This window comes from Echeneis naucrates, chromosome 13 (genome assembly GCF_900963305.1).
Source record: "Echeneis naucrates chromosome 13, fEcheNa1.1, whole genome shotgun sequence".
In the NCBI taxonomy this organism is placed as follows: domain Eukaryota; kingdom Metazoa; phylum Chordata; class Actinopteri; order Carangiformes; family Echeneidae; genus Echeneis; species Echeneis naucrates.
In genome coordinates this window covers 9,301,522-9,368,785 of record NC_042523.1, presented here as the reverse complement: position 1 = coordinate 9,368,785, position 67,264 = coordinate 9,301,522, and the positions used below count along the sequence as shown (strand labels likewise).

General features: G+C 39.8%; 7 protein-coding genes across 11 annotated transcripts; 4 read left to right on the top strand and 3 right to left on the bottom strand.

Moving 5' to 3' along the window:
* The first annotated feature begins 3,132 nt into the window (after positions 1-3,132).
* Positions 3,133-7,258, top strand: tlcd1 (TLC domain containing 1). 3 transcript variants are annotated; one of them, XM_029518366.1, is made up of 4 exons: positions 3,133-3,701; positions 4,711-4,793; positions 5,911-5,993; positions 6,636-7,258. In XM_029518366.1, the coding sequence occupies exons 1-4, from the start codon at positions 3,493-3,495 to the stop codon at positions 7,038-7,040; spliced, it is 780 nt and encodes a 259-aa protein (XP_029374226.1). In that variant the 5' UTR covers positions 3,133-3,492; the 3' UTR covers positions 7,041-7,258. The 3 variants fall into 3 exon arrangements, with proteins under 3 accessions (XP_029374226.1, XP_029374227.1, XP_029374228.1); XM_029518367.1 differs by having other exon boundaries at positions 3,566-3,701; positions 4,621-4,793; positions 5,867-5,993; XM_029518368.1 differs by having other exon boundaries at positions 3,653-3,701; positions 5,867-5,993.
* Positions 7,259-11,023: 3,765 nt separating this feature from the next.
* Positions 11,024-15,785, top strand: rab34a (RAB34, member RAS oncogene family a). 2 transcript variants are annotated; one of them, XM_029517114.1, is made up of 11 exons: positions 11,024-11,301; positions 12,050-12,164; positions 12,242-12,333; positions 12,429-12,494; positions 13,425-13,526; positions 13,619-13,683; positions 13,784-13,835; positions 13,926-14,007; positions 14,198-14,288; positions 14,670-14,777; positions 14,868-15,785. In XM_029517114.1, exons 2-11 carry the CDS (start codon positions 12,090-12,092, stop codon positions 14,933-14,935), a joined length of 801 nt encoding a protein of 266 aa, XP_029372974.1. In that variant the 5' UTR covers positions 11,024-11,301; positions 12,050-12,089; the 3' UTR covers positions 14,936-15,785. The 2 variants fall into 2 exon arrangements, with proteins under 2 accessions (XP_029372974.1, XP_029372973.1); XM_029517113.1 differs by having other exon boundaries at positions 12,426-12,494.
* Positions 15,786-15,791: 6 nt separating this feature from the next.
* On the bottom strand, positions 15,792-28,944 carry LOC115052784 (adenine phosphoribosyltransferase). The gene is made up of 8 exons (XM_029517115.1): positions 28,729-28,944; positions 23,879-23,955; positions 23,281-23,562; positions 17,878-18,043; positions 17,631-17,724; positions 17,255-17,401; positions 16,094-16,189; positions 15,792-15,990 (listed from the first exon to the last, which is right to left on the bottom strand). Exons 4-8 carry the CDS (start codon positions 17,998-18,000, stop codon positions 15,848-15,850), a joined length of 603 nt encoding a protein of 200 aa, XP_029372975.1. The 5' UTR covers positions 18,001-18,043; positions 23,281-23,562; positions 23,879-23,955; positions 28,729-28,944; the 3' UTR covers positions 15,792-15,847.
* Positions 28,945-29,148: 204 nt separating this feature from the next.
* Positions 29,149-34,144, bottom strand: LOC115053342 (dehydrogenase/reductase SDR family member 11-like). Its single transcript, XM_029517969.1, has 7 exons — positions 34,010-34,144; positions 32,416-32,625; positions 31,850-31,944; positions 30,652-30,781; positions 30,282-30,371; positions 30,105-30,170; positions 29,149-29,958 (listed from the first exon to the last, which is right to left on the bottom strand). Exons 1-7 carry the CDS (start codon positions 34,139-34,141, stop codon positions 29,917-29,919), a joined length of 765 nt encoding a protein of 254 aa, XP_029373829.1. The 5' UTR covers positions 34,142-34,144; the 3' UTR covers positions 29,149-29,916.
* A 1,294-nt stretch (positions 34,145-35,438) lies between these two features.
* ca4b (carbonic anhydrase IV b) lies at positions 35,439-40,823 on the top strand. The gene is made up of 8 exons (XM_029517731.1): positions 35,439-35,593; positions 37,184-37,200; positions 37,455-37,619; positions 38,151-38,296; positions 38,426-38,518; positions 39,303-39,369; positions 39,610-39,773; positions 40,638-40,823. Exons 1-8 carry the CDS (start codon positions 35,439-35,441, stop codon positions 40,821-40,823), a joined length of 993 nt encoding a protein of 330 aa, XP_029373591.1.
* A 4,294-nt stretch (positions 40,824-45,117) lies between these two features.
* On the bottom strand, positions 45,118-61,708 carry LOC115052830 (RIMS-binding protein 2). 2 transcript variants are annotated; one of them, XM_029517204.1, is made up of 7 exons: positions 61,615-61,708; positions 49,807-49,854; positions 47,714-47,895; positions 47,237-47,393; positions 46,106-46,227; positions 45,955-46,026; positions 45,118-45,864 (listed from the first exon to the last, which is right to left on the bottom strand). In XM_029517204.1, the coding sequence occupies exons 3-7, from the start codon at positions 47,774-47,776 to the stop codon at positions 45,799-45,801; spliced, it is 480 nt and encodes a 159-aa protein (XP_029373064.1). In that variant the 5' UTR covers positions 47,777-47,895; positions 49,807-49,854; positions 61,615-61,708; the 3' UTR covers positions 45,118-45,798. The 2 variants fall into 2 exon arrangements, with proteins under 2 accessions (XP_029373064.1, XP_029373063.1); XM_029517203.1 differs by lacking the exons at positions 49,807-49,854; positions 61,615-61,708 and having other exon boundaries at positions 47,714-48,871.
* ywhag2 (3-monooxygenase/tryptophan 5-monooxygenase activation protein, gamma polypeptide 2) lies at positions 51,926-57,106 on the top strand. Its single transcript, XM_029517201.1, has 2 exons — positions 51,926-52,172; positions 55,199-57,106. Exons 1-2 carry the CDS (start codon positions 52,086-52,088, stop codon positions 55,853-55,855), a joined length of 744 nt encoding a protein of 247 aa, XP_029373061.1. The 5' UTR covers positions 51,926-52,085; the 3' UTR covers positions 55,856-57,106.
* Positions 61,709-67,264: the final 5,556 nt, after the last annotated feature.

Genomic DNA, 67,264 nt, shown 5'->3' with positions numbered 1-67,264 from the left:
TCTGAGATAAGCAGGAAAGGGGCTACATGAGGCCTATTTCCCTCACTGCCACAATGAGGATAATAAATGCTCTGTGCTACGACAAAGCCTGCTTTGTGTTGTACTGAAGTACATACCTCCGCTATTATCATCAATCAGAAATAGTGATGAATCACCACAAACAGTGATTTGCATGTAATTGAACCTTTTCACTAGAATTTGCAGGTTTTTTTTTTTTTATGAAAATTGGTGGGGAATGGGTAAGTAAATAGCTGAATAAACAATGGTTTGCTCTTTCTCAGGGGTATAATAGTCCTATCCCAACAAAGGAGCATCTGAATGAGTCTTGCAGTGTATATGCCACTCCTAAGACTAGCTTAGTGACATATTTGGCCTTGCACTGCTGTCTTCTGGCAGAAGCAGATCCGTCTCTAGATGTCACATTCATTGTCCAGGAATGCATTTTATGATACAGAAACTGATGCTAAACCCCAAGTATGAAGCTGTGCCCCGGGAGCATGAGCTGCTATTTAGATTCCTTAAAGTACATGCAGGAAGTCGTGGGTGAGTTTGTTTTATCACACTGACAGTTTCACCTCTTTCTCTTTTCTTTAAAAAAGCAGAATGGAATTTTTGGTTGGTGATAGTTTGACATTGGAGCAGGACAAAAAAAACAACAAAAAAAAAAAAAACCCAGCAAGAACTAGACATAGTTTTTCCTGTTTTACCTAAAATTCCTGTAACCTATTGAATTACTATGCTTTTTTTTGGGGGGGGGGTTGACGACTAGACAGATCTCTTTTTGCTTTGCTTTGTATGATGCACTCAGTGGAAATTAATTAATGTCTAAATTCTGTGTCTCTGCTGCTCATTGAGTCTCCACAGAATCTCTTTCCTACCTGGTAAGAGATGAAAGAAAAATCACCCTGAGATCATTATAGTTCAGTGCAGAGCTCGGCACACAGGTACTCTGAGACTTTAATTTCTGCCCCACACACAGTGTGTGCTGTTTGCTGCGGCCTGAGTGCAGAAGCAATGACTGCACCCACCAAAGTATGTCAAAACTCTTTTGTATGTTCTCTTTGTATTTGCTGCCAAAAATCCTGAGGTGTCACTTTGACAACAACTAAAACCAGGAAACACCGATCTTGGTATTGTGTTACATTTCTCTCTCTCCCTCTATTAGTGCAGAGTGTTTGTTTTTTTTTAGAGAATGTCTCACTTAGAGGGTATAAATTGGTTAATTATACGATTTACCTTACATACCATAAGATCAATACTTTAGCAAAAGGTGAAACAAGTGTTTGATTGTTGATGATGTCGTGATGTACAATGTTTGACTAACATCACACTTTTAGTTCATCTGCTTTGCTGTCCCACGGATATTCCAGTAATTCAATTAATTTTGAATCGTAGCACTGTATTCAACAGCTTTGGAGTCATGTTATAAAAGTTTGTTAAACCATAGAGGATTTTTCTAGCACATCTCACCAATCTACACTCATAAGAGAAGGATTTCCCTGCAATTTTTCGGGGGAAAATGCCCTCATGTGGTTCAGTAAGGAACTGTGGCCTAAACACCATGTTTTTCATATGAGGTTTTGGTGCCATCTGATGGTGTGTTCTTGTACTGTACTTCTGGCAGATGAGTTCCCGCAGGTTCTATCCACGCTGAATGCTATTTTTCGTGTATTCTTTGAACATATGGTGCCATAAGCTAATCTGTTATTTATTTATAAATCCAAAAATTACATATCGTATTTATTTTAAAGTCAGTGCAACTCAGTAAAAGTCCAGTCTTCATTTTCACTACTGGGACTATTAGCTACATTAAAATAATAATAATAATAATAATAAATATATATATCTATATATATATAGTTTGCATGTTCTCTCCGTACTTGTGTGAGTTTCCTCTCACTGTCCAAAAACATCATGTTTGGGTTAATTGGTGACTGAATTGTCCTTAAGTGTGAGTGCTTGTTGGTCTCTTTCTGTCTTTGTGTGTTGGCCCTGCAATGAATGAATGAATACTTTCACCTCACCCATTACTTGCTATACTATATCGCAGATACTTAGTGCTTACAGAGATGTGTAATTTGCTAAGGTTTTGTTAGGGCTGAATTCACTTCAGAACAAAACACACTAAAAGCTGTGACCCCCCATTTGTTATTTGTTTCATACACTAAATGTGATCATTGTGGTAGTTGAGATGTGATGTGCAAACAAAAGATCATTTATGCCCATGTAATGAAGAAAGAAATGCATGGACACTTGGGAAAAGAGCAGAATGGGAAAATAAAAGGCATAAAAAAGTAAACTTGTACAGGTGATCTGAGGAATACATCAGCTCTGAAGGACTCGAAAACGTTTGTTGCGCTGTTCACGTTGGGGTTTCACACACGTGTTGTGCAGGTGTTCCTGACTGCTGCTACTCATTTCCTTCTTCCTCAGCAGGCTCCAGTGAGGCCAGCTGTGGGGGATTCTGTGTTTATGGAAAGAGTTATGGCCAAGGAAGGTGTGTTACTGCTGAGCTGCCTGTTTAAACTACTAGTTTTAAATTGTTACGCTCCAAACATAAGCTGTGTATCTGTAGCCATTCCTGTTTACAGTAACAGGCTAATTTAGCGGACGTGTGAAATATGTTAGAGTCAATTTCTTTCTTCTTCTACCGCTAGAGCGTATAACCCAAAGCCTAAATGCATAATGACCACCACAAACATTGATTTCTAGTCTTCTAGTCTTTTATAGTCTCATTTTTCTCAGATACACATTTTTTTTCAGTGATTAAGAAACCGAAGTGATCAACTAACAGCATAATGTGGATAATGTACTCATCATGGTTTTGACTCACAGTTGACACCAGAGCCACAAGTTGGAAACTTCAGCCAAACTTGAAGCTGTGAAGATAAACTGATATTGAGCCAAATCCGCATTAACGACGCACTTTTCCAGACAGGAAACAAACACAACTTACACCTAATAAAAATCTTCTCCAGCTGTTTGCATTGTCGGCAGCCAAGATTTGAGAATTTGTTTGCTCAGTAACATGACTGCAGTGAATACCCCTCCTTGTTTTCATGCCGATCTGGAGCACCTCCCTCCTCCTCCTCCCTCTCTCTCTCTCCTCCTCCCTCCATTCTGCGCTGACAGCCGAGCTCAGCGCGGCTCTCGTCTCTCCGAGGAGAAAAACCGTCGACTGGAATGATCTGTCATGGGAATCCCCCCCGAGCCTCCCGCTTCAGGCTGAAAACGTGAGAGGAAGAGAAAGGAAAAAAAAACAACAACAAACAAACAAACCAACCAACCCAGGGCTGCATCATCTTTTGGACATCAGCTTTGCACAAAATCACCAAATCCAAACGAAACGCGAGGATCTCCTCCTGCAGCTGCAGCAGCTTCTCCTCTCTGGGCGAACCTCCCATCACATACCGGGCATACACGTCCATCGCCACGCCTGCGAGAGACACCAGCGGAAGGAGGGAGCTCCAGAAACAGGGAGACAGGGAGGAGATGATGGAAGCCTTGCTTCCTTTGGTGAAGAGTCACCCAGGCCCGTCGGTGCTGGTGTTCTCCATGCTGTTCAGGGTGGTGCACCGCCTCCTCCAAAGGCTGCCTGTGCCCAAGGTGGTGAAGCAGGATGAGTTCCGCTCCTGGAAGTGGAGGAATCTCTCAGTCTCTATGGTGCACTCCCTGCTGACCGGGTCATGGGCCCTGACCTGGTAAGTCTGCCAGCACTGGGACACCATTGTCCATTCACAGTGCACATGATGTGTTTCTGTGTAGGGGGTGTGTGTGTGTGCAGCAGTGACAGTCTGTGGCAGTCAGGAGAAGAAGGGCATGTTCAGGCAGAGTGAGGGACGGGGGAGACAATGGCAATTTTTAAGTGGGGAGGGAAATGCCAGTGTACAGTATGAGCCACACAGAGCTGTTCTCGCTGTTCACTTGCACAATTTAATCTTTGTGCAGTTTCAGCTAGTTGTTTTGGCTTCTCAAACTACAGCCTGCAGACAAAGCAACTGGAAAAACCTGCTTGCTTATTAACGCTTCTTGTGAAACGTTAAGAGAAACTATTTTTTGGGGTGGGGACTATGCTCATGACTCATCTGGTAACGCTGAGAAGTGGGACCAAGGTCAATTTCTAGTGTTGCCCGGACTCTCCCTCCACTGTTGCTGCATGTAACATGTGATAGTGTTAAATCATGAATGAGCTTAGAGCTGGGGAGAAAGAAATGAGAAAGTTTTTAAATTCAAATGGATTTTTTTTTGTTCACTCTATGTAATACTTAGAAAACACATGAAGCAGTAAACAGCTTTATACAGAAGGCATAACAATAATGCTCTCTGGTATATTATACAAGGAGGGGATGTGGAGAAACCTTTGCTTTTTCAGGTGTGCTCTCTTTGTCTAACATCTCAAGAAGTGACAAAGAATACTAAAAAAAAAAGTGACTTAGTTTCAGAAAATAATCATATAAAAATTTATTTATATTGAATATAAAGACACAAACAGAAAATGGAAAGTAAACAGTATGGTAATTAAATAAAACAATGCTAAAAACATGATTTCTAAAACCATTATATATGTATTTGGCAGGGGGTTAAAAAGCCATAATACCTGATATTAATGTCTCTGCTTAGTCAGGCTTTTCTCTCCAGGAGTGAGCCCTTGTTTGTCTGAGTGAGGCGAATACAGACCCATCTATCCATAACATGTCCATCCTTCTCCAGTGTGGTGGTTTGGCCAGAGCTGCTGAACAACATTTACTCATACCACACGCCTCTGTCCTACCTGCTGGTCTGCGTCTCAACAGGTCAGTAAATACACTGCGGAATGAAAAAAAAAAAAAAAAATTTATTATGTCACACAGTCATACAATCTAGGCACAATCTAGGTGGAACCAAAATGTTACTCAATCATCAAAATAGCGGACAGACTGTCAGAGGACTAACTGATGGGTACTAATGGTTACAACTGTAGTGTAGAGCACTAGAGGGAAATGTAGAAGAGCAGATATTTAAATCAATGCTTTCATCTTCTTCCTCTGACTCCGGCGTACGATGCCATCTTTCCCTTTAAAAATAAACAACAGAAAGATCGCAGACCTGAAACAGATGAATGCCTGCTCTCTCTCAATCACCATGGATACCAAAGACATTTCTCTAAGGACATGGTGGTCTATTTCAGATGTTCTGCAAGTGGTTGGGTCTTAATTGCATCTTTGTGTCACCATGAAGACCCAAGCCTGTGGAGATATGCCCTAACAACTGCATGCAGCCATTAACTCCACTGAGGTCATGTTCTTTATCGTAGCAACAGTGTGCCAGTCACACCAAACCACAAAAGGACTGTTGAATACCTAAAACTCACATTGACAATACATTTCTCCCTCTGGCAACAAGTGACCAAAAAAATCTATATTGAGTCGTATCCTTTGTTTTGGTCTAACGGTTTTGTCCAAGAGATTGTTCTGTCACAGTTAGGACGGCCAGCAACTATTATTAATATGATAATTGTTTTATTGGTTAATGAATCTGATGAATATATGAGGATTTAAACTGTCTTGTTATTTCCCCCCAAATCTGAAACGTTACACTTTATAAAAACGCAGTAGAACACAAAAAAGTTTGGAACCACTGTGTGTTGTGTTTTTCTATAAACTGCTTTTTAGCTAATAATTATTTTTGCTCTTAATACTGTTTTTATGGTGTCATTTACCTATTTGTTTCCCTGTTCATTAGAAAACCTTAATCCTAAACCCAATCAATGTCTATTGCTATCCTGTCCACCAGTTTGCTGTGTTACAGCAGCAGTTACTTGTTGCTACTTTGATGATCAGCACTGGGCAGTGCAAATAAACTGACCATATTTAATTACCTCCACCAGATTTACCAAAGGCAGAGACAATGTCCAATTTTCTTTCCTCCCAGGATACTTTGTGCAAGACGCAGGAGATATCATCCTCACGGGACATGCACTAGGATCGTGGGAATTCTTACTCCATCATGCACTGGTAAGATGTCACGCCTGTAGCTATGAGCATTCTTTTCTTTAGCACCGGTGTGGTTGCATTTCTGGATCTGGGCAGTTAACCTGTTTCCCACGCAGTTAGACACATTATCCAACTGTCACCCTGCTACCGGATCTAGTTAATGAACGGTTAGAGCGAATGCCATGTAATCGCAGCATCTCTGGTTGGAATCCAGCTAGGCACCCTTTCTGCGTGTCATTCCCCCTTCTCTCTCACCCTGTTTCTGTCAAATACTAACTAAGCAAAGGGATTAAAAAAATCACTAAGATATGAAGTGTTAAGCTATTAACTTGCACTGAACAATAAGATCCAGAGAGAGGGTGTAATTGCAAGGAAATACAAGCAAGTTATTTATGCTGTTAACTTGAGCTGAATACAGCAATGGTGCCACCAAGCAGAGGAGCTTTTAAACTCATGAGGTCAGCTGGAAAATATGCCATTGTCTATCTCACTTGCAAATGAGAACTGACTGAGATAGTTTTACGACACATGCATTTGGAGCATTTCTGCAATGATATCTCCACAGTTGGAGTTTTTTATTCAGTTGTAGTAAGTAAGCATACGTAAAAGAAAGTTAAAGTACTCTAAAGTATATCTCCTCTGCTCTGTCCTTTTCCTTCTCAGGTGGTCTGGTGCTTCCTGTACGCTCTCTACACTCATCTGTATGTAGCTGGCGCTGTAATTGCTCTCTTTGTGGAGGTGAACAGCGTCACTCTGCATCTCAGGCTGATGTTGAAACTGGCCAGCGCTCAGTCCTCATCCATGTACCAACTCAACAAATTTGCCAACCTATTCACCTACATCATGTTCCGTCTGAGCACCCAGTTCTACCTCACCTGGTACATCATCCACAATTACTCCTGGCTGGACCACGGTGGATTCTTTTTGGTCACCATGGTGATGATGAATATTATGATCCTGATTTATTTCTACCGGCTACTCCGCGCTGACTTCTTCCCCAAGAGGATAAGCTACACGGGTCATAACGGGATACACAACAACAACTCCAAAAAGTTTCTCAGTGATTGACTGGAGAAGATTTATAGAACCATATCATACTTTAAATTTATGGTGAAAGTTTACACATTTTCTCTGTCAAACCTTAACTGACATTCTGTTCCCCTGATGTATCTCACTGCCAAAGAACAAATACAAAATACAAAAAAAAAAACAAAACAAAAACAAAAACAAAACATAGTAAGAAAAGCCTTATTTAGGTCATAAAATTGTCTTTTCATGGGGAAAAGTACAAGTATTACAGCTTCAATTCAAGCCATAGTTTTGGGTTCAGTTGCTGTGATATTTGCCAAACAATTTAGATGTTGCCACTATTACTCTCTTATAAGCTTAAAAGAAAAGGCTGACATATTGGGAAATACAGTTTGTGGCTTTCTTGGCAAGTGTATAATGAGAAAACAGATACCATTCTCCTGTTTGTATGGCAAATATGAAGTCATGACCAATAGCTGTTAAGTTTAGTTTAGTTTAGCAAGAAGACTGGACACTGGAGGGAACTGAACTGACTTGGCTCTGTCCTGCAGTAACAAAACACTTTACACTGTGGTTTTTGTGGTTTTATGGAGATTACACAAACAAAATATTACGAAACAGTTAATGACGTTTCAAACTTTTGCCGCGATAATAACTCACCAAAAGTTGAAAACTAGCTGCAATCCTTCAAAAAAAATCCAGCTAGTGAGCAAACTGCCCATCTGGACTGTTAAGGGCTACTATAGAGGGGAGCGTTGTTGATGAAGTTTGGAGATGCTGAGGAGTAGCTTAACTAATTTACTAAAGATTTACGTGTAACGGTTAAAAATGCAGTATTTGCTCAAAATGGCACGTCTATTCAATTTCATCATTAGCAGTGACACATAAAACTTTATGAGACATCCACATTTACAGGCTGTTCAGTACTTTTATAAAACTAGATATGAGCATCCACAAAAATCGACTTTCTCAGGCATGATTGTTTGATTTTGGTTAAGTCAACCTGGATTCAACCAGGAAAACGCTTCTTAAAAAATAATCTATTTTCCAGAAAATACCAGACCAAAATGTAAAATAGTCCAAGTGTCACATGATTAAATAAGAACACACGATAAATTTATGACAATATCACAACAAAATACATCAACTGAGGCACGACAAGAGAAGTAAAACTTTGACTATTTTAACCATTTCTCATGAAACATTTTTGATACGACATTTGAATGTCTGATTTGAAGACAATATTAAAACTTTCAACTTAAATGTTTGCAAGTGAGAAATTGCTCATTTTTGGAAATTTCAATTTGCCATTAATGCAGCATTAGAAGACTTTTACTCAATACAGGAATGGCATTTGTCTTCTCATTTAAATCTCAGCAATGTGCCATGGCAAACAGATTGTCACACCATTCATGAATCCATCAAAAGAAACCCTGTGTGCTAAATACTTCAACACATTGAAATGTGAAATGTTTGCATTTGCTAACAGTTTTAGCTGACAACCTATATGATATATGAAGAAATAGGCTGCCAGACAGGATAGCTTCAATATCTGCATGGTGAACAATGTTTTTATGTCGTGAACATTTAAATCGTAACCAGTTTTTGCTCTGTAGATGTTTGAACAAACATTTGATTTTGACTCTAGCAACAGCAGAGCCACATTTTAATAATATTGCAATACAATAATTGTCTTAATGAAGTCATTTGTGGCTGAGGAGATACTGGGCTTTAACTCAACTAGTACATAAAGTTGCAAATGACCAGCATACAGGACGATTTCTTCTTTTTCTGGCTTTCATAATTAATTTGTTGGTGGAATTAGAAGCTGAAGCTGGATCATCCTGCCAATTATTAGTCTGAGAAGACTAATAATAATCATCACAAAAACAGGCAGCAGCACAATCACTACTGATACTGCATCACAAAAAGTTGTACTTGTTGTGGAGTAATAGGAAGTCATTACAGTGTGAATTATATTTGCTTGTTTAAAAATTAATAGTTTTTTTGCAGAGATGCGTCTCCCTTTCTTAAAAAAGTAGACAGCGTTTTGTAAATACGTTGTAAAATGTGCATTCCATTTTGATATTGTTCAAAGCATAATAGAAGTAAAAACTGTCAACCACTAGTGGACTTAAAAACAGAACCTGATGAACTGTACATTTCATTTTCTATTTCAGCCAACATGGAAATCAGACCTGCACATGGTGTGGATGTGTCTGATCTGTTCTACAGTGCCTTTATCACAGTGCCTTTTAAAAAATAAAAGTATGGCAGAGATAACGATGACATACGAATAGAAAAGGATAAATATAATGTAGAATAAAGTCTGTATGTGCATTTTAAACAGTTGAGAGATCCCTGAGGCAAAGTAACACAAAAGTAATTTGGTAATAACTACAATAATGTGTGATGTATCTTGTACTGAAGTGAGTCTTTTATAGAGCCCTCTATTTTGGATTGTTGAGTGATACCATGAATTAAAAAAGCATTTAAAATCACAGGCCTGTTAATGTGTATTTTTCCAACCCTGCTCAGATAAGGCTATTATTACTGTTTTGTCAGATGATTTACATAAATGTACATGTTTTAGATTAAAAACATTTTTTATTATTCTCAATGACATTCACATTTCCCATGAGATTGTGATTTGATGATCAACAATACAATATCTAGATGAAATTCTAGCATCTCTCACTAAATGTGAGAGTCACAGTTGTTTTACTTCTTCTTTTGTTTAGAAATGAGTATAGTTAAAAAAAAAAAGACAATCTGATATCAAAAATAAAATAGCATGAGCATTATGACACATTGCCTTACCATTACCTACGAGAAAATATGACTGGCATGAAGCTAAGCGCTGCAGTGACACTAAATAATTTAGGCATCGCAAATGCAGAATCAGCTGCAAATATGTATTTTGACAGTTTTTCAAGGAAGCACTTTTGTGGCCATTTTGTGGAAGCATATTTGTAAAACATAAAATGCAAATAAAAAACAAATAACAAATAAATCACCAGACCTGAGACTTCTGGGGATGTTTAGACCTCTGAAAATGCACTTGTTTGGGATGAAATCTTACAGATTCAAGAGGACTCTCACACTTTCGAGTAATCAGGCCTTCATAAAAGACACTTATAGTGACCTCTTTTGGTGTGGCGTGTGTTTGCATGATAATAGGATAATACTGCATACATGGCAGTAGTAACCTTCTTAATGTAATTAAATAGAAAAACAAGCACTGAATGAATTAAAATGATTGGTGGAAATGACAAAAATGAAATAAAAATAAAATACAATTAAAAAAAATAACCCATCTTAAGGGTAACATTAATTCAATCTAGTCCCCAAATTTGATCTAATGAATTTCCAGGATTTCTGGACTCTTGCTTACAGCACAAATTAATAAAAAGTACAGACCAGCAATCTAAGCAATGAAGGATCTGTCTGCATCACTTAAAAATCTCCATAGACTCTGATTAAACCATAAACATATCTAGATAGTACACAAGGTATAATACGCTATAAAATAAGAGGTCTAATACTAAGGCAGGCAGGCAGGCAGGCAGGCAGGCAGACAGACAGGCAGGCAGGCAGGCAGGCAGGCAGACAGACAGACAGACAGACAGACAGGCAGGCAGGCAGGCCGACAGGCAGACAGACAGACAGGCAGGCAGGCAGACAGACAGGCAGGCAGGCAGACAGACAGACAGACAGACAGACAGGCAGGCAGACAGACAGACAGGCAGGCAGGCAGGCAGGCAGGCAGACAGACAGGCAGGCAGGCAGGCAGGCAGACAGACAGACAGACAGACAGACAGGCAGGCAGGCAGGCAGGCAGGCCGACAGGCAGGCAGGCAGGCAGGCAGGCAGACAGACAGACAGACAGACAGACAGACAGACAGACAGACAGACAGACAGGCAGGCAGACAGACAGGCAGGCAGGCAGACAGACAGGTAGGTAGATAGATGGATGTCTCCCACCTTCCTCATTTCCGATTATTCCTCCTTTCCTCCAGCAGGGGACCGAGCAGAGGAAATCCAGGGAAGTGGTTTGTCTCAGCGGGTCTCAGTCTGACCCCCCCCCTCCTCCTCAGACTTCCGTGGCTCACAGTCGGCTCGGTTCCTCGCCGTCTTCTCACCGGACAGTCGGATGGCTTTAGTCTGCGGTCGGAAGCATCCGGGGGAGGAAAAGCAGCCGTGAGAAGAAGGAGAGGAGAGCCGACCATCCTGTCTCGACGAGGGGAACATCACGTATTTTCTGAAAGTGTGATCGACACACACAGAAACGCAGACGGACGTGAGTACTCACCACAGCGGTGTTTCTTTATCTAACCGACTAAACCTGCACGTGGATTGTGGGTAACCCGGCCGCGAAAGCAGCTTGCCTGCAGAAGAAAATGAATAAATTCCGCCCCGTCTCCTTTTAGCCGGATGAACGAGGATTAAACCAATGTGGATCAACAGTTGTCTGCGCGTGGACCCCCCCCCCCAAATTTACAGTATCGTTTGTCTAGGTCTCTGCCTCCTTTGCCCCAGACTCTAACAGACAGGCTACATCTGTGTGACTAAGTGTCAGTAGTTTTCCTTCCAGTTTTGGTTCCCCCAGGCTGTAACAGGCTAGTTCAGGGGTTCAGCAGGGTCCACCTGGATCAGGGTCCGGATCAGGGCTCACCTGGATCAGGGTCCACAGGGAACAGTGAGCCTAATCTGACCCCTGATGATACTGAGATCTGTCCTTTGACTTTTTCCTTTCCTTCAATCTTGTTCCCAACAAACAAGTCATTTGTTTTTATTCTCCATCCTTTCATTGTTAAAAAGAAAATCTGCTCCTGCTCAGCATCTCAATTTACTGATCACCTCCCCAAGCACCTTAAAGTGATACCAAAATCAAAATCAAAAAATCCTGATTGGTGTGCTTAAAAGTTGATTTGCACTTAAAGGAATAAAAACAATTAATTATTTCTTTGCATTACAAAGCCAAAAATACCACTCACCACATACTACCACCTTAAAAAAGAGCAGATTGTTTTTCTCTGTCTGCCCAGGACACCGTGTCCCTGTGCTAAATATTTACCAGGACACCTGATGTCAGTCCGGGTTTCAGCCATGAGCGTCCTTCCTCCTGTTCGGAGGGACCGAATCATCGCTCAGCTGCCTCGGGTAAAATCAATCACTAATCAGGCTCTGCCTCTGTAAAACTGTCGACAGCCTCACAGAGTCTCTTTACTCTCCCGTAGTGTTTCAAGAAAGAAGCTGCTCTCCACACCATAAATGAGTTCAACAATAAAGTGAAGACTGCCTGCCAGGAGCAGCGCACCGGCACCGTGGGGTCAGCACAGGAACCACACACTGGATGATGCAGGACACATAGTTGTTTTCTGGCACAAATTTCCTTATTGTAGCCTCTTTTCTTCTTCTCAGCAGGTTTAAAATTTCGAAGGTCATTGTAGTGGGTGACCTGGCTGTAGGGAAAACCTGTCTGATCAACAGGTAAGGTTAAATACTTAGTAGGTGAAAGCAAATGGAGGTGCAGTACTTGGAAACATAAAAAAAAACCAAAACAAAACTGTAATGAGGGAAAACTCAAACAGCATCCAGCTCTGCTAATAGCACAGTTTTTAATTATTAAAACAATCTTCCTTTCAAAGGGAGTCAGCAGGCCATGGGACAATTGGGATATTTTAAAATGCCTCTTTTTATGGTGACAAATTAAACTGGAACTTGTTCTTACTAATTTCCAATATCTAAAATATCTGCATATTTACAAACTAACAGCACACATTTTTAGATTAGTAGCGATATATTGCTATGTTTTGAAATAGGGTTTATTCATGAAACTTGTTTAATGAATGGACATGCTGACATGCTGCCAAAAGAACAGCAGCTAACTGTTGTTATCTGGCGCCTATCAGTCTAATTTTGTGTTGTACACCTCTGAGGATTCACTAACACAGTATTTTCCCATTTAAACAATAGTTGCCAGTAATGCTGCTAAGGCTGAGCAACGCTCTAATCATCAGCTCACGTTAGTTAAATTTGGACTTTTACTTGAAACATAAAGTCTGGATTGTGTTCGGTGCTACATTTATTAACAGCAGAGTTGCCAGGAGGTGGCTGGGGCAAATGACGAACAAAGAGTTCTATCTAAACCAGTCTGTTGTTAGATTTAGGTAACAGAAGCACCTTGGTTAAAGTTAGGGATAGATGGTTTGTGGTTTGACGCAGATAAACAGATGTCTGAGTCACTGTACGTTTTTATTCTTTCCCACATTGTATTCTATTTTTCGATATTATTTCTGGATTTTTTTTTCATTTACCAAGCATTGAGAAGACTCTGACAGTAACAGTACAGTACAGTAACTGCTGTAACAGTAAAAGTGGATGACGTACCACAATACTCTTCCTAATCTTACTTGTCAGATTTTGCAAAGATGCTTTTGATAAGAACTACAAGGCAACAATTGGTGTCGACTTTGAGATGGAGCGGTTTGAAGTGTTGGGTGTTCCTTTCAGTCTACAACTGTAAGTATAATATGTGGATTATAACACACAAAATGAAGTTGATTAGCTATGTCTGGTGTACTTTTACTCACCTGTCACTGTTTCTATTACAGGTGGGACACTGCAGGCCAAGAGAGGTTCAAATGCATCGCTTCTACATACTACAGAGGAGCCCAGGGTGAGAGATTTGTGTGTTTTTTTTTGAGCAGTAAACTAATGTTAAAATGTCGAGAGGAAGAAACCTGTGTCACTAATTGTAATATTTTCTGCTCGTCTAGTTGTGATCATCGTGTTTGACGTAAATGATGTTGCCTCTTTGGGCCATGTGAGGTAAGTTTATTTATTATGAGCACATCTTACTTTTTCTTTTTTTTTTGGTCACAGCTGGAGGATATAAAGTTGTGTTTCTTTTGTCTGCAGGCAGTGGCTTGAAGATGCCTTAAAAGAAAATGACCCCACTGCCGTCCAGCTGTTCCTCGTCGGCACAAAGAAAGACCTGAGTGTATGCTGCTTTTACTGTTTCAGTGGGACAATACCTGCGAATGTGTCTGTGTCTTTACTGGCATCACATGTGAATAGTTTGGATGGCTTCCAACAGCACAGTGTTTGTGTTCAGGCTTAAACTTCAGGAATGTGCTTTCTCGTCCTTCAGCTGACCTCAACTCACCTTTTTGACGTCTTTTCTTCAACAGTCTCCTGCTCAGTATTCTCAGATTGAACAAGATGCTCTGAAACTAGCACAAGAGATGAGAGCAGAGTACTGGGCTGTTTCATCGCTCACAGGTTTGGATTCAAATATAATACAATGATCTCTTCCAATGTTTGAAAAGTATTAGTTTTCAAGTGGAGGATAGCGTGGACTAATACTGAATGTCTTTAATATCTGTCTTTTTATTATCTCCACAGTAGACTTACCTTTGCTGGTATAAAACATCAAAATAAATATGTGTTTGCATACCCTGTAATGCATGCCAAATGAAGCTATCCGGAGCGTTTGTTTAGGCTAAGTGAAAACTAATTTTCCATTGATCTTTAAATCTGGATGTTGCTTGAAGATTAACAGCCTTAAGGAGTGTCCTGTTTTTTTTTAAAAGTATCCACCCCTCCTCACCTCAGTAATTTTCATCCAATCCCTTACTGATCTTTATCCCTTTCATGCTTTAGGGGAAAACGTGAAAGAGTTTTTCTTCCGCGTTGCAGCGTTGGCATTTGAGACCAACGTTCTTGCTGAGCTGGAGAAAAGTGGATCGAGACAAATTGGAGATGTTGTCAGTGAGTATCCCCACAGTCGCTCTCCATAACCATGGAAATCAGGACAAATGTGGCCCAGTTTTAACCCACCCAACTCTGTCTCTGTTTCAGGAATAAACAGCACTTCCAGCAATCTCTACACTACGTCGAAGAAGAAACAGCCCAACTGCTGCCAGTAAGGGAGGGAAGTAGGAGTTCAAAGTGAAAAGGTGCAGACTGAAAATGTGGGTTTGGTTTTTCTTTCAGTGGAAAAGGACTGGTTGCGCTTTCAGATCGTAGGAGGGATTTCTGTGGTCAAAGAAGGAGGGGGATGCCGGAGTTTCTCTCCCTGGCATCTCTGAGTTCAGTTTTTCCTGGCCTGTGATGAGTTTTCCTCTGTGGGATGTGGATTTTTTCGGTGTTGCTCAGTTTAACTTGTCTGGAATTACACAAAAATGACCGGTTCTGTTGCGATGCTGAAGAATGACTCTGGATGCTTACTTTACTAATCAAGCCTTCACTTTTGTTGCTGCAGTTTGTTTTTTTTTTAAGCAATCACAATTTATCATATTTACCATAATACTCTGGTTTACTTATATCCCTTTGTTGACATTTTTGGTACTTTTTCATATTATTTTATATCTCCATAATGTTGCTGTAAGTCACAAGACGACTGCTAAGAGTGTTTTCTTCTACTTAACTATCCTGCTGATTGTCTTTTGCTCTTGTTATCTTTATCATTTGACTCATGGTTGTCACGCAGATGCAGCTGTGCAACTTATCTGCAGTGTATTCTTCATCGGTACTTTGTGCCTTTTTGTTTACAATCAAATCATTGACTGAATTAATTCTTGTTTTTTTCTTTTTACCAGAAACTGAAATTTAATGTGTTAATGTTTGACTTATTGTCTTTCTTAAAGTGTTACATGTAATAAAGTTATTAAAAAAAGTTTAAACTAATTTTGTAGAAGTAACAGCTTATACTGTTTAGAAAAAGGACATTATAAACATTTGTGACAACTTTCTAAGCAAATACAAAATTGCTATAAAGAGAAATGTTGTTCTTTCCCTTTTATTCTTCTTTTTTCAACCTGTTTTACACTTTGATACTTTCAGTTGATGAAGCTGTTCAATGAATCCAGATGCTTCTGATCAATTTGGCTCTGCAGCTCGTTTGGTATGCAGTGAGAGAATTTGTAATTTTCTTTAATCCACTTCCCTCCTTCGGTATTTTCAATGGCAACAGCGGCTACACCTGCAAGAAACAAGAGTGGGATGTTGGCATGTTGATGCTGAGGGTTCAAAATTTGCATTAAAAAAAAAAAAAAGGCAGAATAATTACATTCATATTGACTGACCTACAACAGTGGCTCCCAGTCTCTCAACTAACTGGATGGCTGCCTTCATTGTCCCTCCAGTCTCTATCCATTGGTCCACCAACAACACTTTCATACCTATGAAACACCGAGTGTCAATGATTCTTCTGGGCAAACCACAAGACCATGCATATTCATATGCCACTGCGCAAATGATGCAATAATAACTCATGCTTTACTAAAGTAAACAATTAAAAATATACATTACTCCTAAAGGTTTGACATTTTAAATCCTACTTGAACGAGTTTAACCAGGTGTGAACAGCAAAACTGAGTTCAGTTTGAAAAGCAAAAGCAAAATATCCCTAATGACTAATTATTATTATGATATACTATTTCTAATACAGTGTTCAGACTGGTGAATCAGTGCGTAACCAGCACTTTAATGTTGGAGTTGCTTGAGGTGGTTACTTATTTATATGTAGTTACTTAGTTCATTCCAGCAGGGTTCAGGCTCCTCCCAAGCTTTGGTCTTAAAGGGAACTTATTCTGTTTGGTTATAGTAGAAACATGATACAGCTGTAAGTTTCTCCAGCCAACACTAGGGGATGCTGTGTGACGGAGAATAAGTGAATAAGTTACTCTCAAAGCAAAACAATTAGTAAATATGCTTTATTTCTACTTTAAGATACCTACTTTTGTTTAAACTAACTGACGGTACAATCAAAGTCTGTGAGTATGTGTTTTATTTGGGGGGGGGGGATTCATCAAAATGAATAAAAAAAAATTTATGAACGAGGGACTTATTGTATATTAATGTTTTGGATTTTTAAGACATGAGGAGTAAATGTTATATCCTAGTCAAAGTCTTGTTCAGTTTATATTTTAGAATTTGATTGTTATTTGAATTTTTTTACTTTTAAGCTTTCCTCACAACTTCTAGAACAACTTTCAGTGTAAAACTTTGATGCCAGAAAATAATCCAATTAAATGACTGTATATTTTCGAAGATGACAAATGGCATACCCTGCACAGCTGAAGAGTAAAATGGCCTAAATCAAACAAGGGTTAGCGTTTTTTGTTGCTTTTTTAAGCACAGTTCCTGACCCTGACATGTCCAAACATCACTAGCTGGGTAAACACTCAACAACCCAAGAGAAGTATGTGATATGGTAAAAGAGTAAAAAGCAAGTAAAGATTAACCTGGTTTTAGCACATCCAGTCTTATTTCCATAGTCTTTTCTCGGCCTGTGTAGTCTGTGTAGTTTTGACTTTGTGTTGCAACACACAGGTGTCCTGCTTTACGGATAGCCAGGAAACCTTTTCCAAGAATCGTAGCCACAGATGTCCCTGAAAAATACAATATCTACTAAAGACATGCATGCACACCAGCAAGAGTTGTCTTGAAACATTCTCATACAACATTGTCATGCACCATGAGGAAGGATAAATTTAGTGTCTATGTCAGAGGGGTTAGGTTTCCTGAGCTGCCTTAAAATAAATTTAGAAGCACGGAATGCAACTGCCTTTAATGTAGCATTTACTTTTCTCTCTAAATGGAACTGGTTTATTTATTTACCAAGAATGAACCCCATTGCATCTATGCCAGCAACCAGGTCAATGGTATCGCAGCAGAATGGACTCAGAAGGTCTTTCACACAGTCTGCAAGAGCCTGAACCCAGTGCAAAGAGAGCAAATTGTGCATATGGTAAAAACACTCCATGAGCATTTCTGCTGTTACAAATACACTTTAAAATGTGTTCAGGGAGCAGGGAGATGTTACCAACAATTCAACAGTCTGCTATGGAATTAGAAATCATCATACCAGGGAGTTGCAGTAGAGTCTGGAAGGATCCAGCCAGGCAAATGTTGGTCCTTTTGTATTGGGGGCCATTAGAGCCAGGTACCATCCTTTATTCCTCTCCGTGGGAACAGCCAACACGTCCATTTAGCAAAAACAAACAAATTTTCGGAGTTGTTCGAGGGAGAGACTGGGGTGAATGAACAGCAGACAGAATGAGAGCAGCCCATATCAGTTTCGAGTGGGGTGAATGGTGGGTGGGAAGGGGCTGTTAATTTAACTCCAAATGCAGGTACATACTCTTATTAGTACCCCAAGCAGGATTTCTCATTCAAAATGTTGTCCAGTCGCTATTTAATGACCAGTCTTTGTTCCATATTTGGTTCCTTTTCTAATTTTATTGTTTCTTCCTAAATGCAGTCAAACACTGAAGAAGTTAAAGGTTGAAACTTGAGCCAGAGCAGTAGGAAACTAAAATAACATAAATGATTATAATACAAATCCAAACAGATTTCATTTTAATTAATAAACTATATAAAAGTTTGTCTTTTTTTTTTTTTTTTGCAGTAAAACTTGGCTGAATACATTTGACTTCACAAAAAACTAAAGAACCGAAGTTCGACTGAAGATCCTGTAAAAATGTTAAAATCATTTCTCATCCCCATCTCAGGTTGTTATTCTGCAGATGTTTATAATCACCAGAGGACCGGTGTCTACATAAGCTCAGATTGCGATCATGCTCACTGCAGGCGAAAGAAAATCTTCGATCTCTGCAGATTTCCCAGTTCTCAGAGTGAAACGATCATTACTGTCATCAAATAAGCTTCTGACATCTGAAATTTCAGCCTGGTTTCCTGCAACAGAGTTCAAGCTGAGCTAAAGACTGGGTGTTCATTTCTCTGCAAACACCAACGCTACTTTCCCACAGTTTGGATTCATGTGTATCTTAACCCCTTCGGACTCACAGGAGACGTTACATTGATATGCTGATATTCTTTCTTCTGGACATCATTTGCACTCAAACAACAACAAGGAGTTGATAAATTAGACCAGATTAACAAAGACTGATCTGATAATGAAATCCCTTTTTGTAATCCATGATTTGCTTTCCTTTTAGCTCTCTCTCTGGTTTGGCCAGTAAAAACAAAACAATGAGCTACAAAACAAGAAATGTCTTTTCAAAAAAGTCCATCCACTCCAAATGCACATCTGCAGCCGCCATTTTAAAACAATTAATGTAGTTGCTGAATAACGGTAATAAATTCAATAATAACTATTCATTCAATAACAATAATTGAACGAAGGTTTGGAAAAAACAGAATGGCTAAAATTTAAATGGATTAACTAACAGTCTCAGAAAAATGTAGCAAGCAGGTTGTGACTTATAAACTTGGGGTCCAAGGTCATGCCACTTGGAGCACATTTCATTTCGATCATTTGTAAGATCATTGATGTCATTGGCATCATTGATGAGTTGACAGCGTTCACTGATTTACAAACACATCAGGCTGATACACTGACAGAACTCAAGGACACTGACTTCTTGTGGCCTACAGGGAGCAATGTCCTGCGGCTGCTGGCCTGTGGGTCCACATGAGCAAAGAAAAGCAGGAATCAATGTAATACATATTTCATTATGTGTCACCTAAATTGATTCTGGATAATTCCTGGTGAACAGCAGGATTATTGGTCCCTCCTCGCCCTAAATCCCTCCTCAAGTGAACACTTTTATTCATGAGAGACTTTTTGCCCCCTCTTCCCTCTCAGGATCTGGTCGAATGTTGTGTCTGGTGATTTTACATCATTTCTCTCCGCCTCCAAACAATCCGATTTCAATGCCTTGAGTAGGCTGGATCTCCGCCTCTCAAGCTCTGAATAAGAACAGTCATGTGACAAAACACTGGGCTGATTAAAAATTCAACCTGACAAAAGGTTTTTCTTCCCCCTGGGGGACAGTCACTTCCTCATAAATGACCAGTTGTACATCATTTTTTGAAGCATTTTAGAGAATGAACATGTCACATGAAAGCCCAGAGAGCCCAGACATGGCGTGGATACGACAGAGATCAGCAGTCATGAAACACATTTTTTTCCATTGAGTCGATGATATAAAGCTTTTTTCATAAACACTGTGCCCAATGTGTAAAGGCCTACAATATGCTGGACTATGGACCGCTATGGAAGCCTGCCAAGTTCACTAGGGATCAGGTTTAAAGGATCATTGAGTTTTAAGTTGGGCCCAGAAAGCTCCAAGATTGAAAGCATCATATATCTATTGAAAAGAAAGACATTTTCATAGAATTCCAAGGATTTTCCTGCAACAAAATTGTTGGCTCTTTTATTCATGTTATATGGAAATATCCAATTTGTGGTTTGTGAGCAAAGATTATTTGTCTTGTATTGTCTTGTCGGACTAGTAGCAGTAAATTCTGCTTTTTATTATTCCCTGATTTTCCTTCTGGAAACAAACAAGTCTGTCAAGTCCAACAGGCCTGATGGCATATATTTTGTGTGCGGGGTTCGATATTTCAGATACTTTCAGGTACTTGGTACGAATGCATGACAAAATACAATGACCAAATGCAATCTTGATTGGAATTTGTATTCTTTCTATGAAAATGTCTGTGTGGGTATTACTAGCCTTATCATTTGTTGGGAAAGGATTGGAGTAATTTGACAGGGAATTAGCATTTGATCAGATATGGCAAATTTTCACATTTTAGCATGATGAAATTGGAGTAAAATAATATTTTAATAACACAACAAAAGCAGATGCCAAAACACTTAACATCTATGGAAGCCAAGGCAGGTACTAATACTGGTCCTGGTGGCCTGATAGGTGAGGATACTGGATACCAAGCAGTCAGCTGATGCCTCCGTGATTTTCAGGAGTTTTGTGTGACCTCTCAGTTTAGTGGAACAGGCCACTGGCTCCCAGGCTCTTTCTATCAGTTTGGGTTTGCGTGCAACAGCACCAACCTTTCTCCACATTCCTCAATGAAAGAGTTTTGTTCCCGCATTGTGATGAAGGTCACCACCATTTCAGTGGCTGTTTTGTGGCATTTGAAAGATGTCCAATCTCCTGGGTTGGCACAATCACCCCATGCCTGTTACCATGGAAAGCTGGGACAAGCCACAACCTCCTCCATGCGCGTTCCCAAAGTAAATCTCCACTTTGTGGGGAGTGAGCCAAGGGAGGGAGGGGGAGGGTCGGGACGTAACTTGCGGTCATCTTGCGCCGCACACACACACAAATTAACCCTATCATCTCCTTCGGGAGGTTTCAAAATGCTGTTTGGGCGCCTACAGTAACGTGCGTTTTGGGGCTTTGCATAATGAATAAAAATTCACTCCCCAAGAGAGAGGTCCAAAGCGGTCCATTGAGCTAACTCCTCCCAGCGGTGCCATATGCTGCATTAATAATCGCACCGCTTCCAGCTTCGCCTTAAAAGTGGGAGGGAAGCTACGGAGCGCCGGTAGAACGACAGGAGCTGTCTGCGGTACGCATGGTGCTGAAAGCGGTACTCAGCTCATCATGTGGTCCGTCTTCTTCGTCTTTCTGTCTTATCTGGACAGAAACCTCGTCAAGGGAGACTTTTTGGACGTAGAGAAAGAGGGCAAAGGCATGTTCTCCATGCTCAACGGCACCTTTTGCGCAAAAATGTCAGCAGCGGGGGAGAATTTCCTCTACCAGGTCTCCGACGGCACCGAGGTGCTGCGCTCGGTGGTCAGCCCCTCCGGGAGGATGGTGAACTGCTCCGTCACTGTGAACCACACGCAAGTGAAATCCTTCACGCACAAATGCAGACTGGAGCCGAAAGAGCAGAAGGCAGCCGGGGGGCAGCAGCCGGAGACGCGTTTTACGCGCATGGATGAAGCCAAAGTGATGTGCCGCGAGTTCAAACTGAGGAGCGGCGACAGGATGGAAAGGGGTGGCACTGAGGACCCCGAACTGCAGAACAAGGTTTTAAAGAGGTCCAAGAGAGGCTTTACTTATCCGGGGACCCTGTGGTGTGGAGCTGGGAACATGGCTGATAACTATGACCAGCTGGGTAGGTTAGCAGACGTTTTTGCGCTAATGAAAAGAATTGTGTTAGTGTGCCGACTGAGGACTTGATAATTGTGACCTCGTTTTTGCAGGAACCTTTGCGGAGACGGACAGCTGCTGTCGTACTCATGACCACTGTCCTCATGTCATCCATGCCTTCTCCACAAAATATGGATACACCAATTTCAAGTGGCACTCCATCTGCCACTGTGACTGTGACAATGCGTGAGTAAACGCCTTTTAAGCATATTTGCTTTACATCCAAAAGAGTTTATAATTGATTCTATCGAACTATCACATATGTTGGATCAGCTCTGTGCTTATTATAGTGGGGCAAAGAGCACAGAGTATCTGAGGTTTTTAGGTTTAGAACGAAAGCATTGTTATATAAATTCACGAGAGAGACACGTGAGAAAGTAACTAATACTATAATGAATACAACAGGTGGCTCACAGACTGAACTTGTCAAATGTTACATTGAGGACATTTAAGGCATTAAGCTCAATAAATAGCTTTTTACTCTGACTTATGTTATTCTCTCCAGATATTTGCACCGCCACTCAACTATACAAGCCCTTGGAAGTATAGTCTAATTAATACAAAATATTGCTGATATGAAGAGGACGCTAAGAACTCAGTGAAACTGTCACTGCTTAATCTGCAGCTTTTAAAGCATTCTGACAAATGGTACTCGTCAGATATGTTTGTATAAAATGAAAATTCTGTCATAATCTAGACATATCAGATAAATGTGATTATTCTGCCTGATTTGACACCTGAGAATTTCTATTTAGAAAAATTTGGACAAGTAGTTATTTCAAAGTAGGCGAAAACACAGCGTTGGTCCCCATTTCCACCTGTGTACTGTGGGACTAAGGGGGAATAATGGTGTAGCTGTGTGCACATGTTCAGTTAATTAGTTTTGTTCAGATGAGACATATTTTGGTTGCATGTGTAGCGTGGTGCAACATGTAAATAAACCAGAATTTATTGAATGAACACAGTTTCTTGAGTCTGCCTCCTAAAAAGCGGAAAGCGTATAGCCAAACACCACAGTTTGAGTTACTGTCAAATTGTATCAGCAGTTTTACTTTTGTATTTGAATAATTTAATAGTTGATTTAATTTAATTTAAATAATTTAATAATTGAATAGTTTTTGTTTTGTCCCTCTCTGCAGGCTGAGAAACTGTCTGAAGCGTGTCAATGACTCATCTTCCAGGGTCATTGGTCAGGCTTTCTTCAATGTTATCGGCGTGCCTTGTTTTGAATTTGTCTATGAAGAACAGTGTGCAGAGCGGCACTGGTATGGCACGTAAGTAATACACTCTTGAGTTTAACTTCTAAGTAGCTTTGCAATATGCTGAGCTGTATTACTCACATCCTCTTTCTTCCTGCTCCCATAGATGTAAACAGTATGGGAGGTTCCCCATCGCTGTACCAAAAGAGGCGATTCCATACGACTATGGTGGTATTGATGCCATTGATGTGTTGACGTTGGCTCCTCCCAAAATGAAGAAGGAAGAAGAGACACTGGAGAGTACAACTCGGTCAACCGTTTCAAGCCCTGAGGAGCCTTCGCTCACAAACGTCGTAACTGCTGCAGAGGACTTCATTAAGGTCCTCGCCACCGTCTCCACCTCTCAAAGTTCCACCGCCGACTCTGATAAAGACAAAACGCAAGGCTCAGAGAAAAAGAAGAAGAAGAAGAAGACAGGGAAGACAAATAAAACCAAAAAGCAGAGAGGAAAAGGAAAGGGGAGGAAGAGAAAGCAGAAATCAGAGGAAAAAGGTGCAGTTTCACCCTCGGGCAGCAAAACGGGAGAAGTTATTGGCTTGAGCGATTTCATTGGTGAGTCACACAAACATGAACAGTCAAATAGAAACAGAGTGGGTGACAAAGACTATGAGGTTGGACATGAGAAACCTTCCAATGAAGTCATGAAAGATGAACCAGGAGTAAATAACCAAATGCTTACCATTACACCATCTGTGACTGTTCAGAAGAAATCCGTGGCGTCTGACTCTGATGCACTGACAGAAGAAATCTCTCTTTCTGCAAGAAGAAACATAACAGTTTTTCCTAATGATGCAAAATCCAGAAGATTAAGGAAGGGGAGGCGGAAGAAGGGCAAGAAAGTTGCTCTTCCACTTTCTGAGGAGCCTGTAACAAACACAACAGAGAAGCTGAGTGGCTTTTCTGTTCCCACCACCAATATGGTATCTCCAACAGATCAGCCAGATGGTGACACTGAAAAACAAACTTTCACTGACATTGTAATCCCCACAGTCAAAAGGAACAGGTCAAAGGAGAGAGGACACAGGATGGGGAGGAAACACAGGACGAAAGTCAGTGGGGCTTCTCATGCGGTATCTGTTACCCGCAAAAGCTCCTCCGAGGACTATTTGAAAGTGATCCCCATCAGCAGGGCTCCCACCATAACACAGGTCCCTTCCACACAGCAGCAGGTTTCACACAGGCCACACATACATGGTGGGAAAACAGTGCAACACGTTACAGCTCTGAACTCTTCCTTTAGCGTTTTAAAAAAGCAAAGAGCCAAAGTGAGAGTACTGAAAAGGAGGAAAACAGCTCTGTCTCCTCCAACTGAAAAGCCACTTTACCACAACAGTTCTGAAATTGTGCTCCCTGCTCTCACAACGCCAGAGCCAAGTGATGCCTCGAGTAGCTCTACAACCACTGCTGCAGTCAGCTGGCCACTGGGGATACTAGAAACTCACAGTGAATCGAGGCTTTTCACAACAGCAGCCACTACAATAACTCCGAAACGACACAGGCAGCCAAAAGACAGACGGCAGAGGAAACCACGAAGGAAAGCAGCACCTGATGCTCTCAGCAAGCGAGTCTCTACCCCTGAACGAACTGAGCACACAACAACATTCACAACCACGCCAGCCAAAGTGGCCCCTGCTGAAGAGTTCAGTGTGCAGAGATCTGAAAAGGCCTTCACAACTACCTCAGCCGGTCCTACTATGAGTGCAATTCAGCTGTCCATTGAAAGAGCAAAAGCACAATTCAGCACGAAGAAAAGGAGGAAAGCAGCTCTGTCCATCAGACAACAATGAAGCATGTCGTGCAACAAAAAGGCAACTTAGCTGGCTAGGCTAGCCCCCGTTGATCACTTAGGCTTGCTTCATGATGAGTTAAATATTCAAGTAGTAGTATATTTGTTCTTTGTTTCAGCCTTTAAATCAGACTAAACCAATGAAATCATATGTGATTGTAATGAGAGAATCATGTTTTAGATTACTTTATTCTGCATGAAGACAATAAAATTTCTGAATGATTGTGGGTGCATCTCAGAGTGCTTCCCCTTCTATCTCATGGTGATACACATAAAAGTATAGTTCTTCTGCTTAAAGAGATTTTCTGTCAGTACTGAGACTTTTATGCTGCTTTCATATCATATCACACATCTATAATCACAGAGCTAACATGCAAAATGCAGTATATATATTTTTCCTGCCCAGGCTGTGCACAGATTGAACAAACCAGTTTTGATTTGCTGAATGAGCTTTGAACGTGCTGGATCCCCCACCACCCCCACAAAGCTGCCAGACATCTAGCGTTAGCGTCATTCTTAGCGCACCGGCACCCCTTTGCAGCTTTTTGAGATTCATATTCAAATATGCAAACTATTGACAGATTCATCATAAATCTTTTTGTCAAGCGTAAATATTTCATTCACCATTGGAACCGAAAACCTCATAGGCTTCAAACATGGCTTTCTTAACCTGATTTTAATCATTTTTCCTTCCATCGCATACTGTGCGCAGAAACCATGCCAAGAAAACACACTGTTTATGGACTGTGTTCTTTTGTTCTAGTGGCCTGAGGACTTTGGTCTTCCAGCTGCCCCTGCCTGTGAGGTTTAAGGCAGGGTCACATTCTCCACACAGATTAGTTGCTCGCTTTGCACATTATACTTTCACCTCTTACCAATGAACGCTGTAATCCTTCAGGTCAGATGACTCTCACATGCCTGCATTCCAACTATTTACCTGGATGAAGCTGAAAGGATGAGATGTCTAAATCAGACACTTAAAAAGCTCTTTGAGGGAAGACTTTCAGGTGTACTTTCCCGCTCCTATTCCCACATTCTTTGGACAACATCCAAGCATTCAAAAGGAGCTTGACATCCAGGCATGATCATAAACTGAAATGGCAAACGTGACTGACACGGCTGGGTGGTATAGGAAGAGTCCATTTCATTTCCAAATTAAAGACCTTTGGCACTGTTTGGCTCCAGTTTTACCTAAAAAATTCTTTATTCTGAGATATAAAATCTACTCTCTTCAGCAATGCTTGCTCAACTTTGACTTACATAAGAAATGAAACCCTAAAAATATATATCCACATCACTTTGAGGCGCGTGAAATTTGATTTGTCTTCACAAATTTTAAAATGATTAATACACCTATAGAAATAAACACATACAAAGGCTAATATATATGCTTGTAAACGTGCAGACTTACAAAGCAATTTCATGGGCACACATTCATTTCAACAAAACTATTTGAGATAAAAAGTTGAGATTAGATATCTTTGTTTTAGAGGAATCAGGCTAATGAAAGCTGGGAACTACTGGTAAGTATTTAAACACATACTGTTCTTTTTTTGTTTGTTTGTTTTTGATAATTGACTGAAATGAAAGGGAAATGTTACACCATATTGTCAGATCTTTCAGCATTTTAGTGTTACAAGATCCCGTACACATACTGACAGCAATACACAAATATTTTTTTGTTGCTGAGGATTGATGCTGATCTTAATAGATACTGGGCAGGGACACAGACTGCAAGTTGGGACTCAACGCATTATGCCCCACCTCACTCATGGTTGAATGGGAGTAAATCCTTGCAGCCAAGCAAAAAAAACAAAAAACAAAAAACTGGTGGCTGTTGTAGCAGTGTGTGATTTTATGAATGAAATTTTCAAGGGTATAATAATGGGAGTCATTGGAGTCATTGTCTCCACCGAGGATGTAGTTAGCTTTCAGCTTTCCATAGTCAGCTACTCCTGAGATTTAGAGTCGAAACATGAATCAAAGGGTTTTGAGATTATGGGGGGAGATAAAGGGAGTTGACACAAAGTATTGTATAAAATCGCCCACACTGGGCAGGGGTCATGTCTGGGTTTTGAGCCTCACTCATTACTGTGGCAGTATCTTTGAACATCTGAGAGCAAACTGACTACGCTGTCCAGGCAGAAAAATACACAAAGGACAAAGGAATACTCCATCTAAGGTAAAAGGGACATGAGCTCTGTGGTATCTTCTTAGACAAAAAAATGAATAAAACAATAACCCATTATATTCACTCACACAGAGGAGCATTTATTGATCAAGAGAGACTGGTGCACAGTGGATAAATTGTCTCCTACAGCAATGATGGATGAGGATGTGCAGTTTCTGCTTTTTTTTTTTTTTTTGTAAGCAGCTGTTCTGTTTGGGGGAAAGAAAAAACCACTAAAGAAATAAACTGACTATATAGGTTATGTTGGCTAAAAACCTATACCTACAGAGTGCCACAGTTTTACTATTTTGAAATGTAATGTCGACACCTGATTATTTAGAATGGATAAACCTTATTTATTCGTAGTGTATTGTCCTTGGCCCAGAGGAGAGCAGCATGTACATGAGCCCAGTGATCGTATCCTGAACATATATGCATACATTTTTTTCCCCCTGGCACATTACTGATGCAAAGGCCGCCCTCATTTCTCTGACACACATTTTCTGTTTGAGTGTGAGAAGCCGTGGCTTGGCACAACAGGCCGTTGTTTACAATGTCTAGTGTGTGGCCACAAACACTCAGCTAAGTGCTTCGACAACATTTGCATATGCATAGTGCAGGCTCTGTGCTCATTAACATCAGAAAGACAGTGGTCAGTGATGTATGGCTAACCTTATCTTTCCTCTGGACTAGGAAGTGAGCAGGGAGTTTCAAAATAACATGAGGTCTTCCCTACACACTGCTTTTCACCAGAACAGCAGCTGGTGATTTTAAAAGCATGGAGTTAAAGGTATGAGATCTGGACAACCTAAACACTCTTTGTATCATGTATACTGTCTCACACTGCTGCACATGGCCCATAGTCTTTACTTCCTTTGTCACAACTGTCACATTATGAATATATTCGTGAGAATATTAAGAAAAACAAGAATTTACGACAGTGCCAGCATTCGTATGAAGCTCTGCTTACAGTCATCTTTTTTCAGGATGCTCAAATGCGGCGGCTGAAGAAGTACTCAGATCTTTTTCTTGGTTGAGTGTACCGAAGAACAAGAATGATCTATTTACTCGTTCTACAACAAAAGTCCCTCGTTTCTACGAATGAATTATTCCTTAACAGTATGTGATATTAATCACCTAAACTGCTTCATTAAAATTAAACTCACAGCAGGTACAAAAAAAATGCTTAGTTTGCTTCATTTTTTATTGTTTTACACAACTTCTAACTGTCGGCTGATATGGAGGCATTTAGTATCGTATTTGTTTAGACCTCTAGTGGAGGAAGTCTGAAGTCCTGTTGATGAAGTTTGGGATCAGGGCTCAGTCACAGGATATTCTAAACATATGTCTTATTTGCCTATGGATTGTTCACTAACAGGTTAGATCTGTAAAATATTAATGATATGGATAACATAAAATATTTAAGTGAACTTAACACTTTACAAAATATCACTTCAGCCTTAATTTTCCTAATATTTGATATCCTTGTAGCGGCTAACTGCTTCCGCGGGTCCAGTGAAATAAAGCATCCGACGTCTTCTGCTTGAAATTTAATGGATTATTTATTTCTCACCGTTTTTATCTTCAATGTGCTTCATGCAAGAATCCAACCAGTAGTGGCCATCAAAATCCATTAATTCAGTAAACACAAATACATCCAGAAGGCTTAACTCGGCCAGGCGTCGCGTACAAAAAACTATTTCTGCTTCACCGTCGAGCAACACCTGTTACCTGAAGAAAGGTTCCTACCGAAGTCGGCATGTGACCCGGTACACAAAGGTGACACCTAGTGGGCAACTTAGTGTCCCACACACACACACAAACATTACCCAGTTGAAACGGCCCTTGCAGTCCTTTTTATTATGTTGCAGACATTTCCTTTCTCAAAATGTCTTTTTCATTTAATGTCACAATATGAACATAAACTTGAACACTTACATTAAAGTCAGCCCTAACTCCTAATGCAAATAATCAAAATAATTTTTATTTTGTTTAATTATAATAAATGTGAGGTGTACCGCAGTCAAAATACAAGACGATATCATTTCTATGTTGTCTTTGAAGGCTGCACTTTAGAGTGGTTTTGTAAACTGTAAAACTGTAAAAAGTGCACAGGATTAACTATGGCACCAGACCTCAGCAAACTCAAAGTACGTGTAATACCCAAAAGCCCTGCCTCATGCACACCTACGTTATTACTGCAGGCCATAAGCAGCAATCAATATTATTAATCGTCAAAATGAACAAGGTCTTGTAGAAACTGTTATGAAAAGTCTGATAAGTTACAGTGCTAATGACAGAATTATCAGTACATTTTAATGACAGTAACATAAATCAAAAAAACCCAACCAGTGCCAGTAATTAAAAGCAGCTCTGTTATCTACTCTAATGATACTCTAAGGCTTAGAAATTGATTGTCAGTGGATATTTTATACAATTCAGAGCTAAATTAAAAATTAAATTAAAAATTGTTATTCCTATGAATTGTCTAATGGTTTCTTTTGCTTGTTGGGGCTAGCTCTATGTTGGGGTTAGGGTTAGGGTTATGTATGGCTACAAATGAGATTCCTTTTTGTGCGATATTAAAGCTGCAATGGAAGAAATTTCATCTTCTGTAAAACCTTGTTGTGTTTTAAGTGCAAAAACTACATCATGGACTGAAACCAAAGCTATTCCATGATCAGATATAGAAATGAGTTTTCCAAAAGAGTCTAATGAAGAACATGTCAGTCCACCAAGTCAACTTTAACATGGAGCACCACTACAGCACCTGCCCTACAGGCCGCATCTGAATATCTCCGATCTGAAAAAAAAAAGATGTATGAAGATAACCACCTCTCTATGGTAAAATACTGATATTTCAATGAGAAAGGAGCAAAGGTTAAAAATGTGCGATAAATCCCTATATATGGGACTAAGAAATGTACATGAGAGAGAAAATCTACTTACCTGCACATGAGGAGGTGCACTCAGGGCGTATAAAACAGCATTAGCAACATCTTTTGCTTTTAAAGGCTACATGAGAAGTGAAAAGTGAAATAACATCAGTGTTATAAGGATTCAGATATATTAGATCGATTAGATAGATTAGATCAACAAGACTCTAAGATATCTTACTATTTTTACCTCGCATTTAGAATATGTTTCAGCAGCATTTTCAGTACTTCCATACAAGCGCAGAAAAAATTCTGTCGCCACTAAGCCAGGAGAAATACACTGCAAAATGAGAGCATTACTGCAAACATGTAAAATTGAACATTACTTGGTGTTTTTTAAAACATCACTTTTTAATGTTATTCATGTTATTATGAATTATGATTACAATGTAATTAACTAATGTAAAGGTAGTTTCTGGACAGAAAGAGGCACCACTGAGAAAATATATAAAAAAAAAAAATCATAGCACAAACAGAAAAAAAAAAGAAGAAGAAGAATACATTGGAGAATGCAGATGACTGAATTTGCAGATACAAATACCAAAGTGATGAGGTCTTACTGTGGCTCTAATGTTGGTGTTGGCCAAACGCAGCTCCTGCCTCAGGGCCTCAGTCAGGGCTGTCACTGCAAACTTAGTGGCGCTGTAGAAATGTATATTATTGTTGTGAAGAATACGATATCCGCTCATGCTGAAAAAGAAAAACAAATAAGTTATAGGACAGCAGGTATCCTTCTACCACATCAAGTTTGACTGTTCTTTCAAAGAAACATTTAACTGAGTAATACAAGAAAACCTGTGTTGCACTGAACTACCCTGGGCTTGTCTTTCAGACATATTCCTACATTTTAGTTGGAAATGCTTTGGTGGACCTGATGAGAAATGTTTCTCGTTGTTTCACTATTTGTCTCAATGACACACAAACACACACACAAAAAAAAGATCGGGATTTTTTATTTTTTTTTCAAGAATTTTTTAAGTTGATTTTCCCCCCAATAATTTTCTGGAAAGTTTTAGAATTTATGAATATTTTGTTCAGTAGAACTTCACTAAATATTTGAAGAATTATTTTCATTCATTGATTCTTCTTCTGCTGCTAATCTGTTTCCAGGTCACAGGGGGTGCTGGAGCCAATCCCAGCTCAACCAACACACAGAGACAGACAGAGACCAACAGCCACTCACACTCACACTAATGGACAATTTAGAGTCATCAATTAACCCAAACATGATGTCTTTGGACAGTGGGAGGAAACCGAAGTACCTGGAAGAAACCCAAACTAAGCAAAGAAATTCCTCAGGCCAGGAACTGAAGTCCCAACCTTCTTGTTGTGGAATAACAGTGGAAACCTCTATGCTGCCCATAATATTTCTGGGGTATTTTATTTTTCATATATTTCTGAATTGTTTGTTCGCACAACAGAAAAAAAAAAAACTATTTACAATGAATTAATGTGAGCAGCAGAATTTTCTAAATATTTTTAAAATGCAGCAATTAAGAAGATTTAAAACTTTTCTTGGTCAGCTGTGGATTTTCAGTTTTGGAGAAGTTGGTCAGATTGACTAAATTAGATTTGTCATGGACTTTTTTTTTTCCATCAGACAAGTAATTGAAGTAATAACAAAAGCATAATATTTGGCTGACCAAAAAACAATGAAAAAAAAAAAAAGCTGCTGTAATAACAACGTGACAAAATGTGAAAACAATGTGCCTCCACCTTATTGGGAAGTGTTATATAACTATCAGGTCATCATCGTACCTATTTATGTTTATGATGTGGCCATCATCAACATTTCTTTCCTTCATTGACTGATATGCTTCACGTGTGCATACGGACAATGCAACAACATTCACCTGCAACGCACCAAGCAGAAGAGTCAAAAGTTCATAAACAATATTGTATTAATAACAAGAATAGTGAACTGGTGATCATAATTATGAATAATTGAGCAAGGCCTCAAGACATCATCTGTCTTCATATACACACACATAAAAAAAGTTTTGGCCAAACGGCAGTCCATAAATGAATCAACCTGAAGCAGTAGGACATATTTTCTTTGCTTAGTTTATATTGGATTCCAATATTCAATGAAGATTTTACAGTCCAAATTGCTTGTCTTTATTGGCGTGACTTATTTTTCCCAAGACGTTGATGTGTATGTATATGTATATATATATGTATATATGTATATGTATATATATGTATATATATATACATACATATATACATATACATATATTCACATGCCTGTCAAAAGTTTGGAAAGGCTTTCCTATTCGTTTGAATGAAAAAGTGTGTCAGGCATAAAAACACTGTGCTCTTACATCCAGCATGTTCTTCCAGGAAGTGGTTTTACCTTTTAAAAGTGGCTCAGGGTGGGAAAGGCCGGCATTGTTAATGCACACATCCACACCTTTGTGCTGTGCTTTAATAAAATCAAACATAGACAGAATCTCCTCCTCCTTGCTCAAATCACACTTGATGGGCACCAGGACACCACTATAGCCTGCAGTTTGACACTCAGCCGCCAGTTTCTGAAAACAAAACCCAAAAAACATGTCAGACAATCAGCGTTATAATCGATTCTTAAAGGTGCAATACGTCCGATGATGTGAGATTTCAGATTGAAATTGAATGTTAAATGATGAAAAAATTAACTAAAGCAATGAAGAGTGTGTGCAGGAGCAACAGTGATGAGTCATGACCATCTCTATTGCAATTCAGAGGTATCCACTGTGGTGACCACACTAACCAGGCAGCTCTGGCCCATAGTGTCTTCAGACCATTAACCACCATATAAATGCATTCATCTGGTCATTGCTTTATCATTTCATAAACTAACAAATTTACTAGTCTATGTATGGTATAGAAAATACAAAAGTACCCATTGCAGTTTTTTGAGCGAGTCTAGGATAGCGACTTCAGGTGCTTTGTTCAGACAACAACCAACAGTCGAAGAACAATGAGTTCATTAGGATAAAAAACTGAGAAAAACAGAAAATGTTTTAGGAAGTGCAAACTGCACTAGTTCTGGTTTTCTGTAAAATCAACAAATCATTGACTTCTCCTCCCAGCTGGGGAGGGAGTCCTCAACAAAATAAGGTGATAGATTACAGTTTAAAAATAACCTTGTTTTATTTCCATAACTGGTAGTTTGGGCAGAGGTGCAATTGGTGCCAGATCCCTGACTGACAGGGCCAGGGTGTTACGTTTCATTCAAAGGTCTCTGGGAAACTAACCCCATTGTTTACTTTGTCCACATCTCACCATCTGTTTAAAATAAGTATATGGATAGATAGATAAATAAATAAATAAATAGACTGTATATGGCAAATTATAGTCATTTTAATAATACATATATGATTATACTTTATTAGATAACTTTATACATAAACACCACGTGTGAGGGGAACTTTATTGCTGCTGCTAATTATATAATATTTATATATCATTTATCATTATTGCACATCAAATCTGTCATAAGGACGACTTACAAAGTGACACTCTCAATTGATTTATCCGTTTACCAGCACACTTTTACTAGTAGAGCAGTTAATGTTAAACATTTGACCGTACAGATGACTGTAGTGCAGCCGATCGATGACTCGGTGCTCGACTGTGTTGGTTCTGGAGTCGCCGTTCGTTTACTCGCCAGACTATTTCATAAATAAACTCACAATTAGGTTTGTCGGCAGGTTAGCCTACAACGCTCAAAAACAGGTTTCTTTAATGCTAAAGTTGACCATGAACAGTTTTTTCAGCGACTCTTCGTCTGTCGCGTTTGCAAAGTGTTGCAAAAATGAATTTGCGGGAAGTCAACTACACACGACAACATTCAAAACTTCACAACATAAAGATTCCCACCGAGGCTGGACGGTTTTTACCTCATTACCGAAGTGCAGAAGTGTTTATGCACACCTGTGTTTTGGCGACGTCCCGTCCACAGCCTACCACCTTCATACCGTTCTGGACCAGCTCCTTCGCTATATAGGACCCGATTCCGACCGAGGCTCCGGTCACCAGAGCCACCCTGCCCAGGAAGCGCTCCATCGCTCCTAATGACCAGGACCAGCAACTTCCCTCCTCCTGCGGGAAGATTCTGAACGCTGCAAGGTGGAGGCCAATCATAGTTGAGAACCCGCCCAATCCACGAAGTTGCCAGACACCCGTGTGAAAAAAAAAATATATGTAAAAATCACGGCACGCAATAGGAAACACTCGCAAGTATCCAGAGCTTTATATCTGCATCAAATAACCACAAATGAAAGATAGAAAATAGGTTTTTGCAAATTGCAACCAACAAGAAAGTAGTAAATCAACCCTAGGCTACACAAATTGCAAAATGAACCTCTGGCATCCTAGCGCCAACCCTAACCCAGATTAATAATAATGCCAGCTGCACCTAAAAAGGTGCACCTTTAAGCCATGTAGGCCTAATACATTTTCTTATTTCCATCACAAATGACCTGCATGAGGACTACATGCGAAACTATTTCAAAGAAAGCAAAATTATGCCTCTCCCTCCCTCAGCCTCTTTTTCTCCTCGCTGCTTTCCACACTCGTGGTGCTGAAAGACGCACAAGCCTGGCCGTACAGCAGCACACAAAGCCACGAAAAACTAACAGCAAATGCCATAGAATAAGTGGGGTACAGTTACCCAAATCGGTCACAGTGCAAATAAGATAGGTGGCATAAAAATCATCTTACCTTCACGCAGAATCAACTTGAACAATATTTAGAGCAAAGCCCAGTGGGGGGGTCACACATAGACACACGCACTCTAGCTCTCGCTAGGCCCGTAACTTTTTCGTAATGTGTGATTTAATTGCTTTGGGACATGTTGCAGCTTTGACAGCTCCCTCAGCAGCAGTTGATTGTGGATGCTGCTCACAGTATTGTTAATTTTGCTTGGGGGGGGGGGGGGGGGGGGGGGGGACTTAAGTCTTGCCCGAAGCATTTTTCTAAGAGATAATTTGGCTGAAATGGAATTTACGCCGGACAACGAACTATTCCAATTATGAAACAACAGCGCCACCGGAACCGATGGCATATTGCCTGAGCGGCGTTATCTTGGTTGTTGTTCCTGTTCCGTTACTGTTCTGCAAAAAAAAAAAAAAAAAACTTAATTCTGCTCCAGTCTGCTTTCATAAGGAAAGAGGAGAATAATTCGGACATTAACTTCATAACCAAGCCAATCGCCCGAAGGACAACAGTGCCGGTGAAGAAGGAAGAGTCACGCCGACAGCCACCTCAGCCGTGGACCAGTCTTGCTTGGAAGGCGGGGGTGTGATCTTACTCCCGGAATCCAGTAGGGCTCCCACATCATGGCTATTCACTGTCACCGGACATGTGGGAGGTCATTCTTGGGAGTAAAGAGGCAAAGAGGTGGGCAGGGTGTGGGCCAGATGACCTGGCGGTTGGCATGGATTCCCCTGCTGGTTCCCCACACTGCCGGGGTTCACTGTTCCTGGATACTCCCTTCTGTCCAGGTGACCCCTACAGGCAAATTTACAGTCCCTGAACGGACTAGGTTGCAGCCTTTGGGGTCCTTTGGGTGTTAGGGTTAGGGATGCACTCTTGGGTTCCCTCCTGGAAGCATGAAGCTTTTCTGCTGTGGCCTGATACCGCTCTACTGCTTCCACTGCTTCAGGCACTGCGGCAGTTGACTGCTGGCTCATAATGCTTTTTGCCTCATAAGGCAGGGCCCGTAAGTACTGATCCACAATGGGGGCCTCTACCACTGCTGCTACATTATTCTTCTCTGGTTCCAGCTAGTTTCTGTTGATTCCTTTGTTCCTTCGCCATGTTGGCTTGATACTGGACCTGCTGGCCTGCAATGAGCGTTTTCAAAATCTCTTCCTTTTCAGGCTGTGGGGCTGGAGAAAAAACTGCTCAGTTCCTCAGTGTCTTCTTCTGACATCCCAGTTAGCCCTGGCCTGCCCACATTTGCCACCATATGTGATGTCACAAGAGGCCAATGCACTGCGGTATAGGCCAGAACTGTGTCAAGATGCCAACAAGGGCACACAACACTAGGTCCACAGTTCAAAAAGTGGGGTTTGTAATAAAGGTTCAAAAGGGAGTAAAAGAAGTAGGTTCACGGTAGGTCTCTTCAGCTCTTAATATCCAGATACCAAAAGGATGTTTTCAGCTCCACCTCAAACAAAAGCTCAAACTCTAGTCCTTCAATAAAACAAAGTTGGTCTGTCTGTCTCTGTCTGGTTGCTGTACCATCTTCCAGCAACACAGTTGTCCCTCACCGTTGTTGTACTCCAGGCCAGGCGTAATCTGCCATGTAATTGGCCACCTAAACAGCCACTGAGCAGCCACTGAGCAGCCACTGAGCAAGCCTTCAGTCGCCTTCCCAGGACACACACTCAGTCCGGTCCTACCCAATAACCAGTTCATGATCTCCCTCAGGTGTGTCTCGTCCCCCACCACTAGATGGGGGCATCACAGTTATCAGCTGCAGCCACCGGAGGGGGATGGAGCTCCCTACTACAGCACAGCCACTAGTGACATCACAGTAACTACTTAAGTCGAGTTCCTCAAAACTGTACTTCAGTCATGTAAATCAGTGAACCTGATAAGTTAACTGAGAAATACTTATTATGATTATAAGCAGCTATATTATATTATATATATATTATATTACCATACTCTCCAAAAGCAGGAGCTGTAACAGAGTACTGTGAATCAATATTATACATCATCTATATTTGCCCTCTGAGAACTCAACAAATCTATTTTGCAGTGAACTCAGTTCACAGTATTTGATCGCTTGATGGTTTTGTTGAAGCTGCTTCATTCAGGATGTGTTTTAAGTTCAACCCTGCGTTTAAGGGCCCATTCATTATCTTGAGAATGTAAGCTGTCAGATATGAGTGTCTGTATCTACCAGTGGTCACAGAAATCAAGAGTAATAAAACTGAAGCCTATCTTGTGGGCGGGTAAGATAGGTGGGCTTACCTGTGCTTATAACAGGCTTTTTGAACTCTAGTTTCATCTTTTAAATCATTCTGAGTGGTGAGCTTTAGTGAGTTGCACAATGCTGCTCGCAAATGTTTTATTTCTGTTTGTGTCATCCATCAGGATTGTGTCAGGGGCAGGTATGTTTCACTGCGTTCACGAGCATTTTTTTTTTTTTTTGCTTTAAAAATAATACATTTCACAGTTTCTTTTTAATAATCTGCTGTTTGCCCAGGTTGGTGTTATCACTCTCAAGTTACATGTAACAACACCTGCAGAGGTAAAATTCAAAAAACAGCCTTGACATTGAGATTGAGAGATTGAGATTAGATTGAGATTGAAATTAAATTGGAAAATATCTATTATTGGTTATCTTTTTTATTAACATTCACAGGTCCAGAAGCCTGGGGGCAGGTTTTTCAGCGCTGCAGTGGCAGATCCCAGTCTCCTGTTAATATTGTTACAAGGCGTTTGGTACTTGATGAACGTCTCACTCCTTTTCACCTCACCGGATACCAAGAGAGATTTCACAGTTCCCTCCTAAACAATGGTCATACCGGTATGTCTTCGATCTAAAAGCCCAATAAGTCAATGTGTGTCTGGGTGATTTAAATCAGCCAGAATAACTTAAACCGGGCATAGAGTAGTCATCGCGCAAGTATATATTTTTTGTCTTTCTTATTATTGATTAAATTGCTTATACTAATTTAATTTGAACTTTCATTGGCACTTCTTGAGGAATTTTAACATATTCCTCGATCAATCAGTTTTTTCCTGACTAAAATTAGATGAGTGGGAGTAGACAAATGTACCAAATGTCTGTTTAAATTAAAGAAAGTTTTACTGCATACTGGCACACACCCATTCGTGAAACTGCCCTTGATTTAGTTAAAGGTGACTAAATGAACACAAAGAGGGAAGACAAAAATAGACTTCAAAACAACAAAAAATTACCAGAGATGCAAAGTTACTCAAAACAAAATGTACAAAAAAAAATAATAATAAAAAAATATATATACCAGTGTGATTATTTCTGAGCCTGGGGTCTATTGCCTCATTATTTGAAAATTTTTTCTTTTTTTTTTTCTAGTTCAATTGGATTTGCCTTCCAGTATAAGGATCAAAGGAGGAAATTTGCCCACATCATACAAAGCACTTCAAGTTCATCTGCACTGGGGCAAAGATGGAGGGCTGGGGTCCGAGCACACCATAGATGGGGAGCGATTTTCAATGGAGGTAGGAAATGCAGGGATGTACTGCATGTCAGAAAGCCATTGGTGTGTAGACAATATTAAAATAAACCAAGAATGAATTTTAGTCTATCTCCAAAAGTAATGTTAACATTACATTTTATTCTACCTACAGATGCACATAGTTCACATAAAAGAAGAATACGACTCTCTAGCCCAGGCTGAAAGAGACCGTGCTGGTGTGGCGGTTCTTGGATTTTTCTTCCAGGTGATTTTATTTTCTTACCTTTCAACAAACAAATGTTGATATAAGAAAAATGGGAATTTTAAGCTACAACAATGTTTTCAAATGAAAATGCTCTAAAATGTTAGGTTAAGTAACTGGAAAGAACGCTATGTCCCCAGTGGAATCCCAAACTATTCACATGCTTGAGGATTATTATTATTTTATTTTTAGCTTTAAATGGAATGAGCCTATTGGGTTAGGGGAATTACGAAGGGAAGAGGCAGGATTATATCAGGATAGCTGTTGCTATGATGTTCAATGTACATTTTAAAAAAAGCTTTTAAATTCTAAGATGTTACTGAATAGTTAAGGGACCTTCTAAATTCTATTCCTCAATGTATATGAATAAATAAAGTTATGAATCCATCAACAGCTGTGCCTTTCTGTCAATATCTAAAAAAAAGTCAAGCCAAGAATTGTACCTTGAGCTATAAGAAACTATGATGAAAAAAGACGTGTAAAACAAAGCCATCAGTCACCAAGCAACTTTAAAATGGGCATCTATGCTGTTGTGATAGTTGGAAAACAGTTGGACATAAATGTTTCAATAAGGAAGATATTCCAACACATTTCTGATGACTGCCTCTGTCTCTGAAACACAAGAGAATCGGCTTACCTGTTAAAACCTTCCATGTATGAAACCCTTCCTGATTTTACTAGCTTGAACTAAGTTGCCAACTGTGTGTGTTTTTTTTGTTTAGTTTTTTTTTTTTTTTAACCAAAGTGCAATTATTCTTGCCAATTGACATATTTTTCTCCATTTCAGGAGTCTGCGTCTGCAAATAAGAAATTTGATACTTTGATAAATGCCCTGAAATACATTCAACAACCCAGTAAGTTGTCTATCAACAGAAAAACAAAAAACAACAAAAAGGCCCAACAACGATGTTGTCCTAAATGATTTTTTCCTGTGTTGGGCTAAAGTGCTTTTCTTGTGTGATAATATGCCATAAAACTGTTTTCGTACATCCGAACAGTAAATCCATTAGAGCAACTAAACTGTAACCTTGTACATATATTTTGTCTGATATTAGATAGAGATAAATGTGTTACTCTGTTAATGTTTTACAAAGCTGACAGCACCACACTCAAAGGTGTGTCCTTGGGCATGTTGACCCCTTCGCCCAACAACATGACCAAGTACTTTCGCTATGAAGGCTCCCTCACGACACCAAACTGTGCGGAGGCGGTTGTCTGGAGCCTGTTTGAAAAAGCTATTCCTCTCAGCAGGGAACAGGTAATTATTTTCAAAATATTGCATCATCTACCTGTAGAAAGAAAGTCGACAACACTCACTAAAATACTATGTCAAACAATTAGTGCACAACTCAGATTTCATGAAACAATACAACATTTATATTTACGCTAATGGAATAAAGCAACAATTAGGCCACAAAAACTGAAATAAAAATTAATTTAAATACAGTGGGAAAAAAATGATAGATTGGGGAGCCAGGTTGTGTAACGCTTTTAAAGTTAACCATTCATTGATGCTATCGATACAAAAACAAAAATGTTGCCACTGCAGGAAAACCACAGCTGTGCTTATATGAGCGGCTTCTTAAACAAGTGACACTTAACAGCAACATTTTTGACCAATACAAACAAAGTGGAGACATCTACTAACTGGAGAATCCATTGGTTAAAAAGCAAAAAAACTAAACAACAAAACAGAAATTCATGTCGATCCTGTATAGGAAAAGGGTAACTTAACCAGAGAACAACTTTCTTCATCAAAGGCTGGTTTTAAAATCATTTTTTAAAAGATCTCAGATTTTCACCAAGCAGCTGGAAGGTGAGCTGCCGATAAGAAAAGACCCTGATGAGAATGAGAACAAACAAAACAGGAAGGAAATTTAGCTTGAAGGTAACGCAATGTTCAATAGCGCTGAGGTGAACTGCTGCTACATTACATCTTCCTCTTATCTCTCCCGGTGTGACTACACATATGATCTATTGTTAGAAAAAAAAAAAGAAAGAAAGAAAGAAAACAAAAAGAGGGAATTTTAAGTCAGTACTTCAAGCAGCAGTATGAGTATATGGAGAATTTGACATGCGGAGTACATTTCACCTGTTGGCTGTTATTTCTTCTTTGTTACAGCTCGCTGCCTTTTCCCAGCTCCGCTTCTCTGATGGGCAGCGAATGGTGAGAAACTACCGACCAGTGGAGCCACTGAATGGGAGGCAGGTGTATTACTCCGGAGGTCAGGCCGCTCCGGCCAGCACTGCGTTACTCATCATGTCAGTGCTTGTGTCCAGTGCACGCTACCTGCACACTGCAGCGTGAAAGCTCTATTGAATTCGCTCTGTATGTTGAACAGTAAATTATGTGTGAATCTACTATATGCACTGCACATGAAGTGTCATAAACACATTCTTTTTTTTTTTTTCAGTTTGCGAAATACAGTTTGTGTTATGTAGCTTCTACATTTAACATCTTTACACCACAATATTTGTCTGTTTTGATTTCCTCAAATCAAACTTGTGTGAAGTTCACTGAGAATATTTATTGATTGATTTCTATTTTGCAATCAATTTCTACTGACTGCAAAGTCACTAAGAGCTAACAGCACAATAGCTTGTTGTACTGTGTGTTGTATTATGTTATTCCCATGATCATATCCTTTGTGATACTGAAGCTGCGGACACATGAACTCTGAACTCCACATTCTCCCAACTCAGCTTCAGGCCGGCCAATTATCCAAACAACGCCACAAATGTGAACTATTGTGCTGAAGGAAGTTTTTCCTTGCCACTGTCACCAAGTGCTTGCTCATGGTTTGGTCTAGACCCGTGCCTTGATGTAACCTTGTTATGATTTGGTGCTATATAAATAAATCTGATTTGATTTGAAAATTGTTGCATAATGTTGTTCATCTGAGTAGTTGAAAAATATTCTTATTATTTGAAAATAAAAAGTATATGTTTGTCTTGTTTTTTTCTATTGTTGTCTGTGTTATTGGCCCCATCGCTGTGTGTTAAGAGCAGATGTTAACTGATTTCATTTGATATTGTAATATTGGCCTTAACTTAACACACAAATTATGTCTTTATAAGTGATATTTTTGTACATCAGTACTCAGATGATATGCATTTAAAGTGAGAACTGTTGTCTACATAGCGCTATCTCTCGATGATCACAAAAAAACGGAAGGACTCAAGCGCAGCATCACATCTTAAAATAAAAGTCTCTCCACTAAGGCCTCAGGCCAAGCAGGGATCCAACAGAGGTGAGAGCAAGAAATACAAAACACAAAATCATCTGGCAGAAGGCACAGAGACGTCAGGCAGGAGCAAAAACACAAAGACAGGCTTTGGGCTCAGGGCGCAATAACTACAGGCTCGAACTCAAGATATGATCTGACAAAGGAGGGTGGTCAACTGACTGGTATAAATGTGGACAGGCACTGCAGGAGGAGTGTCCATGGGCGGGGCTAGTGGAGACAGAACGGATGAGTGAGAGTAGGAGGGCGGGGACTACGGGGAACAGGAAGCTGCAGCATTATTTTCACTGATCCTGATCCTATCTCTTCAGTGACTGCTGTTAGAGTTTCCTTTTGTTGGTTTTATGGACCCAGGAAGTTTTAAAATAAAAAAAGATAGCTGTAAAGACTACCAAAATAAAGAAGTGCCATTTAAATGATCACAATATCTGTAGAGCTTTTAGTTTTTTATTTTATTTTCATTTTTTATTTTTTTTCTTCCGTGCGCTCACATTCGCTTCTGAGTTTTCTTTCTTCTGTGGAGTTCGGACAGTGACTTTATTTGAAAATCTAATGAAGACTCTAATGACTAAAAATGCACAAAAAGCCAGAGGAGAGAGAATTTGTGTCTCTGTCTTTAAAGTTTGTAGTTGTATTTTTGAGAATGGCTTCATGGCTGGACTTTGCCCATCACCTCCGCTAACAGCCACCACGTGGCAGCACCAAGCCTGTCTGAGCCAGTTTAGGTTGCCGTGGTCTGTCTTTTAAAACTGAGTTGCTCTGAGACCTTTTGTTTCTGTTTTAAGGAGTCATGGGAAGTTTCATCTCTTATTGTTAGACTTGCTCTTGAACCTACAGCCATGATGTAATGAGAAAATTTAACATTTGGGTTGAAAGAAATGGGAACAGTGACTTTTTGTGGTGTATAGCTTTTGAAGTCACATAGTTAGAACTGATTAAATGGAATTTAAATGCGCTCAATGACACTGCTGATACACTGATAAAATTGTTGCGATACTAACACTTGCAAGACTTTAAAGGGACATTAACACTGAGAAAAACGGTAGCCAACCTGTCTGAGATCAATAATTATGGGTAAAATATAATTTGATCAGTCCTAAGCAGTGACCAGGGAGGATAATTCCTACTGGTGTCATTAGATGCTGCGCTTGTTTTGGCACCATGACACTATCTATATCACCTTAAGTACACAACAAGATCACTTTGGATATAATCCCATGTTGCACAGGAATAGATGTCTGATGCAAGCACGGCCTGTAGCACAATGCTGTAGCGATAATCTGCAGGATGCACAGTCATGCTCACTCTGCTGCAAAACTTTTCTTATTTTCTCGTAAGAACCACACACACATACACAACACAAAAAATTACAATCTCTCTGGGTGAGCATATGTTTTTAGACAGGTTTCTTGAAGAATAGAACTTTTTTTAGTCGATTCCTGCAGCCTGACTTATTTGATCAACTGAATAACTGTCTGCTTGTCTAGTTTTTCTTTTTTTGTTGTTTCTCACAAGGACATCTTTTCTCGGTTTGTGCACGCTGCCCAACCCCCACTTCCTCTTATTTCTCCCGGTGTGACTCTGAGGTTTGGGTTGTCTTGACAACAGAGGACACAAGCCCGTCTCTCATCTATTTGCAAAGTTTCTGTTTTTGCAAGCATATTGCACATTTGCTGCTGGGACATGGAAGAGCCTCACCATCCCCCACTGACACTTTGTCAGAAAAATGCAGGCGTGAAGGAGTTCTCAGAAATATAAATTAAATGTGAAGATGTTCCTGTAACCTATACAAGAGATTGCAGACTGCTTTTACGCAATAACTCATTTGTACACATTCAATAACTCAATGATCTCTAAAATGAGCTTACTTAAAGTATAAGTCCTCTAAAACCTCTGATTCACCTCTAATCTTTTGTCATTATATTTGCCAATGCAGGGAAAGTATGCCAAAATGTTGGATCAGTAAGAAGTATTTTGGTGTCTGGTAATTTGTGGAGATCCAAATTAATAATTACTTGGATCAATATCTATCTTCTGCAGTGTCTGACTTCGTTTTTAAAAGCAGGTGTAGCCTCACAGCTCCCCTGCATGTCCTTAAAAGGGATGTGCTCATACTTGGCAGCAGTTTATGAGTGTAGGTTTTGAATTTGCATTTGTGTGTGTGTATGTGTGTGTGTATGTGTATGTGTGCGTGCAGCTGTGTAGAGTAACTAGGTATACTTCCTAAAAATTAAGTTGAATAAAGAGGCACTGAATTTCTCGGTTACACATGTATAAAAATATGTTGGTGTGTGTATACATGGTGTCTGTACCAGAGAAATGTGCGATATCTGTAACTCTGAGAGTTGATTGAAATATCGCTCATAAAACGTGGACTGGTTGGATCCACACAGACTTGCATCAGTTACAGTTTTAAATACATTATAGATAAATCACATCTTACAACAAACAATTGTTTACTTTAACAAGACAGACATGTCCACTTGCTATGTTTGAAATAATGTTCTGCCACTGTGTGTGTGTGTATGCACAAATGTGCACATGTAATGTATCGTGTATAGCTTGTGGGTACATGTGTGCGCATGTGTGAGTGTGTTCAAGCGTTTCCTGTGTTAACCACGTGGCTCTGACGGTGTTAATAAAAAGATCACATTCACTTCTGGGTTTTCTTTCTTCTGTGGAGTCCAGACTGGTAAGACCCTGACAGTGAGCAAAATTTATTTTGAGAAATTTAATAATGTAACTAACTCCTCTTGTACTTGTGTCAAATCAAAATGAACTAAAATGTACAGGAAATACGACTTTTTGTTTCATTAAATTCCTATATCGGCATAATTTAAGCAACATGGCTGTCAAATGTGATGAGTAGCAATGATGAAAAACTGTTCAATAACTGTTTTCTTATGCTAACAATATTGTTTCATATACTGTGTAATTTGTGACAACTTGACTTCATTGTTTGCGGTGGAGGGACCAGAAGCTACTGATGTACAGTGTTGTCACCCATAAAGTAGAAAGCACTACTAAACTTCACTACACTGTGTAGTGTTTCCTACTTTATGGATGAGTATACTGTTTGCTGCAAAGGAAACCAAAAGAAGAAGACATTTTAGACTTCAGACTGAATTTCTCAGATTCTCTGCTTTTGTCATTTACTTTTGTTTTGTTGTTGTATTTCAGATTGCAATTTTTTTTTTTAAATCAAATTTCAATGGTGATGAATCTTATGAATTTTAAATTATATATCAGTACAAAAAAGAAAACTGATGTTTATATACACTTTAAAAAACCCCAACGTAAATCACGATACAAAGTCAAGTTTATTTCCAATTTTTGCATTGAAAATGTGAATATTAATATTTTTCTTTATACAAACTTTGCTGTAAATATTTTTAAAACTCATCAACAGCAGATATTTTCTCTTAATTATTCCATATGAAAAGACTAAGAGCAAATTATAGAAAATATATAAACGAGGTATAAGGCAAATACTACTGCAGACACTCTGGTCTGCAGAAAAGTGAGACTATAAGTGTATAGTTAAGGCTACAACAGCTATCATTTGCCATCAGGTATGAAATACTTACAGAGTGTTCGTACTGTCATACATTCATAAGTGTACAATTCATAAAAAAATTTCAGTTCAATGTTTGGCTGCCAAACAAAATGTGATTTTTAAAAATTGTTTTTGATTTGATTGATATGATTTGTAATCCTCTGTATTTTTCTTTCATAAATTATGATTTGCAATTTTGCTTTCAATAAAGGAATACTCTGAAATATATGATGAGAACTGTTTTCACTGTAGCATAAACCCTGATAACGTTGATTATTCTGGTTACATTAGCTCCTTATTTATGTAGACCTTCATTGATTTTCCAATTAAAGCAGATGCAGTGCTAGTAGAAAAATAGAAAATATATATTTTGACACAAAATGTCTGTTTAGTTCATTTCTTCTCATAAAGAAAAAAAAAATCTGATCTCTCACTCTAAGACTTGGCATTTGTAGCAAATATATCCTACGGAATAGCGTTTTCTAATCCCAGGGTAGTGACTGCAGGAAGTTTGATGGAACCAAACCCCGTCGACCGTGCAGATCCCCCTAAAATTGAGATTAGCTGCGTGTAAGATTCAGTGGAAGAACTGAGAGTTCTGAGTTTGTTTTTTTTTAACCTGTAGAGATTACACTTACATGGTAAAATCCATCCTGATCCATTTCGCCCAACACATATATGATGTCTCCTGAACGAAAGCCAAGTTCAAGCTATGTAAAGAAAAGCACTAGTTAGTTACTTGGTATTTTAAAACAAAAATGAAAATGACTCTGTGATTGCTGTGCTTACTTCACTGTCCATGTTGGGCGAACTTTCCCATGGATCATAGTCAAATAAGGCCACCATTCGTCGAACAACCACATCCTCAGACACACTGGCTACATCGCTCAGCTCTGGCGTAGAAGACATACCTGTGGGCAAAAAGAGCACAGACGCTCCTTTGAAAATGCATGTCGATGCTAAAATAGTTCATCAGTTTGCACATCAGTCAAGTAAGCATCAAGCCTGCTCAAAAACATAACAAATAAATAAAAAAAGGTAATTTAATTGAAATGAACATTTTTAATTTGGTAACTTCTGTTATGGATGTGCAGTACTCCTGCATGGTAGAACACCTTATTTGTCAGAGTAGCTTAATGAGTTTCTGGAGTTATCCAGTTTGAGAAAGCAGCTTCTCACTGATGGTCAGTTAGAGACAGGATCATCTCCTGCAGTGGTTTCATACACCTTCCACTGCTCTTTATTCCGGAGGGGAATGCTCTACTTTTCACCTTCCACTTGCTTTGTACTTCACAGATCTTCTTAAAGTCTCTGATCTGGCTTCACAGATCAACATCTCAGATTTTAGAAGTTGATGTGAAAAAGGGAGGGGGTTTATCACGATCTGATTAATCAGTTTTCAAGTGTGACAACATGAGTCTTGTTTCAAAATAACTGCTGCCTGGATGATGATGCACATAACACGTAAATTAATTACCACATTTCTTTCTCACAACGTTTTCAATGGCACTTTAAATTTGTGTTTTAATTGTTTATTTCTTGCAACTGCTTACAACTTTAATGCTGCATAAATAAAATAGCATCAGTTTATATGATATAATTCGTGATTACACATTAAAGCCCTGCAGAGATAAAGTGGGAACATGTTTTGGATGAAGCTTCATAAGACAATAGCTATCATCTTGTGTGCTCAAAAAAATTAAGTTTCACTCTTTACTATAGATACTTGAAATACATTTTGCTGATATATATCTGCACTTTTTGTGAAAGGGTTAGAGTTGGGTTGTAATACTTTTACAATATTTTTACATAGTGACATTGCCATTTTTAGAAGGGTCAGGATTCTGGGTCCTTCCTCCACCACTGCTGTTGTGTTAATGTTTTGTAGCACAGTGTCCTGCAAAAGCACAAGGGGGATACCTGTGTGGTCCACAGGGAGGAATCCCTGCTGCATGAGAACATGCTTCAAGTACTCATCATCAACCGGGATCTCGGTCACCATATTGCTTGGCACAAAACCAGAGAGACCACCAGACTCCCCGTGATAGAACCCATCAGAGTCTTTGTCTCCAAACACCTATCGAATGCAGACACAGGTGACTTTGGAAAAAATAAAAAGTAAAATTCACATCTGTGAGTTTGCCTGCTGTGGCACTTAAAAGGCGGCAGATTAGACAAATCAGTTGAATGTCATGACAGGAAACAGAAACTCAAAACAAGCTTGTATCTTCATAATCTTTCACCTGGCCTCAATCTGGCACAAACAGGAAACGCTTTCACACACTTTCAAAGAACATTTCAACTGCTTCAATGAGGAAATACAACTCATATATACACTGAAGTCTGAGACTAGTGCATGAAACTAACAATATAAGAGATGTCACACATTGTTTTTACCTTGATTATCTGGCCTGGGACAAAAGGCAGTTCCTCTGCAGCTGTCTCATGGTTGGGAGACATTGCAGCAGGGTTGTATGGGTAAAGCGCCACAAAGAGCCGGACCGTGGGTATGGACAACTGGCTCGCAGTCTCTAGTTCCCATTCTCTGAGATCCTCTGGAGTAGCAATCCTAATTTCATCTGGGTAAATCAGAACATCCAGCTCCAGCCTTGTCTCCATTTACGCCGGTTTGAATGCCTGACTGTCCACTTGGCAGACAGATGGCCACTGTAGACAGTCCTCTCTTTACCCTTATCCTAATTTGAGGTAACTAAGCTAAGCAGAAGGAACAGTAATCCTCTTTGAAGCAAGTGGATAGATTCATCAGTTCAGCAGTGTGTGCTGCACTGTAAGACTCTATGTGCAAAGTAATAGCAGCTCTGATTTAATTTTTTTTTAATTACACGGCTCAAACACCCTTTTTATTGTCTTTGTGGTCATTTAGTAAAATTGTATGGTGTTTCTCACACAAAATGTCCTGTGGGCCTCATACTGCATTCCCTTTTTCATACTGCACCGTGTCCTTGATTGTCCTGAAAGGTGCTTGTAAATAAAATTCACAATATTTATTATTACTGTTATACTAAGATATAACAGTTGAAGAAACCTATCATTTCTACCATGTTTCTGCCTCTGGAACTTTGGTTCAATATATTTTATAGTTATTTTGACTATTTAATTGTAAAGTTATCTTTCCAAGGTTGCCAAGGTCGTGATTAAAGACTTGAACTCTTTTGATTTTGGGTTCCTTATCTGCAGACTTGGGCCCAGATATGCGGATGTTTGTCATCGAATAAATAAATTGTTTTAATTATTTTATCTATATGATCCACATGAGGGCAGTAGAATTACAAAATAATAACTAATAATAAAAGTGACATAAATTGTCATGGGGTTTGATACAGTGCACAGGACAGAGCCTGATAACTAGCTGCTAACACACAAACCCACTTAATATATTTGCTACTAATCAGGTCATTTGCCAAAATCCATAGTTAGAGGAACCCCTATCCACGTAGTTTAGGGCCCCTCATGGTCTGGGGAACTTGGGCTGTTGTGTGCTTGACATGGTTGGTGATCCTGTCATGCTGGGCTTTGTCTTACTTTTTAAAGGATGCATAATAATCACATCTTCAAAAACTGTTAGTAAAACTGATTATTTTCCGGCAGTGACTTGAAGTAAAGAGTGAAGTCACAAACAAACAAAAAAAAAAATAAATAAATAAATTGATATTCACTTTTTGTGAAAATACAATGCAATAATATTTTTTCATTGCCTCTGAGCTGCCTCACTTGAGAAAAAGCCCAGACACAAAGATAAATAAAACTCAAATCACAGTATTTATATACATTTTAGGTGTTATTAGTGTGAGATGGCAGTACCCCCACCCTACACACTCTAACCCTCACACGCAAACACACACATGCACACAGACTTTTTTCGACCACAACTTGACCCAATTAACACCACACTAAAATTAAACACTTCCTCTCTTGACCTTCAGCTGGGGCAGCAGGTGATAATCTCCTGCTGCACAGAATGATCAAAGGTTTATAAAATCTGTATGTATGTGAATGTGGGATGGTCGGTGTGTTTAAGTGTGGGACAGACAGAGTGGAAATCGCTGGTGAGAAAACAGGTTTTTGGTCTAAACCCCATTATTTTAATTTACAAGCCTGAGTCCTTCTGTCTTCACATTTGATGCTATATTTAAACTCATAGGATAAATACTTTTGCTGACATGGATGCTATGTTGCTTTAGACAATTGTCTGGAAAAGAATAAAGTAAAATTGTATTGATTGTGACCTGCTGCTGAGTGATTCCACTGGGTCAGCGTGCCTTAATGAACCTGCTGAGAAACCATTTCAGTTCATTAGACTATTCACAACAACAGTCTTTTTCTGTTCTGTTCTCTGTCTCAGCATCATACATTCATTTTAAATTTGTCCAGAAGAGGGAGCAGTGAACCACAGCAGCTTCTGCTGAGTGGCTCACCCTAACCCAACCTCACCAGCAGAGCTTGCTCTTTGCAGCTTCCAGTCACCTGACCTTGACAGCAAATGCTTTGATCTCCAGTGGGATGTCCTGTGAGCTGCCCTGCAAAAGAAAGCATGATTTAAACAAACTAATGAACACTTGTTTTTTTTTTTTTTTTATTAATATCAAAATCTATTTGGGCTGTCAGTAATTGTGAGTATTTTTCTGTAAAGTTTTGTGCAAACAGGGATGGAGACGCAGATGGAGACAGATTATGCAGGCAGGAGGAGTTTGTGAATTGTATTATCAGACACGATGATAATAAAGGCTCTAGGTGGGAAGGCAGTGGCAGTTGGGAGTCAGGTGACTGAAACATGGAAGAAGGTGCAAAGACACACAGTTTGCAGATGGAGACTGGAAGGATACAGGCACAAAGTGGACAATAAAAACAGGGATTAGCTCTAATCTATTCCAATTTTCCTAATTTTAATAATTATGCTGGAGACTTATAAAAGTGTAACAGTAAAATGCAGTGATAATGTGGGTGCCGAACAGAAAAAGCAGGCACACAGCACATGATTTTCTATAGCTAACTTCGCACAAACTGCAAAGGCAAAGAAAAAACTGTGACTGGTCACAACAGTAACTACATCGCACAGGTTGCTCTGCAGAGCTGGTTCTTCATAAATTGCAACGCCCAAATTTGCGTTGCTCAGTGTGACCTGCTGGTGTGTTTGGAACAAATCACAGCCCACTGCGATGTCATCCATTGGCCTCACGTTTGTAATTTGTCATCTTCACATTTGTAAAATGTAAAAATACATGCTTGGTTTTTCACAACCAGAAGAAACAATATGTAAATAAGGTGAAGCCTAATAGGACCGTGAGGTGGATCTGACCTGCTCTGTTCCGTAACCTCACTCAGAGGTAGGTTGCCATTTGTTGTACAGTTGTATTGAATAGGACCTCATCCTGCAGGTGGTGAATCATCGCCACCCCATGTTTCTGCATTGTCTGCTGCGCCCATATTTCTATGAACCTGATCTGAGTAGCATATTCCTGCTGCACCTGGGCTGAATATCCCCCCCTCTGTCGCTCTCTCTCTCTCCCTCCAACCAGTCGAGGCAGAATGCCGCCCCCCCTGAGCCTGGTTCTGCCCGAGGTTTCTGCCTCTTAAAGGAAGTTTTTCCTTGCCACTGTTGCCAAGTGCTTGCTCATCGGGGGATCTGTTTTGTCTCTTTAAATCATTTTATAAAGAGTTTGGTCTAGACCTGCTCTATATGTAAAGTGCCTTGATGTAACTTTGTTATGATTTGGCACAATATAAATAAAACTGATTTGATTTGATTTTACCTGGTGATTGAAACTTACTGAGGTAATAAATAAAGTGAGAATTTGTGCCACTTCCCATTGATTTCAATTTAATTGGAATTCTGTACAAGTGGAGTTGTGCTGCGATGGTAATTAAACAGAAAGGTTTTCCACATTACCTTCACTTTTCAGAAATAGAGTTTAATACTATTTTAATATACAGCCAATGGTTTTTCATAGTTTTTGAAGACTACGGGAGGTAATGGCACAAAATTAAGTTATATCAGGTTTTGGACTCATTTGCAAACACTTTGTATAACACATTTGATTGTTGATTTTGGCTCCCTCAAGCACAATAATACCTCCAAGCAAGTCGTCTCACACTGGCTTCATGAACATGGCTGGTCTCAGGCTACTTCAGATCTCCAGGCTCCTGATCTGAATCCAATAAAACACCTCTGGGATGTGGCAGGATAAATGTGGAGATGATAAATCTGCACAATCCAAAATCCTAAAAGCCCTGTAGATGTTGTCGAGATCACGCCATGAAGAAGTGAGGCTGCTTTATAAGTGAAGGGAGGAATAGTGTTGGTATGGTGTCGTTTATGAAGTGCTCTGTGGATTTACCCCCCACTCCCCCCAATCCTGCACCCTAATAATCAATCCAGTTTGGGAAAATGCCTGGCTCCAGCATTACAGCCATACAGGACTCAATTTCCCACAGGGCCTTGAGCCCAGAACTGCTCCCATGCCCCCCCCCCCCCCCCCAGCACGCATGGCTCCTGGTTCCCTTATATGGAGTGTTACATCATTGGCACAGACACCCACCTTTCTGAGTGATGACGCAGCCTAGGGAGAGTGTGTGAGGAGGGAGGGAGAGAAGAGAGGGTGTCCCGTCTGCACGGAGCACAGACAGACAGCAGGGAACAGCTGCAGCGTCAGGCTCGCTCAGGATTTCACTGCATTGCGATTGAAAAATATCAATTCTTTCCGAACCCGAGCAGAGCAGCTCCGCCAGGCAGCCAAACATCATCTGAACAATGGTCGACCGCGAGCAGCTGGTGCAGAAAGCCAGGCTGGCCGAACAGGCTGAGAGATATGATGATATGGCAGCCGCAATGAAATCGGTAAGTTTCATTGAGAAAAACACCAGCATTGTGTCCTGAAGGTATGATGAGTTCTGTGTTCTTTTTTATCGCAGTCTGTTTGCGTAAAAGGCGCGTACCGCAATCTGGATCAGGTTGGCTGTAAATGTGGATGAAGGGTGGGTGAGGGGGGGTTACACTTCATATTCCTGCACTACAATTTGGCATCATGGTGAAGTGATATTTCACGAGCTCATTGTCATGCCAGCTCATCGACAGTCTAAACGCCTGATTTCGATTTCATTTTATTTTATTGTATTCTCGCAGCCCAATCCAAATCTGCGGCTCCTTGGGCGGTGCCTTTCTGTCGGCCGTGCCCGTTCACTGAAGGGAAATTACAATGAAATGCACACATAGGCCTGAGTTTGACCCCCCCACCTCCTACCTCCCCACATTAATGGGGTATTTATTTCATATAATATCTGCTCTATTGAATTTGCCGCCCCTCCCCCCTTATCCCCTTTCCGTTTACCACCGCGCGTCCTCCCATTCGGTTATACCAAATGTAAAAGAGCCTCTGCTGCTGGGAGCCATGTGAGGTTGATCGGAAAAAGCCTATCAACTGCCCCCCACCTCTTCCTCCTCCTTTTCTCCAGCTTTCCCTTTCCCCTCTTTGTCACATCAATTAAAATATCATACATTACCAGCATCTGCCCCCCCCCCCATGTACAAGGATGAGAGGCATTTTCTGAGGGATCTCTTGCTGCATGAAGCGTCTCCAAAAAAGAGCCTTTAAACTGCTTTTTCCTCTAAACAAACGTAGGAGGCAGTAGATCTCTCTAGAATATTCTTTGTCATATTGCAGTGAGTCAATATGATCCGATTCAATTTGAAGGCTTTGTCTTCTCCTCTCTTTAACCCCTAATGTACCTCCTCACATCTCAATCTGTGCATGAGCTGCTTCTATCTCAGGTCTGACTCGCCCTGATATCCGGCACCCTTTAAAAGCCATTTTGGGTTAATGGGCCTGATCAAAAATGCCGTAATATTGAATGCAAAGAGGGCAGCCTGTCTCACATGAGCTTTCTTAGCTCTTAGTGGACAGTGCTGAGGACATAGTTTTCATCTGCTTTAGTGCCCCTCCATCACCCTCATTCTCTCTGTACCCTTAAGAAATTCTGGAAACTGGATTCACCAGTGGGTAAAAAAAAAAAAAAAAAAAAAAAAAAATGCTGTGTCACACCAGCTCATACTGGCACCTATGGCACCCTGGGAGTCTGAGCCAGGCCTAAATGAGCTCACATATACATCAAACCCATCACACTTGTTTTAAAGGCAGAACATTTTCTATATTGCTCATCTGGAGAGATGAAGTAAGCCCTCGTGGATCGTTTGTCACGGAGAGTTTCTAGTTGCTGGAGGTGGGATAATGTGTGTGCACGGAGGGATTCCTTTCCCTTTAAACAATCTGCCATGTCAGTGTGGTCCAAACTAGGCCCTTATGCAGGGGTGTGTACTCTCACTCTAATCAAAGGGAATCCCTTGTCATTGCAGCCAGAAAACGACAAATGAAAGGCCATTACGTTCGCCTTCTACAGAAACATGTACACGGATTAACTTGAACATTATCGACCTTTAATGCAGCTTTTCAGTTCCACTTTTTGTTGATATGCTGAGATTGCAATTTTCCTTGTTCATTATTTATGCCTTTAATTTCTTTTAACTGATGTTCCACTATGATATAACAGCTATCATAATAGCACTTAACCAGCAGAACTCAAAAACAATTCAAAATAAGTCATTGATGGTCAAATTAGCTGCAGATTTGCATGTTGGCTCTTTAACCCCAATCAATGTATCAGTATATCCCATATAGTACATGATGGGGCAGTGACGTATCTGACTCAGATAATGTCTTTTCAGGGCCCCCTTTTTTTGTATTCATTTTTTCATGTAAGAGTCTTCATTTCATCATATTGTGTGTTTCATATATGTCTGAAAAAAGTAAATGTCTAATGATTATTGTTGGCAATCAAACGTGAACATTAGGTTTGTGTTGCAGTTTTGGGAGCAATGTTTGAGTGTTTCTCTCAAAGTTGGGGGAATATGTGTTGTCTTTGAGTGTTAAAAGGAATGAGGAACATGAGCACACCATGGAGGCAACTTTAGTTGAAAACTCTATATAGATGTTTAGTGAAAACTAAGCTACATGTCCTTATTTTCATCTACATATTTCAGGCCCTGTGCCATTATTGATCTGTCTGAAAGCACATTCTGACACCAGGTTGCTTTACCAAATCAAATAAGCATGAGTAATATAGCCTCTTTATAGCAACACAGTCCCTTTAACAACTAGACTACCATCTTGATCCGATCTGTCAAAATCTAAGTTTAACAGGCCAGCTCAGAGTGACGTCATGGTGTGGAGTTTTAGACAGGTAAAAAGGTCAGTTTCAGCCAGAGAGAAGGTCACTGGGACACGTGAACCGCCTGTGCAGTGATGGTTTTCATTTACAGTGCAGCTGCCCCCAAGGGCTCGTAGGAACATTTCAGCCACTCCGGTTCAGCCCCGCCTCCCCACACCCACCTATCCCACTGCACCCTATCCCCAATTGCCGGCTATCTTGAATATCATCTCTCGCTACCAAGCATGAGCTGACTGCGTGACAGCTGGAGCTATTAGTGAACTAAATGAATGGATTACCATGGAAACTGGGAATTGCACATGACAAGTGAAATACTCCTCATTTCCTATGCTGTGGACTGTACTGTTGGGCCAGATCCTTTCAAGCCAAAAGAGAGTAAAGACAGCATTAGTGTCTGTCGAACGTTTTCTTGATTAAATAATCATTCATTTAGTTCGTAAAGAATAATAAATTTTTCTTTCCCATAGACAAAAGATTAAATAAAAGATTTCAGCCACTTTTTTACTTTTGAAAATTATGAATTATGAAATTGAAATTACTGATGTTGACTGTTGCTATCCTTACGACTCTTCTATTATTTTTTGTAAAATGCGCTGCTAATCACTTATGCTCTCAATTTTTTCCTTTTTGTCTGTTTTCTAGGTAACAGAGCTTAACGAGGCTCTGTCCAATGAAGAGAGGAACCTCTTGTCTGTGGCCTACAAGAACGTGGTTGGGGCCCGCCGCTCCTCCTGGAGGGTGATCTCCAGCATCGAGCAGAAGACGTCAGCTGACGGCAATGAGAAGAAGATTGAGATGGTCCGGGCATATAGGGAGAAGATTGAGAAGGAGCTGGAGGCTGTGTGCCAGGATGTGCTCAACCTCCTAGACAACTTCCTGATCAAGAACTGCAGTGACACACAACACGAGAGCAAGGTGTTTTACCTGAAGATGAAGGGTGACTACTACCGGTATCTGGCGGAGGTGGCCACAGGGGAGAAGAGAGCCACCGTGGTGGAGTCGTCAGAGAAAGCCTACAACGAGGCCCACGAGATCAGCAAGGAGCACATGCAGCCCACCCACCCCATCCGCTTGGGCTTAGCTCTCAACTACTCTGTCTTTTACTACGAGATCCAGAACGCCCCTGAACAGGCCTGTCATCTGGCCAAGACCGCCTTCGACGATGCCATTGCCGAGCTCGACACCCTCAACGAGGACTCCTACAAAGACTCCACTCTCATCATGCAGCTGCTCCGAGACAACTTGACACTGTGGACAAGTGACCAGCAGGATGACGAGGGAGGGGAGGGCAACAATTAAAGAGAAACCACACTTCGAAAAAAAAAAAAAAAATATGAAGGGCCGGTGGACTTTGGCAGCCGCTTTTGCCGATGATACTACCGCAGCAGCAGTTCTTTATTTTTCCATGTGTTAAAAGAAAAGAATCAAAAGAGAGGTGAGAGTGGAGGTTAAATCTTAGTTTAAATATATATAGAAATATATATACAGTTGAAAGGGGCCTCCGTCTTCTTGATTTTCTCTTTGACATTTGCCAAAAACCACTGATATGTCAGTCAATCAGCCTGAAGTGGTTGTTGTTGGATTGAAATGGCAGCCTTGCACTGGCATAGGAACTGATCTTGTTCTGTCAAGATAAGCTGCTTAGTTAGGTTTTTGCGTGATAGAGATGCATTTGAGTCACTTGAGAGAGAAAATGCTTGAATGGGAATGCCTCACAAAACTAGTTTGCATTGGTTCCAGTTGTAGATCTACATATGAGAAAGGGCCCTGAAAGCCATGGATGTTAAACTCTCACCAACAATGAGAAAAGATAAAGTTTAACTGATTAAAATCCACAAACCCACAATTTAATTTCTTTTTTTTTTTCTTAAGGATTAATTGCACGGGAGCGACAACAACAACAACAACAACAAAAAATAAATGAAAATAATGATAATAATAATAAAAAGAAAGTGGACTGGTTTGATTTAAAATTTTCCCCCTCCTTCTGTCTAAAGTGTATTTGGCATTTCACAGATTCGTCTGTTTTGTCACTGGAACCATTGATTCTTTTGGTGGTGAAGATTACTAAAGGCAGAGACTTAATACAAAACAATAAAAAAAAAAAAAAAAAAAAAAAAGAAAAACTGAGAAAAAAAATTAAACAAAAGCAGCTTCAGAGTTTGTGGTTTACTTCTGTGTTTGTTTTATTAAATGCACTTGCCTACTATACTGTTTCTTCAGTGTAAAATGATGACAACAATAATATCGATTATTCAATATTGTGCATGCTGGTGATGTATTTATATACAGTAGCTTGACTTTATTAACTTATACTGTGGGTGTTAAGTATTCATATGATTGAGAAAAACAGGCTTTGTCTGATGTTGATTTCTAATTTCTAATTTATTTTGTTTGATTATGGATTTTGATTTGCTATACCAAAATGGTGATCGTAAAAATTGACCTGTAATGGGCGTTGCTATAGTGACATGCAATATGTGTATTTCATTTGTTAGCAAAAGAAAAAAGGAAGCTAAAAAAAAAAAAAAAAATCCCACCAGTGATCACTTAATCTTACCAACTGGTGTTTGTCACATTGAAGTATGATAATGATATATTTTGTTCTTTGAACAGTATTTAAGTACTTTTCTCTGTCATGCTATCCAGTTTTAATAATGGTGAAGTTTTCAGCCTCAATGTTCTGTTATGATTCACAAACATGGACCATATTTTATTTCTGACAGTATACTTTTTTTTTTGTTTGTTTTTATACCTTTTAGCTGTTCCTGAGTGACAAAATATCTTGAATGTGAGTCATTATGTAGCAGTTGCACAAGAACCGAAATAATAGCTATGATAATAAAAAATATGACTAAATTATAACATGCACCATTTCCGTGGTGGTCTAGTGTATTGTTGTATCGTCACCCATAAGAAAATTTGTCTTTAAGGAAAAACCATTTCATAGAAAAGCTATTTTAACACTTTGATTTGTACCCTGAGTACAGTATGTGCTTTCTTTTATGCCTGTTTTATTATTTAATATGCCTCATTTGCAAGTTAAATTATTTTAAAAAAACAAACAAACAAAAAAACACAAATTTTATCTGCCAGTATTTTAAGTTTCTGCAAGCACGTGTGCAAGGTGTAACATTTCTATCTTCAATGGTTCCTCACTTTTTCATGTGTCTGCTCTCTGTACAGCACATAGATATGAATATTCAACACCAATGCACAAATACAGTCACAAGGAAGACAATTGGTTCATGATAAGGAAAATCAGAACAAACTTCAGACACTAGGAAGCTGCTCAAGAGCACAGAAAGCTGCTGAATGGATTTATCTTCATAATGCTGCTAGTTCTATAGATTATTACATTAATATATTGATACAGATGCCAGTTTATTTTTCCAAACTGATGGCAGTTTGAGGGGGACAAGTTTGTTTTAAATTTCAGATGTGATGGTGTAAGTGAGAAACCAAAAGCCTTAAGGTCAGTCACACCCTTGTTCACGTATGGCAATTATGTCACCACCATGACTCAACCTCCATGAGCTCACTCTATGTCACAGCTGCTTTGATTTATTTTTAACGTAGTACAGGGTTGACGGTCTTTCAGGACTCACCAGACAAATTGCATGAAATCCTAATCCCAATCTGCACAGTGGCTCACACGGATGCGAAACATTAGAATGGAGTTGAATCCCAAGATGTGTGTGTCACACTGAGTGGATTATTTCTCTCACTTTTGTTTGAATATTTTTGCAAAACCATGTCGGGAGACTTTCACTCATTGCCAAGAAAACATGCGTTGTTTTTTGTTTTGTTTTTTTGTTTGTTTTTTTTTCCCCTCTGTGATTTGTGTTTTATTTTTTCATAATTTCAGATGCTGATCTTTGTTTTTGTGACATGAAACCATAGACGATCTGAGGAAAGAATTAGGTTTCAGATCTTACGTACTGGAAATTAGCAAGGGCAAAGTGGGAGGGGTGGGGTTGGGGGTTGATAGCTGAAATGGGATACAAACTGTATGCTCTGAGGAATTTTTGGTTGCCATCTGTTGCCCATTAAAGTTGTTTGTTTATCTGTATATTTCTATATTTTCATTTCTTTCTGTAATGTAGCCATTTACAGTCATACCAGAAACACCACAGCTCATGCGTTTTCATTCTGTAAGTTCATGACTGAACACATTTTCGACACTGAACTGATTTCAGCCCACACATTATCGCAAGAAGTTAAAATGACCTTCTGTAACCCTTGTGGGTCATGTACTGTAACTGGTGTGCGTGTGTGTCTTTGTGTGATGGGTATGTGTACTACTCTATTACGCCTGCACCACTGCATGTGTGAAACATCTGTGAGTGAACGTCTGAGATGGAGTCTGTATCATCTGCAGTGCAGAGACACTGCCAGGTCACACAACAAACTACAGTACGTCTTAAATGAGACTCTTTGTGAGGCGGCTTTGCTAATCATTAACTAAATTAGGGCATAGATCAAAGAATGTTGCTTCAAAAGTAGATAAGATTTTATGATCAAAGCAGAAGAACTCTACATCAAAATAAAATCCTGCAACTCATGACGGACTTTGGGGGAAGATACTGCATCGTTTAAACGGCTGAATCTATATTAACAAAGTATCTTTTCACCCAAAGGTTGACTTTATCTGGGTAACTGTGCGCATGTATATGTTTCAGCCTGGGCGTTGAGCCCTCACACTGATTGATAAGCTGAAGTGCTAAACTGCTGAACCACCCACCTTCAGACCGCAGCCGCTTGCTGCAGCTTGCTGCACTGAACCTTTCATGAGATGAAATTCTGTGCTTTGAACAGTCTTCCTCGCCAGCCAATAGCTGACAAGCACACTCTACTCAGCCTCCAATGGCATTCCTGTTGCTAGGGCTATAATAAGTATCCCGCTATTAGTCTGGCTCCTTGCTGCACTGCTCAGACATCTATTGCATCCTGTAAAAAATGAGAACTCAAAGCACACGGAGGCCATTAGAATTCAACACCAACCTATCGCCCAGCCTGTGTTTTAATGCACTGCTACACTTTCAGGGACATTGGTGTCATCTTTATTGGTAAATGTTGACGCATCGCATGCCCCAAGATGCACTGGGGCCTACTGATGGACATGTAATTGAATCTCCGGTAGCTGCGAATTCAATTCAGTACTTTCATGATAGATTGAAGTAAAATTAGAAGATATTTAATATTATATTTATTTAAAGATATTTCTGATGAAATTACAAACAATTCATAGTGTTTACACGAAACATCCACATGCAACCAAACCTGTTTATTCAACTCTGCTGATACCATAACCGCATGGAGCCTTATTTCCTAGAGGGGAGGCCAGGATGACAAAGCACAGGTGATCATTCTGCCATAATTATGTCACCTGAAGGCAAATGCCTTCTAAATCACTGCATCAAATTCTTTTCATTAGCATCAATGGATGTTCACCAGGGCAACAAGGTGGCACAGTGGTTAGGTCTGTTGCCCCACAATAGGAAGGTCACAGGTTCAGTTCCCGGGCCTGAGGCCTTTCTGTGCAGAGTTTGCTTGCTTGTTCTGCCTGTGCTTGCGTGGGTTTTCGCCAGGTACTCCCCTTTCCTCCCACTGTCCAAAGATATCCTGTTTAGGTTAATTGGTGATTCTAAATTGTCTGTAGGTCTACATGTGAGTGACTGTCTCTATATGTTGGCCCTGCAATGGACTGGCGACCTGTCCAGGGTGTATCCCAACCTTGCCAAATGTGAGCTGGGACTGGCTCCAGCACCCCTCACAACCAAGAAACGGATAAGCAGTAGAAGATGCATGAAGGACAACCACCTTTACACTGCTTCTTCCTTGAAAAGGTCCTAATGATTACCAAAAAAAAAAAAACAACTATTAAAAGTAAACAGTGGGAAGCAATACACCTTGAAGATGGTACAGGTGTGGTTATTTTTGTCCCATCTAAATTTTACAAGCTCTTTCAAATTTGTAAAAAGGAAGCTGCATCCACATCCACTCCTCTTTTTATGTCAGGTAGAGGATAACATCCACTGAAGTCAGTAGAGACATCTTGTGTAATGTGTCTATGTTCTTGCTGGGACTGAGATGAGATCATTGGTACCACTCTCGTGTCTGTCTGATAAAAAAGAAGCCACTCCCAGGAGCTGGACAGTTTAACTTCATCAAGACAATGAGAGGCTGCTAGTCAGGTCTTACTAAGTTTGGTTTTGTGGAGATGAGGTGAAACATGTCAGGTTATTTAGCTGTGGATGGCCATGAATCACATTATGTTATATTATTATCATCTAAAGAGCTGGCTGCTGGGTCTTTTTTGTTTCCAGGTCTAAGGCTATGGCTAGCTGGATGAACCTCTGCAGTTACAGTTGAACTGCTGTGGCCACCAGAGAATTATTACTGGGGGGTCCTGATCATTTTTAAGGGGGTGCTAGTGCATTCTGGCACAGCAAACACCAACAAATAATACGAGAATATATATAGAAGATTTATTCATCCCAGGCTAACAGACTACATAAGTGTTGGTGTACTTTACAAATACAAAACTGTAATACAATTAACACATGTATGTCCCCTATCCAAATAACATAACGCCACAAAACAAAACCAACAACAAACCAAAATCAAACAAAAGTAAATAGAAGGGGATTTCCTAGATTTCAGATCGTAGCATCTTACTAAATGTTAATCATAAAAAAAAAACACGAACACTCATGTAGCATACACTGAACAAATGCCAAACAAACACAAACAATAAAAATAGCCACAACACACACACAACATCTGTGGATTTACAAAACAGTGCCACTGTGAGCAGAAACAACTGCAGTGCAAAAACTCAAAACTCTTACTGAGAATATTTGCCTTATTTCTAGCCAAAGCAAATCTTATTACACTTAAAATAAGATTCATCATCGGAAGAAGTAACTTGTTTTTAGACATTTTTCACTTGAAATCAACGAAAATATCTGTCCACGGAGCAAGATATTTTGTCTTACTACAAGCAAAAATAACTTGCTCCATGGAAAGACATTTCTACTACTACTACTACTTACAATGTCGAATCCGGTTAGCGCCTGTCGTCCTCCTCCATTATTGTCCTCCACGCCGGCTGCCGCTCGTTTTTTAGGAATGATAAATGTAAAGCGGTCCATTTAGCAAACTTGCTATCTAACGGCTAACACGCCAAGCAACGTCAGAGGTCAAATCTCACGTGCCGTCTGCGTGCAAGCCAGCCAATCAAATCGCGCGACACAAGCGCAGCAAAGTTCAAGGGTCGTCATTGTTTAAATATGCTGTAAACAATATTATTTCTTGTCAGGATTGTTACCTATGATTGCTACATACGGTCTTTCAGAAATGTCTTTGTTTTTTGTTTATATATTCATAATTCGAGAGAAGGGGGGTCTCAGCCTTTTGCGGGAGATGGCCCCTCCCCCCCGCCGCCGATGAGTTACACATAGATGTGAGTGATGTCACTCTCCTGCATCAAGCAAACATATGACTTTATAAAACTATTCCTTTAAGCTTTTGTCAAGCTACGGTGTCTCACTTTCAACCTTGTCTGAAATGATGCTCTTTCTTAACACTCGTGGAAACTATTAAACCATTTTAGTTTTATTTATATAATAATAATCTTTCCTTAGGTGATTTTACATGACTCTTGCTTTATCCTGTTTTAGCTCATTCTATCTATAATGATCTATAGTAATAATAATAATAATAATAGTTAGTATTATTATTATTGTTGTTGTTGTTGCTGTTAATAGTAGTAGTAGTGTTTATTTATTACTGGTTACTGCTATTTTTTAAAGGATACTTTCTGACTTTGGTGATTTAATTTTGAATTGGAATGAATATGCTTATTGGACACTTATTGTTCAGTACTTATTAGCAAACAGATGGACCCGTCTGCTCTTTGATGTAGTGAATAGGTTTTCTCAGTTAACTCTACACTGAATGTGACATTTCTTGCCACCTACAAATTCCAGCTCTGAAACATATTTAACATCCCGTAACCAAAGCTTGATCATCAACCAGGGTCATCTGTCATTTCATCAAATGCATTGGCTGAAATTTTTACCTCTGACCCAGAATATCAACCTTGTCACTTTTCCATTTGTCTTGAGGCTAATTTCATTCACACAATGAAAAAAAAAATGCACTGATGGTAAGGTAAGGAGGATGCTGGGCCAAATTAGAAGAAGTAGTAGAAGAAGAAAAACAGAGGTGAGAATCTCAGGGAAACCACAAGGAAGCAGAAACAGAGCAGCCAAAGCCACTGAGCTCACAAAAACTGGCAGATATAGGTTCGTCTATACTGTTTGAGACCAAGGAGGTGTGTGAGTGGACAGGGAAAGTCAGGTGACTGCAGATCAGAAACAGGTGAGTGGAGACAGAAAAAGCCTGGGGACATCTGGTGGGTGGATGTAAAAATGGCAGGCCTGGGAAACTGAAGGGATGAAACGTGGTCAGGAATAAATGAACAGGGATTGAGGGGAATAAATGTCCATCGTTATTTCCTAAGACCCTAACAGACATTCATTTGTTTAGCTTTCAGGGCAAAATGTATTATCATGAGTCATGTGTCAATCAATTCATTGATTAATCAACTAATCATTTTCGCCAATTTCAGTGTATCTGAAAGCACTATGTAGTCAGTCAGGCCCCTGTCTTAATTTTCTCACAGTCCTTGCAAACTCCATCATCAATAACCAAACTCCAAGGCTTTAGTATATAATTTTAAAACATGGTGAATAAAGATTGATCATTTTGTGAGTTTTCTGGAGTTGAAACATGGCAATTCATAACTCCAGACATGATGAGCTTATATTTTTTGCAGCGCAACACCACACGGAACACGCACTGACAAAACAGCCAGACACGTTGGCTTTTGAAAAGTTTATGATCTGACTCAACGTGAGCTGTACCTCAAAGATGCAAAGAAGATAATAGCTGCACAGCTCCAGAAATATCACCCCATTAGAGGCAGAAAAGAGATGCAGAGAAAGAAAGGGCCGATGTAGCGGCAGAACAGAGATAGATCTATAAATAGGCCTCCCTGCAGCCCGTGTGTAGACAGTGAGTGGAGACATCAATGTGACAGCATCTCCATGATAGAAACTATCTGCTTCTGCGTGGACAGTGAAAGTTCATATCTTCAATTAAGCGTTTTTAACCCCCGTTGAGCAAACCTGTGACATGACATGCAATTACACAGGTAATACTTACAATCAGCTCTGATCCCTGCTGTTCTTCTGAAGCCCATGGTTTGTTTGGGGGGGGTTCCTCACAGAATTAAGTTATGATAAGAAAAAGAGCACTGCAGAGTCTTTTAGGCAGAAAGACAGCTGTTATGCATGGCTGCAGCAAAATAAATTATTCAGGCTAACATTTAGACTTTGTATTATTTATCAAAAAAGTGCCACAACATTCAGCTGAAGGTTTTAAGAGACTATTTTAGGAGGCTCTTGTCCAAAAACATTGCAGGATACATTTCCCCTGATAAAGAGGCTGCAACATAAAACACTGCTGCCCTTAATTTAATTGTTTGGCTGTAAGCTTTTGGTATATTCACATACTCTAAGTGACAACTGATAGCTACAGAGTCTTGTGCGATGAACAAGACTACATAAAAGGTGATTCTAAAATTAAGTCCCCCAGCCCCCTTCCCAGTTTTACAGTTGCGTCACAGTATATGTTTTTCCAAGGCCTCTCAGTTACACTGTATTCCCAAACAAAATAACACAATTTCCACAAACTCACGTGTGTAGACTGTCACTTGATACTCATTCATCGATCTTCTACCACTCATCCTTTTCCGGGTCGTGGGGGTGCTGAAGCCAGTCCCAGCTCACTCTGGGTGAGGGCGGGGTCACCCTGGACAGGTCACCAGTCCATCACAGGGCCAACACACAGAGACAGAGAGAGACCAACAACCACTCACACTCACACTCGGACAATTTAGAGTCACCAATTAACCCAAACATGATGTCTTTGGACGGTGGGGGGAAACCGGAATAGCTGGAGGAAACCCATGCAAGCACATGGAGAACATGCAATCTCAACACAGAAAGGCCCCGGGCCAGGAACCGAACCTACGACCTTCTTAGCGTGGGGCAAGTAGTTCTTCAGCAGGTGTTTACTGGTTAAAAATTGATACCTTCCAGTGTTTGTAGGTGTGCCTGACATCTGAGTTGGTGACTCATCATATATGAGGGCACAGGGGATCCCTGAAAAGGGCCTTCCTCCACTTATTGGCCTGGAGGGCAATGTACAGCTTCGCTACAGTAGGTCAGTGGGGTCAGTCGTGGCAAAAAAAACAGGCACAAAAGAGAGCAAGAGTGGAGACAGTGACGTGGAGGCGGCTACAGGAGGGAAATGCGGTGTGGTCACAGAAGTAGAGGGTTAACAGTGAGATCTGAGGGTCAGTGTTTTGCTAAACATCTGAAGCCTGAACTGCAGCTGGCTCTGGATGTGGAAACTGAAGGGAGTCTGGGTGTGGAACCAGGCACTGAGGCAAAGTTTCCCCTGCCCATCCAAGAAACAATGACACCACAGTTACAGCCTAGAAACAAGGACCTTATTATGTATTTCAACATGACTAGAATAAAACAGAATAGAATAGATTTGTATAGAACAGAGCAGGAAAATGCATTCCTGCTCAGACGCTATGAGTTGAGAGAAAAGAGCAGTCACACAGTGAAGTTACTACTCTGTATGAGTGCAGTATTGTGCTGTTGCATGGCAACAGTTTCCACAGAAATCCTTGCTCAGAAACACTCCTCTTGCTCTCCACATAACTGCAACAAGCAGAAAAATGGGCCGACTGCATGAATAAAAATGGTCTCGCCAACCATTTTAGCTTCAAGGAGCTAGAGTCCTTTTCATTTAATTTTGACGCAGTTACAAGAAATAAAGAAGAAAATGTAACATCAGAGATCACGTGGACCAATTTATTTGATAATCTGAACCTTTTTGTTTTAGGGCTGCAGGATATTGAACTGCAATGACAAAATATTTATCAATAGAGCTCTTAGAGTGGAGAGACCAGTAATAGGAACAAAATATGGCTTTTATCCTGATTATTAGTTATTATATTATATATAGATATATAATATTTAGAAAACAACATGCTAACAGTAGATTTAATGAGTTCAACTGATTTGCAATTAAATACCATTACACGTAATCTAAAGGTAAATGACCACATGAAATCAAACAAACTGGACTCAGTCGGAGACAACATAGATACTGCTACTGTCCCAGACAGGACAGCTAGTTTAAGCAGGTGCACTTCAACAGGTTTTTTTTTGTGTGTATTATTCTTATTTGTCATTTCATGGTATAAAGAGTTCTAGCTTAGCTTGTTGTAAAAAAGTCAGGAGATCTTCAGCTTTGACCAGATATGTACGCATTTCTCTTTTGCAGGACAGTTTACAACAACAATGGGGAACCGACAGGGCTTTCTAAGAACTTATTATATGACCAAACTTATAAACATTTCAAAAATGATACAAAATGTATATATCTATTATTATTATTTCTAATTACACAGTTCACATGGAAGGTGGCATTTAAGCTAATTGGCATGTGATGCACCTGTCACCATTTTCAGACGGGTAGTTAAATCTCTGTTCACTTACAAACTATCATTTTAATCTTCCATTGATTTTCTTCATGTCTTCCACAAAAATGTTGATTACTAATTATTCTGTGTGTTTTACCTCCTCATCAGGAGCTGCTCCAACTACCACACACCTCCAGAGCAGCCTCCCGGTCCACACAAACACACAACAAACAAACTGCTGTGGCCACAAACCCGAAATTTGTGCTGATCTGGGCGATAGGTGGAAAGTAAAGCTGTTATGGTGACTGGTAATGCTACTCTTGTGGGATTTTATATTTTGCAACATCATGCCTCCTCCTCATCCTTTCAACTGTAACATCTATTTTTGCAGCACAATCAAAGGAGGGACAAGAACAGTGTTGGATACAGTTTGAATTTGGATAAAACATCTGATATTAGTTTATGTTCATTTATACTTATACATATTTTAGTACACTTCATGTAGAAACATTCTGCATTTATTTGATTTAGTTTAATTTGTGTGACAGGAGAAGTAAATCAAGTTACTCATAGTACATTATTATTGTTTAATGTTATCTTTAAGAATAGTAGAAAAAGTATTTAATGTACTTTTTTCTTAAATGTTCCTTTCATAAGGAATATTTTCCTACATGTTAACTTCAGTTATGCAGCTACGTTTTCCCCAACTGTAATTGACCGTTGTTTTAAATTGTATGGTGCTGTCATGAGGAGAAATGTCTGCTATGTAACAGCAAATTTTGAGAATTCACAATGTAAGAAACAAATTACCACCCTATCTCGCTGTTATCTAACCCTGAAAATTCAGCTGGATCCTTAGCTTGCTTTTAACTTGGCAGGTTTTTTTTTACATCCAAATATATGAATAATAACAAAAATGCTTATCTTTGTGAAAAGACCACAATGCAGCAATTATTATGAGTAATATTATCTTTTCTTTTTTTAACCAAAAGCCCTGAGATCTTCTCATGAGCAGCTGTCAACAAATTAGCACCAGCAGTTGGTCATCTCACTTTCAGAAGTGAGTGTACGCAGCGCTGCACTGAAACACGCAAACACACCTTCTAAATTTAATGATCCGATCTCAAATTTGATAA

What these genes read in the sequence shown, in the direction of transcription:
- LOC115052830 (XM_029517203.1), bottom strand. Translation starts at nt 47,935, where the DNA reads ATGGAGACAAGGCTGGAGCTGGATGTTCTGATTTACCCAGATGAAATT. An exon ending in CCTCCCTGTGGACCACACAG is followed by an intron (nt 46,228 to 47,236) that starts GTATCCCCCTTG and finishes TTTTGCCCACAG; the next exon opens with GTATGTCTTCTACGCCAGAG. An exon ending in ATCAGGATGGATTTTACCAT is followed by an intron (nt 45,865 to 45,954) that starts GTAAGTGTAATC and finishes TCTCAATTTTAG; the next exon opens with GGGGATCTGCACGGTCGACG.
- ca4b (XM_029517731.1), top strand. Translation starts at nt 35,439, where the DNA reads ATGTGGGAGGTCATTCTTGGGAGTAAAGAGGCAAAGAGGTGGGCAGGG. An exon ending in GGGAGCGATTTTCAATGGAG is followed by an intron (nt 38,297 to 38,425) that starts GTAGGAAATGCA and finishes TTCTACCTACAG; the next exon opens with ATGCACATAGTTCACATAAA. An exon ending in TTCTTGGATTTTTCTTCCAG is followed by an intron (nt 38,519 to 39,302) that starts GTGATTTTATTT and finishes TCTCCATTTCAG; the next exon opens with GAGTCTGCGTCTGCAAATAA.
- LOC115053342 (XM_029517969.1), bottom strand. Translation starts at nt 34,141, where the DNA reads ATGGAGCGCTTCCTGGGCAGGGTGGCTCTGGTGACCGGAGCCTCGGTC. An exon ending in GGGACGTCGCCAAAACACAG is followed by an intron (nt 32,626 to 34,009) that starts GTGTGCATAAAC and finishes TTTTGTTTTCAG; the next exon opens with AAACTGGCGGCTGAGTGTCA. An exon ending in CACATCATAAACATAAATAG is followed by an intron (nt 30,782 to 31,849) that starts GTACGATGATGA and finishes TTTCTTTTTCAG; the next exon opens with CATGAGCGGATATCGTATTC.
- rab34a (XM_029517113.1), top strand. Translation starts at nt 12,090, where the DNA reads ATGTCAGTCCGGGTTTCAGCCATGAGCGTCCTTCCTCCTGTTCGGAGG. An exon ending in TCATCGCTCAGCTGCCTCGG is followed by an intron (nt 12,165 to 12,241) that starts GTAAAATCAATC and finishes ACTCTCCCGTAG; the next exon opens with TGTTTCAAGAAAGAAGCTGC. An exon ending in CAGCGCACCGGCACCGTGGG is followed by an intron (nt 12,334 to 12,425) that starts GTCAGCACAGGA and finishes TCTTCTTCTCAG; the next exon opens with CAGGTTTAAAATTTCGAAGG.
- LOC115052784 (XM_029517115.1), bottom strand. Translation starts at nt 18,000, where the DNA reads ATGGACGTGTTGGCTGTTCCCACGGAGAGGAATAAAGGATGGTACCTG. An exon ending in TGCAATGGGGTTCATTCTTG is followed by an intron (nt 17,402 to 17,630) that starts GTAAATAAATAA and finishes TGTATTTTTCAG; the next exon opens with GGACATCTGTGGCTACGATT. An exon ending in ACTGGATGTGCTAAAACCAG is followed by an intron (nt 16,190 to 17,254) that starts GTTAATCTTTAC and finishes GGTGTTTCATAG; the next exon opens with GTATGAAAGTGTTGTTGGTG.
- tlcd1 (XM_029518366.1), top strand. Translation starts at nt 3,493, where the DNA reads ATGATGGAAGCCTTGCTTCCTTTGGTGAAGAGTCACCCAGGCCCGTCG. An exon ending in GGGTCATGGGCCCTGACCTG is followed by an intron (nt 3,702 to 4,710) that starts GTAAGTCTGCCA and finishes ATCCTTCTCCAG; the next exon opens with TGTGGTGGTTTGGCCAGAGC. An exon ending in TCTTACTCCATCATGCACTG is followed by an intron (nt 5,994 to 6,635) that starts GTAAGATGTCAC and finishes TTTCCTTCTCAG; the next exon opens with GTGGTCTGGTGCTTCCTGTA.
- ywhag2 (XM_029517201.1), top strand. Translation starts at nt 52,086, where the DNA reads ATGGTCGACCGCGAGCAGCTGGTGCAGAAAGCCAGGCTGGCCGAACAG. An exon ending in TGGCAGCCGCAATGAAATCG is followed by an intron (nt 52,173 to 55,198) that starts GTAAGTTTCATT and finishes TCTGTTTTCTAG; the next exon opens with GTAACAGAGCTTAACGAGGC.